Here is a 72,089-nt window from a genome sequence, read left to right on the forward strand (position 1 = left end):
TACCAGGAATTTCAATGTGCAGTGCTCAGTAAAGAAATTAAACGGACCCCCAAGAAAATAGTGTCTAAATTTTTTAAGAGAGTAGACCATAGTTAGTGCCTCCCTCTCAGTCATGGTGTAATTCTTGTCTACAGTAGATAACTTCCTACTAGAAAAGTAGATCTAGTGGTCAAGGCTCCTTCCCCCTGGCTGAGCCAACACTGCCCCTAGTGCAATACCGGATGCATTAATATGGACATGGAATTGCTTATTCTAGTGATGATAGACTAGAATTGGTGCACCTAACAGCCTATCCTTCAATATGTTTCGTGCAAATTGAAACTCCTCTAACCATGCAAATGCCTCCGCCTTCCTTAGGAGCTTCTCGATTGGTGTAGTGATGGAGGCATAGTTGCGGATAAATCTTTAGTAGTACTTGGTGTGCTCCAATGTCGATCTAAGCTATTTGACATTGGAAGGTGGGTTCATTTTTATTATTTCCTCAAACTTGGGAAGACCTATGTATACCCCATATTCTCACACAATGTGACCCAAAAGCGTTCCAAAATGGTAATGAAAATAAGCATTTCTTTAGGTTCAAGGATATCTGTAGTTCTTTTCAGCGATCAAATATTATTTCCAGTAGGCTTGAATGTTTCTTCAGCAGTCTATATACTATTCAGGCATCCATGTATACCTCAAAGAACCTGTGGATGTAGTCCTTGAAGGTTGCAATCACAATTCTCAAAAATACTGTAGGTGCATTCTTAAGGTTGAATGGCATCACATGGTAAGCATACGATCCCATTCTATATTAAAGGTCATCTTATTCTTATCTTCTTCGTGATTCTAACCTGATGGTAGCCTGAGAACCCATCCGTGAAGGAATATGCTTCGTTCCCCACTATGTTGTCTAGGACCTCATCATTGAATCGTGTTGGGAATGGGTCATATACACAAGCATTGTTAAGACTGCAATAGTCCATATAGACCCTTATCTTTGTAGCATCTTTTTTGTTCTGTATCGCTAGTGGACTGACACATTCTACCTCGTCCACTAGAAAAAAACGTCCTACCTCTAGCATATTTTCTATTTATTTCTTTAACTTCTCTTTGACTCTTGGGTTCAACTTATATGGCCTATGGTTTATTGGCTTTGTGTTAGGTTTCAGTAAAATTTTCATTTCTCATATGTCTCCCTTATTTCATTTCTCATATAGCTCGACAACTAAAGAGGTAAATAGATCCTCGTACTGTCTTAGGAGATCAAAATTTTCTTTTGTCATTTGTTCATCCCAATAGTATCCAATCGATGTTAGATTAAGTTTCTCAGTCATTCCAACATTGTGCTTCTGTAGCTTCACTCGGATTATGTGTGGAGCATTAGTTACAGATCACTCTTGTACGTCTTTCACCCCTTTGGTCTCATTGAATGTTAGGTGTCGTAACCCCTCCAAGTCATCCTCATCTGGATCTTTGTTCGCCTTCCCACAGGCCCTCTCTTCCAGATACCCTGACTCATATAAGTAATATAACGTTTTTGATCTATGAATCTATCCCACAATTGGCCTGATGTGAGTAAAATCCACGATAGCGTGCACTGCCTCAATCAACCTTCTATCACTATCCCTGAAAAGAAACTACTAACAAATTCTTTGGCCAAAGTATCCCAATCTTTCATGTACCTCCTTATCTCTTCTTGTACATACTAGGCTTTATGAAATGTACCCAATGTATGTATGAACCCATGCGCCCATAGTTCATTTGGAACCCCCTCTCGGTTCCATCTATCCTTACAACTTTCCAAGTGTTTTCAGGGATCAGAATCCCCTCTGTACTTTGTAAAATCCTTTAGGTGTTCCTTTGCCTGTCTGAATGTTTCTTCCATCAATTTCTTGATTCATTCCCATTCCTAGAGGTAGTTGTGCTGGATCTCCCACCATCATGGTGGGTCTCTTGCAGTGCAACATTTAATAATGGTATTCTATGTTCTTCCATTACATTTACATCAACCTTGTTGGGGAATAAATCTACTGAGCCTACAATATTGAATATGGGAAAGTCTCTTACCTCTGTTCCAATCCAATTGATGCGACACACTGTAGCGCAACATCTGGTGTTGACTTCATAGCCACCTTGCTGCCAATTGTAACATGCAGCTTATGAACCAACCTCAAAGCTATGGATACCCCTCAAGCTAACCGATCCTTCAACTATTTGGTTTATGAAATATTCTCTCTTATTGTCCATTAATATGTAGAATTGTTCTAACATCCTTGGCTCTTCTTTGTCATCTACTAGTTCTGTGAATTTGGGCCACTAATATGGGTCTAGTAGCTAAATAACTCTCACTCCTTTTACTTTAAATATCATTATTTTCTTATTCAGATCTCTGATAGAATAATTTTCATAGGCCCAATCTGTTCCTAGTAGTGCCAGGAAAGGATCCTTATCTCCATAATATCGATCACTTCAAAATCTGCATGTCTTTATTCCTACTACATCTACATCCACATCATATAGTCTCCCAATTGGAAGTATACAGTAATGATTGGCCATCCACAACTGGATTAGTGATAATGTTAGCTAACGTTTCCCTAGTGCTTCCCATGTATTTATTGGTTGGATGTTGACATCAGAGCCCAGATCTATCATAGAGTCCTTGACCTGAAATCCTATGATTTGAGCATCAATTCAGAATTCCCTGCATGCTATCTTATTATTTCTCCTTACTCTTCTGGTATGCCTTTTGGGAAAGATGGTAGAGATCCCCCCCCCCCTTCATCTTCTTCCTCTGGTATGGTTTCTCTCAGGCTTCTTCATAGTTGCCCGAGAATCTGATTATCATTGAAAATATGCATGAATAGCCTGAACCATTCCTTAATAGGTCTAACAATGGTGGACATTGGAAGGTATGAAGTCTTCTATTTATGATACTATGCCTTCCCTTTTGATAGTCCTGTGCCTTCAGTTAGATTGTCAAAAAAAAATTTTGCCTCTTTGTAGTACTGTTTCTATTTCTTGAAGTTATATGGCCACTTTGGGGAGGCTACTTGAATGACTATACATTGGCTTGGAGTACCCTTGTAAACTCCAATTTTCTTACTATCGTGTGTAACTCTGTTAATGTTGGATAGAGGGGCTACCTCTGTGATCCTAGGATCTAAATTGATCAAATTCACCCTCCATTATCGATTCCTCTCCTGCTATCTTGTGATCAACTCTGGACAATATTTTGTTGCATGGGGATTGACCCTATTCTCGGAGCACCAAGGTCTCCTTAGTAGAGGGTAGTCCCATGAAATATGTCCCTCCTGTTAGAGTTGGTCTGGTCAGCCCTCCGTTAGAGATCAAAACTCTTTGTGCATTTCAATTTTAGGTGTCCTGCTCCATTCACTCAACTGCAATTCGCTAGGGACATGCCATGATCTGATGGAGAAAGTCATGCTAGTCATTTTCCCTCATGTCTGGCCCCTGTTGGCTCAGGTCTTTGTCCATCATCACTGAAGCTCATGACATTCCAGGTTTCGTCCTTTACAGGACAAAGTCATTTTTTATGATTGGGTCTAGGAATTCGTCAATTTGGTCTTTGAAAACATGTCCAAAACAAGCCATGCAAGCCAGAGGGAGGCCTTACACAGCTATGGTTCAGAAAGCTTCATCATCACCTGAAGGGACTTCGACTCTTCTTCAAAACTCTGTTTTGAAGAAAAGTCAAACAAGCTCAATTATGACAAAATTTTTTCAAAAAATCACCAGTTGACTTTTCAGATGCAGTTATGATTTACATGGCCCAACGCTCTGTCATACAGTCCCTGCAAAGAGGTGCTGAAAATTTCATTATTTGAGCCCAAATGTCAAAGGGAAAGTGAAAATAAGTGTGTCTAAAGGTCCATGAAAAAGTGCAAAACTCAACATTAGAAAAGGGGTTTTCAAAGAGACAAAAATCAAACCCATCTCCTCCAAGGCTATAAATACATGTTTTGACCCAAGCCAGAAGCATTGTGCTCTTGCAAGCTTTGGAGAGACATTGCAAAAGTGAGAAAGCGAAATTGTGAGCGTTTGAGTGAGTGAGAGTTGGATTTTGAGGGCGCGACGCATACACCAAGGAGCGTGGCACACACAGAGGGCATGGCACACACGTAGCCAGCCCGCAGTGGGAAATTTAGAGGGTGCGACGCACACCCAGCGCACAGCGCACTGGGCTTGGCGCGCGACGCACACAGCCAAGGGCATAAAAGATTGCCAAACTGCTTCAAGTCTTGGTGAAGGCTAGCAAAACAAGAGGTAGGCCCTGTGGACACCTCTTCTCCATCAATTTTGTCATTTATATGGTGTTTATGAGATGTTTAAATGTCACCCAAAAGTATAAGGTCAACCATGAAAAAGAAAATCACCAAGAAAACGATGGCTGGGTTTGCAAAAATGTGATGATAGCACCAAGGTTTCACTCCACTCCCCTTGTCCCCTCACCCATCATCTTTCTCATCTCCCCTTGACCATTTTCCTGAGAAACCCACCCTAAAACCACTACATAAACCTTTCCCTATCCCTACAAGCAATTCACGGTGAAATTCTGAGCGTGTGGCGCACACACAAGGACGCACGGCGCACTGGGAGCCGGTTCACAGTGTAAAAATGCCACTGGCGTGGTGCACTGGGCAGTGTGCGTGGCGCACAGATATATAAGCCCAGAAAACCACCAATTTGCCTAGAACATTTGTGAATGCTTATAAAACTTGAGAGGTAGACCAACTACCTTCACTCCTGGCATTAAACTTGAGAAGAATACCATGATTTTGATGAGTATAAATCTAATGCCAAATTTTCTTTTTAGTAAACAAAAGAAGACACAAAGAAATCAAGCTCCTAGGGTTTTTGCTACAGCAACAGTGTTGTCAAAGTGTTCTACTACCCTGACCCTATCACCATTTTCCCTGCATCATTTTCCCCTTATCATCACCCTAACACCACTGTAATCATATTCCTTTTTCCCCCTCCTCCTATGACCCAAAAAACCCAAACCCTACCAAAATAAATTCAAACCCTACCCCATCAATACTATACCAGAAACACTCCCAAATCCCCGATAAATCTCTCCCTTTAACCCCTATTCCCTTTCATCATTCCTCTCCTAATACTCCCTGTTTTATTGTCCCCTTGGTGACAGATTTTCAGACCATCTACCAGTTCCATTGGATTCAGAGGGCAGCATAAAACTCAGGGTACAAATAGCAGTAATGGCATCAGAAGTTTCATCAGAGTATGAGGAGGGGACCTACAGTGACACATCTTCAGGAGAGAGGGCCCATAGGAGACATCACCGGAGTTGCAGACATCTTAGAGATGAGCCAAACACCCTCACTGAGCTACAGGCATGCCCTCTTGCCATGTCTTGTTTCCATCACTTGGCATGTTATGAATTTTGTCAGAGGGTGGCAAATGTCAGAGTCCATCATCAGTTGGCCCATCATCAGGGAGGTCAATCTGTCCTGGCTGGGGTCACTTTCACATTGACACCGGAAACCATATCAGTGGCATAAGAAAAAGAAGTTGGAGAGGCATCATTATGAGCCTTACATCAAGGACAGCTGTTTGAGCCAGCTCACCAGAGTTTTTCCATTCAGATTTTTGAGGGATGAGTATGCCCCACTTATGAGATTGATCATGAAGTATTTCAGTTGTGAGGGGAGGTTTTCTCACCTTTATGCCTATCACATCAGGTTTCTCATGCACTTCACCAGCGTGTGGATGATGAACCTCCCATTTTTCATTTGCAACAACATAGAGAAGATGAAAAACTTCATGCAGCACAAGACCCCTCGACAAAAGCTAAACAGTGTCTATCGTTTTGCTCTCATCCGGATTTTGGTGGACCATCAGTTGGGATTGCAGGGTATTACCTGGGAGGACTTCATCTCCCGTGATTTCTTCAATGATCCACCAGTGGTATTAGAGACAGAGCATGAGGTAGGGGGTCCTTCACATCAGTATGAGCACCAGGACACTGCTACCATGCCAGTGTACATCACATACCAGAAGGGCAATAGACCTTTGTTTGCAGTAGCAAAGCGAGTGTTATCTCCACCGAGGGTGGAAGGGGCCTTGCTTCTGACATTAGCATCATAGGAGCAGGGTAAGGGTAAGGAGCCAGTGCAGGAGGAAGGACCATCAGAAGAGTGAGAGACTGAGTTTTTTCTCCTCCAGGATGATGAGACAGATGTTGAACCAACAAATGAGGAGCTCACAGAGATCATCCAGGAGTAGCAGTCAGTGATTGACTCCTTGTCCCTTGACTTGGAGAGGGCCAAATGGAACATGAAATATCTGGAGCAGAGGAACAAATATCTTAAGGACCAACAGATGATCATGGAGCTGCAGAACATCTGTGAGCATCGCCAAGCTACTCAAAGGAGAAGAGTTCAGCCCACATCACTGGAGCAGGCGATCAATGGAGACCGGGAGGCCTATCTTGAGATCAGGAAGATAAAATTGGAGAGACTACTGAACAAAGCTGACCAGGACCTTGCTCTATTGAGACATATGGCTTTCCATTACAGGGTGCGAAACATGAGTGCACAGGCCCGGATAAGGAGTTTAAAAGCAAAACTGAGGAAAGCCACAAGAAGGGAAAAACGGGCAAAAGAGAAATATAGTATTAGAATCTTGGTTGAGGCTTCCTTGGCTCAGCATGGCACCCCATAGAGAACTTCCAGCCCAAATTTCAAAAAATTTGGGCAAATTTTGGTCACAGGGAAATTTTTTGGGCAAAAAACAGGGATTTTCTCCCTATGCGCCGCGCCACTTGCGCGACGCTAAATTCTAGGGCTCCAATGGAGAAACCACTTGCATATTTTGATTCATCATCGAAAATTATGACTACTGGTGTCCGAGCGAGAGATTTGGGCAAGGTTTGGGTCTCCTAAAGGTCAAAAAACACCTGAAAATGGCCTCTCTGCCACTTTTTTGACACACAGAAAACGGTCTTGGGAGAATGAAGATTTGGAGCGGAAAATGAGCACAAAATTTGGAAATTTTAGTGGGGTTAGAAAGTAGACAGGATAGGCTTTCCAACAAGTCCACTTGGGCACATTTTTGAAACATGAAAGTGCCCTAAAATAGGCCCCAAAGTAGCACGACGCACAGAGAAAATGGTGCGGTGCACAGAGGAAAAATTGCCAATTTTCTTCCGTTTCACGAAATTTCGGTTCGCGACTTCTCCAATTGGGCCCGGTCATCTACACTTTGTTTTTTTGGCACCAAAGGTAGAATTTAAAGAGTTTTTTCTCCAGATTTCTTCTATCCAAGTGGCGAAGTAAGGCAAACGGTCACCCAATGCCAAATGTCATGTTTGCAGCGCTGCACCTGTAGCTGATGGTTGGCTCTCCATCTAATTTTGTAATGATTCGAGTAGCTTCCCAACCCCTGGGTGTTCTATCTCTTCCTCACACATTCTATATATTGTATGCAAGTTATTTGCAAAGGGTTGGTTGGCTTGTAACTTCTGGGAGACTGTGGGAAAGAAACTCTGTTTCTTCACTGTGTATTTTTGACAGAGAATTAATGAAAGGAAACGGCTCTGTTTCATGAGATTCTTGTGGTTGTGAGTGTATAAAATGTGTCTCTTGTGTTTCATATGTATTTTGTTATGTTTCATAATTCAATTTATGTCCATCGCGAATGAAATTTTTTGAGTGAGATTAGGTAGAATTCAATTTTATTACTCTGCCTGTGGGAAAATTTCATGTTCAGTGTTTTTCTTCTGTTGAAAAGGATTCATGTAACTATTCCCTTTTCACTTTCTTCAGCAATCTATTCATTACGTGTTACCTCAAACTAAATTGCTACATTTTCCGCCTGCCTTGCCTCACAGAATAATCTGTGCCTTTGTATTAAATTCTTTGTTCCTTGCTGACCGTTGGTCCCATACCATCCCAGAAGCTCGGTCATTCATGAAAATGGTTTCTTGTATCCCTATTCACTTACTAGCCTAAGATCAATACTTCACTCTAAGTCATCTCAGACCGTTCTTGCTTATATATTCACTGAGCATGACTCGGAGAGAGCCCTCTCCTGTTCTGGTAGGGCTAGCTACGAGATTGAGTGTGGTTTGTGGTTACCCTAAATTTTGCCTTCCTTCAGCCTAAGGCAGATTTAGGTGCTAACATAGTGGCGACTCCACTAGGGAACTAAGTTGAAATCAAATCCCCTTGTTTCATAATAATTCGAGGCTTCCGGATGATGACCTTAGGATTGGAAAGGCTGAGTAAGTTGTTCGTGTCTTGTGATTTTCCTCAATAGCACGCTGGCTTCGAGGAGATATACCCGAGCCAATCCAGACCCGAATCCTCCTCATATTTACAAAAACCCAAATTTGATCCCAAGACTCCTTCGTCATGAAATCACCATAACTCCCGTGTTCAAATCCCATTCTTGTCCCGACATTTTCGAGTATATTGAAGAGCTTGAGTTTGACGAACGATTTGAGATATCACTATTTGAGTCTAAATCCGAAAGGGTTGTTGATTATACTGTCCCTAATCCACAATTTCTTGTAGGCCTCGAAACTGAAAGAGCTAAAAGATTAATTTATAACTACATTGCAACACATCCCCAAACTCCAAATGCAAGCCCCTTGCAAACTATGCACCCTCCTCCAACACCTCCAAAGCCAAATCCACCGAGAATGATGACTACCCATTTCGCACCCCTTGTTCTGCCCCAAGTCCTAGATGACATGCCAAATGATTATCAAAGTAAAATCCCTTTTTTTGATGGCACTCCTAACAGCATTACTTCTCAGCAACATGTAGACAAAATGGCGGACTTTTATGAACTTCATGAGATTGATGCAGAGAACGTGGCAATGAGGCTCTTTGTACAGACATTTGTAGGTGATGTGAGGAAATAGTTCAAAGGTTTTACGACTACAAGTATCACTACCTTGGCTAAACTACAAAGACAATTTTTGAACCGGTGGGAAGTGAAAAAGAATCCCCTTCAAATTCTGGCCGAGTATGAACAAATCAAATGGAATGCTCGTGAGTCGGTCCAAGATTATTGTGTTAGATTTAATGCAGTCTACAACGAAATTCCAGACCATCTAAAGCCACCTGTGGGACTAGCGATGATGAAGTTTCCAGATGGTTTTGATGCTGACATGGCATACCAATTAAGAGAGAGAGAACCGCTACAATCAAAGACATGCAAAAAATTGGGGTCGGCGTTGAGGCAAATCTGTTGTCCAAAAGAGCTAGAGCGAAAGCAGAGAAGAAAACCACTATGAAAGAAGAATCTTCTTCAATGGATCAGCTTCTCAAAAAGGTAGAGCAGATGCTTGAAAGGGTAAAACTTGACAAGCCAGAGCCACAAGTTAGGAATCCTAACTTTCGTGGTCAGCAGCAGCCACAATATAGAATAAGACAAAGAGATCAGCGAACTCAAGAGCAAACAGCACAAAAGTCGGTACAAACACCCTTGCAGTAGAATTTTGTGCATGGACCGGAGTCAGATGAGGATGGGAATGTAATGGGTGAGGAAAACCATCTCTTTACTCCAGATGAGCTGCCTACTTACATTACCAAAGAGGAAGAATGTGCAGTGAATTCAGCTGCACACCAAAACACTGATTTTATTCTAGCTAGTGACACCGTGTTGGAAGAAGAATCAGAAGAATATCAAAGAGCGTATATGAATGCTATGTCTGCACAACGATAATGATATTCACTTAGAAACAGAGGTGTGCTGGCCAAACCAATTCAGAAAAAGAAGGAGGGTGAAACAACAAAAAATGATTCATCAGCTACACAAAGAAAAGGAAAGGAGGCAGTTGGTCCGGAGAGCAGCAAATCAAAATCAGTAGAACAATCACAGTAACCAGTCACATCAAAAGAAAAGGAAAGGAAAGATACTCCAGTCAAAGAGGTAGAAAAAACTCCTGCTTTTAGCCTAGAGAACGAGATTTCTAAGTTAAAGGTATCCATCCCCTTGATTGAAATAATGAAGAACAACAGTTATAGAGGACAGATTTCTAAAATGTTGAATTTGGACCCAATGTCCGACATGGTAAATATAGAAGATGATCAACCTGAAATGATTTTTGAACCAGCAATGAATGGTGAGTCTCCCGATAGCGATGTGCCACCCTTCTATATCAGTTTGCGATTGCATGATTTTGTGTTACACAATGCCATGTTCGACTCCGGAGCTTCTCACAATCTCATGCCCAAGGCTATCATGGATAAGCTTGGTCTGGACATCACCCGGCAATATCATGATCTCTATTCATTCGATTCCAGCAGAGTAAGGTGTACAAGACTCATCAAAGACTTAGTTGTGAATTTGGATTAGCTTCCTATGAAAAGTGTTCTGATGGATGTGGTGGTAGCAGATATTCCTCCAAGGTTTGGCATGCTTCTTTATAGGTCTTGGGTAGCGAAATTGAAAGGGACACTATAGATGGATTTCTCCTATGCAACAATCTTGGTGTTTGGACAAATGAGGAAGTTATATCGGGAACAAAAATGAAATATATGATCACAAGCAAGGAGAAACCTATAAATCATCCTATTAATTATTTACATACAAATTTAGAGTCTTTTGTTTTCTTTTCAGATAGTTTAAATGAGATAGATAGTCAGATAGTAGAAGCAAATGACATTCCAGAAATAACAGAAAATTTCAGAGAAATTTTGAAGAAAGAAAGACAAGAAAAGCAGGAAAACGTTGGGCAATTAGCTGAAAGTGATGGACAGCAAGAAGACAAGGAACATCAAACAGATTTCCAGCACTTACAAGAGGAGGAAGAAGGTTTGTGGACCATGGATTTCGATGGAGCAGTAGGGAATGATGGTGCTGGAATTGGAATTCGGGTACGCGGTCCTTTCTCCATCCCAAACAAATTGCCTATCAGCATGAGAGTTTGCTCTTACAGGCTGGCCTTTGAATGTTAAAATAATGAAGCTGAGTATGAAGTTCTGATTTTTGGCCTGAAGATTCTTAGAAAGTTGAATGCAAAGAGGATTTCGGTATATGGTGACTCCGAGTTGGTAATAAAACAGGTCAGAGGTGAGTATCAAGCAAAACATCCTAGGATGCGGGCCTATCATAATGCAATTTTAGACATCTTGAAGTTATTTTCAGAATACAACTTGACATGTGTGCCTCGTATACAAAATAGTATTGCTGACGCTCTTGCCAAGGTAGTGAGCAGCTTGAAGATCCCCATGAACTCTAGCAATAAATTTGAAATCCATGTCAAGCATCGTCCAACCATTCCAGAAAATCCATGATATTGGCAAGTGTTTCAAGATGATGAGGAGATTAAGGATTTTCTGCTCAACAAAGGCAAGTTCAAAGAAACCTCAATTGATGTAGAAAACGATGAAGGCAAAGGGAATGGTACATATGAAGTGTAGATTAATCAAATGGACGTATTGCAGCTGAACAATAACATCATTCCTAAAGGCTTGATACCTTTAGAGGAACATTTTGATCAAGATGATGTAGCCCGCAAGCCAACATTGCAGCCGACAGAGAAGGGTGTAGAAGAAGTCAACATCGGTACAGCTGCCAATCCAAAGTTGGTAAAATTGTCCAAAGCATTACTGCCAAAGATCAAGGACAAATACATCAGTTTGATGGCTTCATTTGCAGATGTGTTTTCTTGGGACTATTTTGATTTAAAGACCTATGATACAAATATTATTCAGCACAATACCCATCAAGGCCAACCAAAAACCATTTAGACAAATGCTGAGAAGGATAAATCCAAAGTTGCTGCCATCTATCGAAAAGGAGGTAAATAGGTTGTATAAGTTAGGTATCATTGTGCCCATTAGATTTTCATATTGGATATCTAACTTAGTGCCTATACGCAAGAAGATCAGTGAGATCCGCCTATGTATTGATTTCAGAAATCTGAATAAGGTCTCATTGAAGGACAACTATCCACTGTCCAAGATGGACCATATACTTCAGTGAGTAGTGGAGGCATCTCGTATGGCACTGCTTGATGGTTATTCTGGATATAACCAAATTTCTATCCATGAAGATGATAGAGACAAGAGAGCATTCACCACTCCATGGGGAACCTTCACTATGCCAAAATGCCCTTCGGTTTAAAGAATACAGGTGCCACATTTTAGTGGGCAATGGACTTGGCATTTGCAAATGAGAAGGATGTGTTTTTGGTGGTGTACTTGGATGATTTGATGATATTTTCCAAATCTGATGAAGAGCACATGCATCACCTAAAAATTGTCTTTCAAAAATGCAGGAAATATGGTCTATCGCTAAATCCTAAGAAGAGCTTGTTCGCCATGGAGGAAGGCAAATTACTTGGGCACATCATTTCAAAGGATGGCATTCATATAGACCAAGCGTGTGTGCAATCAATTTAGCAAATTGATCTGCCCAGGAACAAAAGGGAAATACAATCATTCAATGGTAAAATGAATTTTCTGTGTCCTTTTGTGCCTAATCTTGTGGAACACTTAAGAGAAATGACCAACATGCTTAAGAAGGACAGCCAGGTGAAATGGACAGAGGAGGCTGTAAAATCTTTCAGCTTGGTCAAATTGGCCCTTTCTTCAGCTCTAGTTCTAGTCAGCCCGGACTACACTCAGGATTTCATATTATTTTCATTTGCTTTTGAGCACACTATGGTGGCGATATTATTGCAGAAGAGAGATGATCATGAAATACCCATTGCATTCTTCAGCAGGGCTATAAGGGATGCAACTTTAAAGTACAACATCATTGAGAAGCAAGCCCTAGCATTGGTGAAGGAATTGAAGGATTTCTGGGTATATATCTTGCATTCTCACATTCTGGCCTATGTTCCTAATAATGTTGTAAAAGATGTTTTAGTGCAGACCGATCCGTAAGGGAGAAGAGGAAAATGGATTGTAGCCTTGCTGGAATATGATGTGGAGATAAAGCCTACAAAGCTGGTTAAAGGACAAGGGTTGGCGAAGCTAATGGCCGAATCAAACTTGCATGCCTTGGATATAAATCTGATCGCTGCCATGTCCAATGAGAATGAGGAAGGAATGTCAATTCAGGTATCTGAAATGTTTGCTTTGTCCCCATGGTATTCAGATATAATATATGTGCTGAAAAATATATCACCACCGCCTGACATGACCAGAAACAAAGCGAGAACACTCAGGCTACCAAGTTTTGTATTTTGAATTATGCACTATTTTGGAAAGATCCCGGTGGCATTTTTTTAAATTGTCTGGTGGAAGAGGAGGCAAAGAAATCCATGGAGGATTTCCACGGAGGCGAGTGTGGTGGTCATCTTTTTTGGAAATCAACAACAAACAAAATTTTGAGAGCAGGGTACTACTGGCCTACTTTGTTTGCTAATGTGCATAAGATGGTCAAGCGTTGTCATAAATGTCAGGTTTTCGAAGGAAAACAGAAATTACAGCCTTTGCCGCTTAAGCCTATTGAAGTGAGCGTTCCCTTCCAGTAGTCGGGGTTGGATTTCATTGGGGAAATTCATCCCGCCTCTTCCGGACAACATAGATGGATCCTTACAGTGACAGACTATTTCACAAAATGGATTGAGGCAGCCCCTACCAGACAAGCCACGGACATGGTAATCATTTCATTTCTTGAAAATAACATCTTGTCTCGCTTTGGTTGTCCAAACAAATTAATCACTGATAATGTAGCAGCGTTCAAATCAAAAAGGATGGTAGAATTTTGTCATAAGTATCACATAATTTTGGGTCATTCAACTACCTATCATCCACAAGGCAATGGATTGGCGGAATATTCAAATAAATCTTTGGTCAACATCATCAAGAAGCTGCTGGAAATAAATAAGAAGAGCTGGAACAAGAGGTTGGTCCATGTGCTTTGGGCAGATGGGATCAGTCATAAAAAGTCTATTGGTATGTCACCGTTTGAGCTTGCTTATGGAGTTGACACAATATTCCCCGCCTCTCTTGCTGCCCCGATGGTCAGAATTCTTCAGGAGGCCGGCAGTGAAGAAGATCCCATGCAGAGAAGGCGGAATCAAATGATCCACTTACAACAAACAAGAGAAGAAGTTTTCAAGAACACATCCAAGTTGCGGGAGAAGATAAAGAAAATCTATGACAGAAAAGCAAAAGCAGAGAAATTTCAGTTGGATGATGTGGTGCTGAAGTGGGATGAAAGGAATGAAGAGAAAGGCAAGCACTGAAAGTTCGAAAATCTGTGGAAAGGTCCTTTCAAGATTGCAGCATATAGGGGTCAGAATGCCTTTCTTCTGAAGGAAATGAACATGGAAGATTGTCCTGGAGGGCTGATCAATGGTTGGCTGCTCAAGCAGTATCACTTTTGATCTATTAACGTTGCTTCCACTGTCATTGTAAATACCATTTTTATTTCAGTTTGGTTTCAGTTTGTAAAGTTAGTTTTTGAGTTATTTCAATGTCAAGTAGAGCCAATTTCTTGGTCATTTCAGTTTTATAAATAAGTCAGAGTCCTGTGTTATTTATCGAAATGATGACTCCATAGCCCAATGGACAAAAGGCACTGTCTAGCTCCTCTAGAGATCTGTTGTTCTTGGCACCTCCAAGGAGCTACCATCCCCCATTGGAGCCAATGTTAGAGTCGATCTGGTCAGCCCTCCGTCATAGATCAAAACTCTTTGTGCATTTCAATTTTAGGTGTCCTGCTCCATTCACTCAACTGCATTTCGCTAGGGACATTCCATGATCTGACGGAGAAAGTCATGCTAGTCATTTTCCCCCATGTCTGGCCCCTGTTGGCTCAGGTCTTGGTCCATAACCACCGAAGCTCATGACAGTCCAGGTCTGGTCCTTTATAGGACAAAGTCATTTTTTATGATTGGGTCTAGGAATTCATCAATTTGGTCTTTGAAAATATGTCCAGAACAAACCATCCAGGCTAGAGGGAGGCCTTACACAGCTATGGTTCAGAAAGCTTCATCATCACCTGAAGAGACTTCGACTCTTCTTCAAAACTCCGTTTTCAAGTCAAACAAGCTCAATTATGACAAAAAATTTTCAAAAAATCACGAGTTGATTTTTTAGATGTAGTTATGATTTACATGGCCCAATGGTCTATCATACATTCCCTGCAAAGAGGTGCTGAAAATTTCATCATTTGAGCCCAAATGTCAAAGGGAAAGTGAAAATCAGTGTGTCTAAAGGTCAATGAAAAAGTGCAAAACTCAACATTAGAAAAGGGGTTTTCAAAGAGACAAAAATCAAACCCATCTCCTCCAAGGCTATAAATACATGTTTTGACCCAAACTGAAAGCATTGTGCTCTTGCAAGCTTTGGAGAGACATTGCAAAACTGAGAAAGAGAAATTGTGAGCGTTTAAGTGAGTGAGAGTTGGATTTCGAGGGCGTGGCGCATACACCAAGGAGCGCAGTGCACACAGAGGGCGCAGCGCACACGTAGCCAGCCCGCAGTGGGAAATTTATGAGGGCGCGATGCACACCCAGTGCGCAGCGCACTAGGCTTGGCGCACGACGCACACAACCAGGGGCATAAAAAATTGCCAAACTGCTTCAAGTCTTGGTGAAGGCTAGCAAAACAAGAGGTAGGCCTTGTGGACACCTCTTCTCCATCAATTTTTTCATTGATATGGTGTTTATGAGATGTTTAAATGTCACCCAAAAGCATAAGGTCAACCATGAAAAAAGAAAATGATGGCTGGGGTTGCAAAAATGTGATGATAGCACCAAGGTTTCACTCCACTCCCCTTGTCCCCTCACCCATCATCTTTCTCATCTCCCCTTAACCATTTTTCATAAGAACCCACCCTAAAACCACTATATAACCCTTTCCTTATCCCTGCAAGCAATTCATGGTGAAATTCTGAGCGCAGGGCGCACACACAAGGAGGCACGGCGCACTGGAAGCCGGTTCACAGTTTAAAAATGCCACTGGCGCAGCGCACAGAGATATAAGCCCAGGAAACCACCAATTTGCCTAAAAATTTTGTGAATTCCTATCAAAATTGAGAGGTAGACCAACTACCTTCACTCTTGGCATTAAAGTTGAGAAGAATACCATGATTTTGATGAGTATAAATCTAATGCCAAAATTGTTTTTTAGTAAACAAAAGAAGACACAAAGAAATCAAGCTCCTAGGATTTTTGCTACAGTAACAATGTTGTCAAAGTGTTCTCCTACCCTGCCCCTATCACCATTTTCCCTGCATCATTTTCCCCTTATCATCACCCTAACACCACTGTAATCATATTCATTTTCCCCCCTCCTCCTATGACTCAAAAAACCCAAACCCTACCAAAATAAATTCAAACCCTACCCCATTAATAGTATACCCAAAACACTCACAAATGCCTGATAAATCTCTCCCATTAGAGCCTATTCCCATTTCATCATTCCTCTCCTAATACTACCTCTTTTATTGTCCCCTTGGTGACAGATTTTCAGAGCATCTACCAGTGCCATTGGATTCAGAGGGCAACATAAAACTCAAGGTACAAACAGCAGTAATGGCATCAGAAGTTTCATCAGAGTATGAGGAGGGGACCCACAGTGACACATCTTCAGGAGAGAGGTCCCATAGGAGGCATCACCGGAGTGGCAGACATCTTCGAGATGAGCCAAACACCCTCACTGACCTGCAGGCATGCCCTCTTGCTATGTCTTTTTTCTGGCACTTGGCATGTTATGAATTTTGTCAGAGGGTGGCAAATGTCAGAGTCCATCATGAGTTGCCTCGTCTTTTTGCACTTCATCTACAGGGAGGTCAATCTGTCCTGGCTGGGGTCACTTTCACATTGACATCTGAAACCATATCAGTGGAAAAAGGGATACCAAACATTGGGGAACAATGGCATAAGAAAAAGAAGGTGGAGAGGCATCATTATGAGCCTTACATCAAGGACAGTTGTTTGAGCTAGCTCACCAGAGTTTTTCCATTCAGATTTTTGAGGGACGAGTATGCCCCACTCATGAGATTGATCATGAAGTATTTCAGTTGCGAGGGGAGGTTTTCTCGCCTTTATGCCTATCACATCGGTTGCTCATGCACTTCACCAGGGTGCGGATGATGAACCTCCCATTTTTCATTTGCAACAACATAGAGAAGATGAAAAACTTCATGCAGCATAAGACCCCTCGACAGCAGCTAAATAGTGTCTATCATTTTGCTCTCATCTAGATTTTGGTGGACCATCAGTTGGGATTGCAGGGTATTTCTGGGAGGACTTCATCTCCCGTGATTTCTTCAGCGCTCCACTGGTGGTATTAGAGACAGAGCATGAGGTAGGGGGTCCTTCACATCAGTATGAGCACCAGGAGACTGCTACCATGCCAGTGTACATCACATACCAGAAGGGCAGTAGACCTTTGTTTGTAGCAGCAAATCGAGTGTTATCTCCACCGAGGGTGGAAGGGGCCTCACTTCTGACATCAGCATCACAGGAGCAGGGTAAGGGTAAGGAGCTAGTGCAGGAGGAAGGACCACCAGGAGAGCGAGAGACTGAGTTTGTTCTCCTCCAGGATGATGAGACAAATGCTAAACCAACAAATGAGGAGTTTACACAGATCATCCAGGAGCAGCAGTCAGTGATTGACTCCTTGTCCCTTGACTTGGAGAGGGCCAAATGGAACATGAACTACCTGGAGCGGAGGAACAAACAGCTTGAGGACCAACAGATGATCATGGAGCTGCAGAACATTCGTGAGCATCGCCAAGCTGCTCAAAGGAGAAGAGTTCAGCCCACATAACTGGAGCACGTGATCAATGGAGACCGGGAGGCCTATCTCGAGATCAGGAACATGCAATTGGAGAGGCTGCTGGATGTTATCACTCAGGTTGTCCTTCTGGTCAGCTCAAAAGGATACGGCCGAGGTAACCACAGACCAATCTTTGGACTGCAGGTTCTAGCCCAACTGCAATCAGAGAGGGCTCTCTCTTTCTGATTTAGCTTTGTTGATAAGGTTTTTAGGCTAGTTATTGAGTTCAAGGGGTTTTGCTTTGATTTTTGGTGGGAATGATGATGCTCTCATGTAAAGAGTCAGAGATAGCATGAAAGTTTTAGAACCATTGGGCATGGAGTCAAGGAGTAGGACTGCTGGTGCATTTTCTTGGTCACAAGAGGGAATTATGGAGCAAGACAGCTGCATATGAAACAATCTTTCAGGGTAAAAGAGATGGATTAAAGGCTAAGGAATGAGGGGCAATTAAGAATCTCTCATTCAGGTTAGCAGAAGGAAGATAAATGAACCCTATCTAGGAGCAGCTAAGAATTCCTAGATAACAGTAATTTATCTGTGAAATAGATCAAACATGAGCCATAACAGAATTCATATTTATGCCTAAATCAAGAGGAAAACATTAAGAAGCCACAGAAACTGAGCATAGAGTGCAGCTAAGTAAATTCCAAACCAATCCTTTGTTCTGTGACTTGAGCATATGTGAAATTGAAATAACAGAGGTAAGGAACACTTATTGATTCATACTGCAGCACAAGAATTCCACATTCAATTCTTAAAACCATTAGACACAAGGCAGACAGTCGTTCCTCCAAAGCTTTTCAGCAATCTTTGATTAAGTAAAACATCTCAGATACAGTGCGAGTCTCTAATGAAGATTATCAACCAACCAACCCTTTTTACAATGCAGAGGGTCGTATAAATAGGGAAAATTATCCAAAATTAATCTATTACAGCCAACATAAACAGGTCCGACAGAAAATGATTACTTTAACCTAATCTTATCCAGAAATAAATGCATGAAAATATCTTTGAGCTGCGCTGAGTGCAGCTGTATCAAACTGAGTTCATGTTTGTCCTGGGTGGCTCAGTGTAGTCTTTCTATAATAACTGTGATTTGTCTTTTATCTCCACCTCTAACTTGGTTTTGATGCTATTTGCTGGCATTAATGTGCATTAATCCCGACCAGATAGGCTTTTAAATGGCCTTAACTGCTTTGCTGACTTTCATGGAAGTCTTTAATTTTCACCTGCTTTGATGTTGTTGAACTGATAGTCTTTGCCGCTTCATCTTCCCTCTGATACTCTTTAGCACTGATCCTGGAGTCTTTAATGTCTTCTGAGTGGTTTAGACTATCCTATCGACCTTTTATGGCTACTGCTCGGCCCTCTGTTGCATTAAAAATTGTGTTTTCCCCTTTCTGTATGCCTCGCGAAGAAATTCTGGTCATTTTGTGCCTTTTGGGCTTGCTGGGGGCTGCGCGGTGAGGGGCTTTCCATTTTGGCCTATTTCCCATAGCCATGTGCGATTAGCACTAGGCGCTAATCGCGCATGAAAAACTGCCTCAAATTCTGATTCTGGGCTTCCTAGGCTACGATTTGCGCCGTTTACACTTTTTGACGATGATGTCAGCGGTGGGTCCTAGTACGGCGGTGACGTGGCAGGATGACGTCAGCAGTACGACCGGGTGACGTGGCGGTACGTCGGAGGAGGTGACGTGGCGGTACGGTGGTAGCTACGTGGCAAGGACATGGTGGCAGGAGGCCGACGCGGGATGGTGACGTGGCAGGGTGACGTCACGCTGAGGCAGGAGGGGGGGAGCAGTAACCGGTTTCGGGCGCGCCGCCTTTCCGCATAGGTGGTATTGGAAGAGGGGGCTCCGCCACAGCCGGGAGGGCGACGCGTGGTGGGAGTACGGCGGGAAAACTGCCGATCTCCCAGGCGTTAACCTTCAGCGGTTTCGGAGATGAGAAGACCTGCCCACCATAGATCTGTGGCGCGGGCCATCAGACGGCTGGCGGAACAGATGAGGCAGTGGAGGGATAATGGACGGGGCCCGTGTGAATATTCGAATTTGTACAATGCCGCGGGGGGGGTCAGACTTTGGTTTAGTGGGTTTTTTGGGTTATAACTGATTTTGAAGTTATCGGAAGGGGTCCGAAAGCCCAGAAAGATGGATTTTATGCAGTTTGAGAAGGGTTTTAAGGCAAAACAAGGGGTTTATGCCTTGGGAGAGTGAAAGCAAGTTAAATAAAATGGTTTTTATACACATGAAAGTAATTTTATGCTATGTGATGGAGTAAAATGCATAAAAAGATAGTTTGAGGGTGGAAATGAGGGCTCTTGCTGAGTTTCAGATAAACTTAGCAATTCCCAATGAACTTATGGTTATGTTTCAACCAGGGGGAGGGGATAAGTATATAGGGGAGCTATTAACATAATTTTAGTAGGGGAAAGGGAAAACCGATAGGGATTTACATAATAGAATTAGTAGTTAATATGAAGGTGTGAAGAAAGCGCTAAGTATGTGAATCTTAGGCTATTAGGGGGGATAGAACTTGTAGAAGAGATATCAGCACTCCCAAGTAAAGCAGATCTCTACTTAGGTAGATGTTTTATGAAACATGATGAAACTAAGAGGCTCAAGCAGATCTTGACCTCTTCAGGGAAGTTAGTGAGTGATTTGGGGAATTGGAAGAAGGGGGAGTTAGACATGCCTAGCTTGAGCTCCTCCATATGAAAAACTGCATCATAACTATGATCTATAGTAAAATATCACTTTGAAACACAAAATTGATCATAAATCAACATTCTGCAACCTCAAAACTACCTACCCAGCCTACTTACCTAACATTTTTTTCTTCTTTTTGGTTTGGTGCACTTAGACTTGCAGACCCTGATCTACAATTTTTCTTTTGACTGTCCTCCTATCTAAATCTACACTTATTTCTGCCAAGGGCCCAGATTAAGTAGTTGGGCTCCTTTGATTCTCTACCTATCTACAAATCTGCCAAGATTAAGCTGTTTAGACAGATATTCATTCTCTATTTCTAAAGAAAGAAATTGAAACCTAGGGAAACCAAGATTAAGCTGTTTGGACTTCCCTTAACAGAACATTCTTCAAAAAATGGTTAAGTCATCAAAATTGGAATACAGCAGTGGCATTTGGACTGGCACGTTTTCATGGTCCCTTCTTTGGCCTCTTTCTGGAAATATGGAGCATTGCAGGATGCAAAGTATGACATATTTGGCATGTAAAAAATGTCAATCATAAAAGATGAACACCTGTTGCAACAGGAGGCTAACAGTGGCTCCACTTGGGGATGGCTTTTCCTTGTGAAAAGCCAAGAACAGTAGGTCAGACTGCCTTGGTTTTCTATTGTTGCTGTGAATTGAAAAAACATTCTTTATGCTGGCTGCTAAAAGTGTGAAACTTGGAAATATAAACAGCCCTCTACTCAACTGCATTGTCATGAAAAGTGAAACACTACCTGTTTTCTTCTGCGTGCTTAATATTATGTACAATGTTGTGTGAGCATTGTGCCTTTGAAACATATAGATCAAAAACTGATGTGTTTCCTTTAGCTCTGGTCTAGAAACAATTGCTGAAAGATTGCTCCTCTCTTATTGATATTGTTTGACTGAAGACTGCAAGCTGCAAACAATTTGCTTTTACCATGAATTTATGTGATATAACAGTACTACTCTTGTTGTTTTGCTAAGTTTAATGCAGAGACAGAGCTTTAAAAATGGAATACTGGCATTGGTTGTGTCTTAGCAAACTTTGCTGCTGCTTCTCTAACAACCGAACTGCTTATACAAAAAATAAACAAAGTGCTGATATATACAAATATCAATGTACAAAGAGATATGTACAGAGCTGGATTGTATCCCTTTAAAAGGGATCATGGTAATGTTTTAACATTCGGCCATTAACAGGGCCTTCTTTAGAAGTGCTGCCCTCTACAGATTTGAGACAATATGTGTTATTCCCCTGAACATCAGTAATAACAAATGGCCCTTTCCATAAAAAATCAAATTTTTCATGTTTTCCCTTGTCTTCTCTTCGTGAATCCCACCTTAGAACTTTGTTGCCAACATAGAAATCTTCTGCCTTAGCTCTTTTGTCAAACATCTTTTTGAGCTTCTCTTGCAAAATCTGAGCTCTGTCATAAACTTGCTCTCTGGTTTGCTGAAGATGGATGGTATGATTGATTCTTCATTGAATGTCATTTGGTTCAGCCTGAATCTCCTGTAACAGTTTGATAGTAGGGATGCCCAAAGATGAAGGAAATCTAGCCTCCATGCCATATACTAGCTCATAAGGGCTCATCCCAATGGATTTCCTTGTTGAAAGTCTGTCTGCCCATAGGGCATTTGTGAGATTTCTATGCCAGTTCTTCTTATTTTCTTCTAGCACTTTCTTTATAATATTAATCAGGCTCTCATTAGATGACTCAGCCAAGCCATTACCTTGGGGGTAATAGGCTGTGGAATGCCCCAAGGTGATGTGAAATTTATGGCAAAAATTGATCATTTTTTTGGATTTAAAAGCAGTGGCATTGTTAGTAATGATCTTCTCAGGGCAGCCAAATCTAGAAAGGATATTGCACTCAAGGAATTGGATAATGATGGTGTCATTGGCTTGTCTGCATGGGATGGCCTCAACCCACTTGGTGAAATAGTCGGTGGCTGTTAGAATCCATTTGTGTTGGCCTGAGGAGGAGGGATGGATTTATCCAATGAAGTCAAGACCCCATTGTTGAAAAGGCTTTTCAGTTGAGATGGGTTTAAGGGGCAGGGGCAACATCTTTCTTTTTCCCTCAAATATTTGGCATTTGTGACATGAAATGGCAAACTTCTTTACATCTGCAAAAGGAGAGGGCCAATAGAAACCAACCCTTAGAATTTTATCAGCAGTGGACTTCCAATATAAATTTCCTCCACAGTCACCTGCATGGAATTCTTTCATGATGTTGTTAGTTTCATTCATGGTTAAACAATTAAGCAATATTCGTTCATGATTTTTCCAAAATAATGCATCATCTATGACACAAAACTTTGAAGCCTTCATCTTCAGAAATCTTTTCTTAGTTATGGACAATCCTAGGGGAGAAAATAGGTTTCACAATACAAAGCATATATCAGCATACCATGGGGATTACAAAAAGGTTTCACTGATCTGTGGAGTCACCAGCTCCTGTTCATTGTCCAATTGGTTAATGTCTAAGGCTTGAAAGTTTGTTTCGGACATCAGTTTGGCTAAACCTTGTCCTTTTATCAGTTTGGTTGATTTTATTTCTATGTCATACTCAAGGATGTTAGCAATCCATTTGCCTCTTTTGCCTCTTGGGTTAATATGTCTTTTACAACAACATTTGGGACATAGGCAATCACATGTGAATATAAAATGTAGACTCTGCAATATTTGATTGATTTAACAAGGGTGTAGGCCTGCTTTTCCATGATTTGGTACTTCAAAGGGGCATCTCTTAAGGCTCGGCTGAAAAATGCAATCGTCTTTTCATTTCCCTGATCATCTTTTTGCAAAAGGACAGGAGCTATGGTGTGATCAGATGCAAAAGAAAATATGATAAAGTCCCTATCAAATTGTGGACTTGTGAGGACAGGGGCTTGGGTTAAGGCAGATTTTATGCCCTCAAAGGCTTGCTTGGTCTCAAGAGACCATCTTACCTTGGCATCCTTTTTTAACATGTTACTTAACAGTCTTATTAGCTCGGCTAGATTTGGAATAAATCTCCTCAAGAAGTTGATTTTTCCAAGGAATGCTTGCAACTCTTTTATGTTTCTTGGATATGGGATTTGGAGGATGGCTTGGATTCTTTCAGGATCAATTCTAATCCCATCTTTTGATATGATATGTCCAAGAAGCTTGCCTTCTTCAAGGCCGAAGAGGGACTTCTTAGGGTTCAAGGAAATGCCATATTTCCTACATGTCATGAATATTTGCCTCAAATGTTTCAGGTGCTCTTGATTAGATTTGGAGAAAGGGGTTAAGTCATCAAGGTAGACAACTAGGAAATCATGTATTTCTTTGGAAAATTCAATATCCATTGCCGTTTGAAAGGTAGCACCAGCGTTTTTAAGTCCGAAAGGCATCTTCACATACTTAAATGCTCCCCACGGTGTGGTAAAGGCTGTCTTTTCTTGGTCATCCGGGTGAACCAGTATCTGATTAAAACCTGAAAATCCATCTAGCAAAGATATTCTAGATGACCCCACTACACTCTACAGAATATGATCCATTTTGGGCAATGGGTAGTGGTCTTTTAGGGAGACTTGATTTAGATTTCTTAGGTCTACACATAGCCTAATCTCACTTGTCTTTTTTCTTGTGGGAACAAGATTGGATACCCATTCAGAAAATCTAATGGGTGCTATGATACCTGCTTCAAACATTCTTTTCACTTCCTTTTCAATCAAAGGGAGAAGCATAGGATTAATTCTCCGCAGTTTCTGTTTGAAGGGCTTCTGGTTTGGTTTTAAGGGAATGGTGTGTTGGATTACTGAGGTGTCATAGGACTTCAAGTCCTCATAACTCCAAGCAAATACATCTTGGAATTCTTTGAACAAATCAACATATTTAGGCTTTTGATCGGGTGGCAGATTTTTGGATAATTTGATCATTTTGGGCTGCTCTGCTGTTCCAATGTTGTGCTCTTCTATATCAGTGTTTAAGGGCTGCATTTTTGGTTTTTTGGGAACATCATTTGCATCAAACATGTCTTCCAATGGAGTGAGGCCGGCAGGGAGAAAGTTATCTTTCAGATCAACGATCTCGGCCTCTGTTTCTGCTATGTCCTCCAAATGCATCTGTTTCAGCTCTTCTATGTTTGTATTATCAAAGACAGTTGGGTTTAACATTTGTTTGGCTGTTACAGTAGTTACAGCCTGCTGATTTTCATTTGTTTGTTGTTGTTCATCTGTCATAGCATCCATGTCAATGTTAATATTTGAAAACTCATGCTCAAGGGTGAGGAAATTGTTAATCTGGGCATCATTCTCGAACACTTTCCAATCTTTAACATTATTTGGGATAGTGGGCCTATGTTTTATCTCAGCAGTAAAATGGTGATTTGGCTCAAAGGGAAGCTTGCATGTACTAGCAAAAGTAGCTAGGCTGTGTGCATGAATGTTATGCTCTCTTGAAATCTTGGCAAGCTTGGATTCAGTGAATGCATTGAGTATACTAGTGGCAGCAGTCCTATAGGCCCTCATTCTATTGTCATTGGTAACAAAGTTACCTTTCATTTGTTGTATGATTAAATCAGAGTCACCTAGGATGGACACCTTTGCAGCTCCTAGAGCTTTGAGCAGTTTAAGGCCTAACAGGAGAGCCTCATACTCTGCCATGTTATTGGTGCATTTGAAATTTAGTCTGTAGGCATGGCCTTCTGCATGATTGTTATGTGTATTTTGAATCCAGACACCTGCCCCTGCTCCTAACTTGTTGACAGAGCCATCAAACTCTAGATACCATGTGATTTCTTGCTTGTGGTTAATATCAAGAGTTTCAGTCACTTTTGTAGTGGGCAGATTTGAAAATTTTATTTTGGGAGGTTCTTCTTATATGATGGTTGCATCTGTTGTTTTGGCAGTTTCATCCGTATGAGAAACCGTTTCTTCATTGGTGCTTGTGTTTAGTTCTAAAGCCAACGGCTTGTCATCAATGGGAGGACTTATTTCATCATTAAATAAAATAAAAGAATCCATATCGGAATGGATTGAGTAAATGGGAAAATTTTCAGGCTTGCTCTCACTAGTTACCACATATTTCATCAGTGTCTCTCTATACAGTCTTTTTGGTTGCCCAAAGATAGATATAGTGGCGTAAGAGAGATCTAATTGGAGGGATCCTTGGAGTTTTTCTCCCCAAGATCTTGACAATAACATGCCATACTTTGGTGGAATGTCAGCAACCACCACATCCATGAGGATTGTCTTGTTAGGAAATTTGACTAAGGAGACACACAGGTCTTTGATGAGGCCTAGACACTTGACTTGACTTGAGTCAAAGCAGAATAGATCTTTGTAGGGTCTTGTAACATCAAGGTTCAGCTTTTCCATTACAGCTTTGGGCATAAGGTTGTGTGAGGCACCTTAGTCAAACATAGCATTGTGCAGGACTTTTTCATGTATATGTAAACTGACATAAAAGGGTAAGACAGATCCATATGTTGATTTTCCATTAACTTATGGACCGAACAGTAGTTCAGGTTGATCATCAAGAACATTCACATCATCCTTAACCTTCGGCATTTGAAGTGATCTCTGAATTTTTTGCCTATACACATCATGTTTGGCAAGTTCAGATAAGGGAATGGATATCTTCAGTTTGCCTATTTCTGCCTCTAAGTCAAATGATCTTTCAGATTGGGTTTTAGTATTGTGAGAGGCAGGTTTCCCTTTTTCCATTGGAGTATCAGCAATTTGGACCTGTTTATCAGCGTTAAGGGAATTAATTTCTTGCGGTTTTTCTATTTTAGGAGGGCTTTTTGGAATGCTGTTCAAATTCTCTTTTCAAGAAAAGGGTGGAAAAGGCTGATCATTAGAAGGCTGCATTTCTGTTACGTCCTCTACAATCACTTGATGCAGGTTTGGGACAGGTATATCTGCTGGTTCTATTATGACAACCTTGCCTTTAATCTTGTTGGGTTGTGTTATCACTCAGGTTGTCCTTAAGCTCCAGAAAGGATACGACTGAGGTAACCACAAACCAACTTTGGACTGTAGGTTCTAGCCCACCTACAGTTAGAGAGGGCTCTCTCTTTGATTTAGCTTAGCTTTGTTGATGATGATTTTAGGCTAGCTATTGAGCTTAGGTGTTTTGTTTATGTTTTGGTTGGAAAGATGATGCTTCGAGCAGAGAGGCAAAGCATATGGTGATGAATTTCAAACCATTGGGCATGGAGTCATGGAGCAAAACTGATGGTGTGTTTCCTTGGTCACAAGAAATATGAGGAGCAAGGTAGCTGCTCATGAAACAACTTCTGAGGTTTAAAGGATGAAAAGGGCTAAGGAATGAGAGGCAGCAAAGAATCTCTCAAACAGGTTAGCAGAAAGAAGACGAATAAACTCTATCTGGGAGCAGCTAAGAACTCCTAGATGATAGTCATTCATATGTGAGATAGATCAAACATGAGCCATAACAGAATTCATATTTATGTCTAGATCAAGATGAAAAACATTAAGAAGCCACAGAAACTGGGCATAGAGTGCAGCAAAGCAAATTCTATACCAATCCTTTGTTATGTGACTTAAGCATGTATGAAAATGAAATAACAGAGGTAGGGAACACTTATTGTATCATGTTGCAGCACAAGAATTCCACATTTAACTCTTCAGAAAGATCAACAACACATCAACAGTCCATTCTCCAAGCTTGTATGCGGTCTTTGATTATAGAAAAATATCAGAGATACAGTGTGAGTCTCTCCTGGATACATTAGTCGACCAACCCCTTTAACAATGCAAAGGGTGGTATATATACAAAAAGAAGTTACAAAATATCTAGGCGATAACTCTTCAAGCAATAAATTACATCACCAACTCCTGCCAGGAAGTGAATGAAGCATTAAACACAGCAGTTAATATTGGCTTGCTAGCTGTCTGTTTTTGTCAGAAAACTTCTGACTTTGTGGGCTGAGTGAGTGGGCTGCCTGATGTGCATTTATTTAGTGTGTGTCGCCTTGATGTTGGTGTGCTACCTGCTGCTGTCTGGGTCTTCAACCTGCGTGCCCGGTTTCTTAGCATTTGATGAGCTGTATTTATCCTTTCCATTTTTCCTTGTGTTGATTTGTCTTTGACAGGTGCATTGTGCAATTTGCATATGTTGAACTGTAACTTGATCAAAAATAACTGATAAACAAAATCATCTGAGCAATAAATCTTTTATCCATTTCCACCACTCCTCTGTAGGCAATTGATGCCTTTGTATCTTTATTAATGTTTCCTCGGCTTCTTTGTACCTATGGAAGGTGGGTTGGAATTTGAACGGGTGATTTATCTCATGTGCGATGTAGAATAGATTTTCTAATTTATCAAAAATACTTTGTCCTGATGGAGGCTCTGTTCCTTCTGAAGTGCTGGAGGAAGCTGTGATTTGTTTGGCAGAAAAATTATTGACTCTGTTAGAATAAAGGTCATGGGACAGTAGTCTTCTGGCAGTGGTTAATAAACTTGGCAGCCCTCTGCTATGTAATGCCATGATCTTTGTCTTGAACTCATCCACCTCTGCTTGCATCTCTTGGAATTTTCTGTCCAATGCCTGAACAAAGTTCCTAAGGGTTAACAACTTTTTAATTAGCAAGATGGTTTTCGTCCTGTTATTGATCCCTAATGCTGCCAGCTGCCCCTTGGTGCGAGTATTCAAGAATTGGATCATTCTATTTGCTTCCTCGGGCATATTTCTCAAAGATGCTCTAGCCTTTTGGTTTTCGTACTAAGCCAAGTTTATCAATTCCATTTGCTCGTGGATGGTTTCAATGGATTGCCATTGGTCTATAATGGATTGGCCGATTTTAGCCCACAGAATTTTCTTTATATCAGCTACAGTTCTGTCAAAAGTGAGCTCTTTCTCTAGCTCCTTTATTCTTTTTTCTAAGGCTTTGACCTCTCTTGTCTTCTCAACTACCTCTTGCTTTGATTTGTCATATTTTGTCTCAATTGTAGCCAGCTTTTCCTTGATTTGTCTCAACTCTGTCATTTGCAATTCTAGAGCTTCTATTTCCTTCATCATATTGTCCATTTTTAAGCTGGTGTCTTTATCTGTAGGTGTTGAGGTAGTTGCTGTAGTTGGTGCTGAACTTGTGGTACCTGCTTCTGCTGCTGGAGTAGTAGGAGGGACTGTTGTGGTGGCCATGGGAGGAGCGGCTGTGAGAATCTAAGCTGTCTAAATTGGCTGAGAGGCCAACTCTCCCTGTCTTCCCTGTAATGCTGCCTGCAAGGCACTCTCTGTTTCTACCAACCTTTTATGCAAGGTCATGAGTAAAGCTACTACATCCTTTTCTTCTTTTATTGAGCTACCTCTGTAGTCTGAGGATGCAACGTAGATGACAACTTGATTTGTTTCCTAAGGGCAGCTATGTCTTCATCCCTCTTTTTTAATAGAGCTTGCACACCCTTGGGATTAGAGGGATCATGTCCCATTTCTATGATAATCTCTTCCAAGGACTTGATTCTATTGTCCTTGGCCTGTGAAGAAGCCTTTTCCAACTCAAGTTGGGCAGCCATGTTGTGCAAAGAATTTTGCAATTTGTGAGCTAGCAATGTCTTATCTGCTAGAGTGGAATATAGCATTTCCCCTGTCTGCTTGTGCAACTCAATCTGGTCCATCGGATGTATATCCTTGGCAAACACCTCCAGATTGGTTCTAATGTAATCAGCAGCTGATTGGGGTTGCTAAGTTGTAGGCTTGAAGTGACCAAGGGTCATTTTCCCTTCTTGGATGTCATAAGCAGCCATTAGCCTTTGTTGATTGGTGGGAGCCATCCTTATTAACCGATTATACAATTGGATTCTCACTGGCTCATTCCTAGCCTTGATGTCAGTAAACGCTTTTTTGATGTCAGAGGGTTGTTGGCCATGTTGTATCGTGGATGACACTTCCACGCCACGCTGTCTCTCGTGCTCCTACTGAAATGAGTTGGCCGATGTCTCCATGCTAGGAGGAACCTGTTGTTCTGTGGATGTCTCTGGAATTTGTTCTTCTGAAAAAGGATTTAACCTTTGTCTCTTCTCTCCTTGCTACTCTGTGGATGTGCCTGGAGGTGTTTCTTGTTGTTTGTCCCTTTTCTTTGATCTGTCCTCATTGATAGGTGTCTGCAACACAGGAATTTCTGTTACCTTTGTTTGTGTAGAAGAGTCTTGCCCTTGATCTTGCCCTTGATTTTGTTCATTAGTAGAAGCCGGTGGATCTGCCATTGTCTCTTCTTGTCCCAAAGTGTGCACTTTCTCTCCTGAATGCTGCACCACTTTACCTTTGTCTGTTGCTACTGGTGGGACAGTTTCTTGGGCTGGCTGTTGGGGGGCCGTGGCAGATGAGGTGCCTTCTCCAAGGTGTCGAGGAGCTATAAAGAACACTTGTCCAAAAGATTCCAAGTCAACTGATTTTTCAAGGTTTTTCATTGCCTTTTCTACTATTTCTTCCTCAAACAGTTCTTCAACTAGTGTTCCCTTTACCCATTCTTGCTGGTTGGCAAATTGTTCAATTTGGGGGATATCACAGTGTTCATATGATGCAAGTCTGTACTTGACTCTTCTAAGGCTTATAAAGTGATTGGGGTCATATGGTGCCCAATAAAAACTTGTTTTCAATAACAAAAAGTCTTTCAACATCTTGTCTGCCTCCTTCCAGGCTTCTTCTCTTTTATTAAAAATAAATGGGCCCAATTGGTGCCTGATTTTCAGCTGTGCCTTTTTGCTTTTGCCATAGAAGTGAAGCATGTCTGCATTGCCAAACTGCCAGAAGTACTCCAAGGCAAAGAGTCTCATGGGGACATATTTAGGCAGTCTGTAAGGGGCCAACTCACACCCATAAATCCTGATTACTGTGTGGTTTTGATAAAAATACCAGTCTCCAATACTGTAGGTCTTGGAAAGTTGTAGGATTTTTTGAATTTCATCAGTGAGTCTAGGGAGAGGGGTGCTCACCAGTAAGGAGGAAGCTGGGTATATAAATAGGTCTATAAACTCATAGTAGGTGTATGGAGAGTAATGAATATGGTGGCAGACTGATGACCGAAATATTACAGACCTTTGTTTCCCTTTAGCATCCAATTTCCTAAGGAAGACTGGGAAACTATCAGGCTGATAGTACATCAGCAAATGATATATGTAGGAGGTATATTTAAACACCCTTTCTCTCTCCAGGTTCATGAATTGCTCATGAATTTTGTCAGCTATGAAGGTAGCATAATCATACTGGAAAACAGGGGGCTACCCTGGAGTAAACATGGATAGCATTACCAAGATTACCTCATCAACAAACTCACTGGTATTGAATCCTAAGATGCAGGATATTATGTCTACTAGAAGTCTCCCTGTTTCGTTGAACCAAACATGTAGATAAGGAGGAGGTTGTCAGGGCTCGTAATCTGGGAGCATGAACAATTGGCCAATCCTTGTGACCTCTGAGCTGGGCAGTTTGGTACCTTGGTTAAGTAGAAAATTCATAGAAAGGGGCACCAAAGGCTTAGTTGGCTCAAAGCTTAGCATCTCATTTATGGATTGAGGAGTGATATGAAACAAAACAGTTCCAGATGGAGTCAAAACTTCTCTTTGAGTGGGTTCATAGTGTTCACAACATTGATGGATGAAGTTTGGGAATACATTCACTTGTGGAAGATAATAGGTGGGCAAATTGGACTCCCAGATACCCAGGTCATCAGTACCGCTTCTGTGTTTCCTCCTTAGCTCACAAAAGGCTTCAATACGATATTTGTTGCTTATTTCAACTGTTTCCTTCATTTGATAATCCTTGTCAGCAAGGGGCATCCACTCCAAGTCCCTATGTGGAGAATTTAGTGGTGCAATGTTCAGGGCAATTGGGGTCTCCATATTTCGATAATGACTAGAGTTTGGATTAAGCCAGTGTTTCAGCAAAAAATGGAATTCTGATAATGTTACTCTGGGCCAGGAACATAGAGCTTTAAGCTTTGTGCAGAGATGTTTGATGAGCATAGCTTAGTGAAATAAAACCCGTGCAAGCTTCTGCAATAAGTATACTGAAGGGGAGACAAACAGAGGGCTTTAGCAGACTGCCTTCAGCGGTTTTGTGGACAAATTGAAGCTGGATTTTGAAGCTATGAATGAGAGCTTTATCAGAGACAACAGAGACATCGGGCTTTGGCCACAACCGAGTTATATGGTGAGGCCGGGAGGAAAAGGTAGCAGGTGTCAATGTGTTCCAGGTGAATTTTGGTGTATTGGCAAATTTTGCAGAGAAAGCATAAAAAACAGGGTTACAGGCGTTTCTTCGGGTAAATACCTGGATTTAAGGCGCCAACAGCAGATGAGAAGGTGCAATGGTGACAAATTTGTAGGTGACAGTGCCTCGTTTGACTGAATTTTGAACTTGGGTGAAAACAACGTAAAAATAGCATGTAGAGAGCTCCCACAACTGAGCAATGAAAATGACATAAAACGGTCGTTTTGCGTGTTTTTATGAAAATTTGGCATTTTGGCGCTTTTTAACTATGACGTCAGCATGACATCATTCGACGGGCTAGGTACGGAGGGTGACGTGGCAGTCGACTAGGCCAATGACGTGGTGATGACACGGTGGCAGGGCGTAGGCACAAAGGGGTTGAGGTGGTGGCAACGTGGCACATCAGCGAAGGCAAGGAGACGACGTCATAGGGGAAGATGCGGCACGTGCACAGAAGGCCGAAACTGGTTTCATCAGACCGCTTTCTATACGGGAGCGGTATCCGTCAGAGCCCTTACGATGCAATAGAAAGTGGATAGGTGTCTTTGGTACGGCGGAGAAACCGCCTCACCATCGGAAGCTAACGGCCGAGCAGCGGGGCGCCTCCGAAATTGCCGAGAGTCGTCGGATGGGAAGGGCCCGATCCGACGGTGGACGGAACAGTGATTAGATGGGGGGGTTAACGTACGGGGCCCGCCCGAATGTTAAATCTTTATACAACGCTGCGGGCTTAGACTTTGGGTTATATGGGTTTAATGCGCGCGGGCAATGTTTTAAACAAACGTTTAAACGCCAAACGTTAATAATGAGCGCCTGAAGGTTTAAATGTGTATGCAAAAGGGGAAGACCATGGTTATTGTTTTAACCAGAGGTTAAAGCAATCCCAGGTTTAGAACGCCGAAGAGTTAACAGTAGTCCCAGATAGACTACCATTTCTCGGACTATCAACATATGGCTATATTGCCAAGGGGTGGGAATATTATTATTTTTGGGAATTTTATATGATTTTTAATAGTGAATGGGAATGGGGGGGGAGGGGGTAGTTAGGGAACTATATAGTATAATTAGGAGTTAATATGGCTTGTGGGGTGGAAATGGAAGGGCAGCAATGGTAAGTCTATGAAGTGAAGATAGACATAGAGATTATGTGGAAGATGAAAACATGATTTTTACACAAGAAATGTGGCTTCTTTTCATGAATAAATCCAAAACCTTGACTTAATGCTTTACAAAAATGAAGTAAGACTAGGACCTGTTGGGCAGATCCCAAGGTCCTTTAGGGGGGTGCTAGTAAGGAACATTGAGAGGGAGGGGAGGGGAAGTTAGACATGCTTTTCAACATTCTACCAGTAAAACACTGCTTTGATACCTCTGCCACTGATGAGATGAGCCTTCTTTGACAATGCCTAAAAACTGAAGATGATCTTGCTTCTGCAACCCCAGGCTACCTACCCAGTTTACAACACCTAGAATTTTTTGTTTCTTCTGGAAGGATGCACTTAGACTTGCAAATCCTAATTGCCTTTTCTCTTTTCAACTGCTTTCCTATCTAAAACTATTCTTATTTCTTCCAAGGGCCCAGATTAAGCTGTTGGGCTCCTCCGTTCTCTACCTAGCTAGTAATCTGCCAAGCTTAAACTGTTTGGATAGATAGACTCTCTATATTCTAAAGCAAGAAATTTAAACCTGGGGAACCAAGTTTAGACTGTTTGGCTTTCCTTTAACTAAGAAATCTTCAAAAAATGGAACTTTTGCAGCATGAAAAAGGTGAACATTTTTGGCACTTCCACTGTCAATCATGAAATATGAAACCTGTTGCAACAGGAGGCTAACAGGTTGTTTGCCATCCTTTGGTTTACTAGGTTCAGGAATGTCAATGGTCCTAGTTCTCAGCTTATACTGTTTTTGGACCTCATAGACAGCAGTATCATAGCCTTGTTTAAAATCAAAAGACTCACCAGACTTGGTCTGAAACTGATTAAAGTCATGCTCATCTTGGTCTTGTTGAGTTAGGAAAATTTGTTGCTCAGCCCTTGAATCCACCAAGTTCATGTGAGTGTCCTCTGGGGGCTCACTGGATGTAGATGCTTCCACATAATTTTCATGAAAAGGTGGTCTTATATCATGGTCTGGACTAGACCTACCAGCATTTGTGTTCTGCGTTTTCCTGAAATTTGGGTTACTGTTTTCCTTCCCATGATGATTTCCTCTCAACACTTTCTACTTTGTCTCCCAGACTTTGCATGCCATTGATAATAGCATCAAGTTTCTGATCTAAGGTTAAGGGTTCTTATTTGAAGGTGGTTCTTCTCTCCATTCTAACTCTGTTTCTTTTGGCAATTAGATTGGCCTCTACGCTAACAGCAACATTTTGCATGTCTGCAAGGGTTTGAGGAGCTCTTTCTTTTATTTGGTAAGCCATATCTGGGTCGAATCCATCAGGGAATTTATACAAGGCAAGGTCAGGTGTAGGTCTTAGGTTCTGTGGTATTGCATTATAGACATTGTTGAATCTTGCACAGTAATCTAGGACAGACTCTTGAGGGCCTCTTTTTATTGTATCGTATTTAGCTAGTATGTGCAAGGGGTCTTTCTTTTTCTCCCATATGTTGGTAAAGGATTGGTAAAGCTCATATGGATTGTTTATGGAATTTGCAGCAAGTGATCTGAACCAAGTTCTTACATCACCTGTTAAACTTTGAACAAAAATTTTCATTCTCACACTATCATCATCTATTTCGTAGTTCTCAAAATAGTCTTGCATTTTCTTTGTATGCTGAAGGGTTGTGCAAGAACCAGTTCCATCAAAATATGTGATTTTAGTTTGATAATCCTGAGGCATAGCCCCAGGATTTGCAGGTAATTGCAGGGGTGCATATCTATTATCCATGTTTACAGGGATAAGTGGAACAACAGGGACAACAGGGAGAACAGGGACAGCTGGAACAGCTGTAACAACAGTGGTGGTATGTGCAATGAATGGAGGTGTGGAAGGAGTGCTTTGAGATGTGGATGATGAACAAGGGGAAGCAGGGGTTGAACAAAATAAAACATTGACAGGGGTTGGAACACTGCTTGGGTGAACTGCTTCAGGACTATTATCAGCAAAGTCTTCTCTTTGTTCTTGCTTCCTAAGGATCTTTGGGATTAAGTTCGGATTTTCAAAAGCAGCTGGGGGATCTGGGTCTGGATTTGACCTAGTATAACGAGTTTTCCTCTTTGGAGCCAGATTCTGAATTTGTTTTCGGTATTTTTCTGTGAATGTTTTTAGAATTAGCAAGGAACTGATCAAATTTTTGGAACAACTATCTGCAGCTTAAAACTAGCATGAAGATTGACTGAGGCAGCATTTATTTACTCCTGTAAATGCAAAGCAAGAATAGTTTCAAAGGCTTCCTGGCTGACATTCACACTTCATCTGTAGTTTTAAGGAATAGACAACACTTGAACAACTGATTTTTGTTCGCATGGAGTTTTCCAACTTGATTTGTAATTAACTGAGGATGTTCCCCAATGGAGTCAGCCATTATGTTATCACTCAGGTTGTCCTTCTGGTCAGCTCAAAAGGATACGGCCGAGGTAACCACAGACCAATCTTTGGACTGCAGGTTCTAGCCCACCTGCAATCAGAGAGGGCTCTCTCTTTCTGATTTAGCTTTGTTGATAAGGTTTTTAGGCTAGTTATTGAGTTCAAGGGGTTTTGTTTTGATTTTTGGTGGGAAGGATGATGCTCTCAAGTAAAGAGGTAGAGATAGCATGAATGTTTTAGAACCATTGGGCATGGAGTCAAGGAGTAGGACTGCTGGTGCGTTTTCTTGGTCACAAGAGGGAATTATGGAGCAAAACAGCTGCATATGAAACAATCTTTCAGGGTAAAAGAGATGGATTAAAGGCTAATGAGGGGTAATTAAGAATCTCTCATTCAGGTTAGCAGAAGGAAGATAAATGAACCCTATCTAGGAGCAGCTAAGAATTCCTAGATAACAGTCATTTATATGTGAAATAGATCAAACATGAACCATAACAGAATTCATATTTATGCCTAAATCAAGAGGAAAACGTTAAGAAGCCGCAGAAACTGAGCATAGAGTGCAGCTAAGCAAATTCTAAACCAGTCCTTTGTTCTGTGACTTGAGCATATGTGAAATTGAAATAACAGAGGTAAGGAACACTTATTGATTCATACTACAGCACAATAATTCCACATTCAATTCTTCAAGCCATTAGACACAGGGTAGACAGTCGTTCCTCCAAAGCTTTTCAGCAATCTTTGATTAAGTAAAACATCTCAAATACAGTGCGAGTCTCTAATGAAGATTATCAACCAACCAACCCTTTTTATAATGCAGAGGGTCGTATAAATAAGGAAAATTATCCAAAATTAATCTATTACAGCCAACCTAAACAGGTCCGACAGAAAATGATTACTTTAACCTAATATTATCCAGAAATAAATGCATGAAAATATCTTTCAGCTGCACTGAGGGCAGCTATATCAAACTGAGTTAATGTCTGTCCTGGGTGGCTCGGTGCAGTCTTTCTGTAATAACTGTGATTTGTCTTTTATCTCCACCTTTAACATGGTTTTGCTGCTGTTTGCTAGCATTAATGTGCACTAATCCCGACCAGATAGGCTTTTAAATGGCCTTAACTGCTTTGCTGACTTTCATGGAAGTCTTTAATTTTCACCTGCTTTGATGTTGCTGAACTGATACTCTTTGCCGCTTCATCTTCCCTCTGATACTCTTTGGCACTGATCCTGGAGTCTTTAATGTCTTCTGAGTGGTTTAGATTGTCCTATCGACCTTTTATGGCTGCTGCTCGGCCCTCTATTGCATTAAAAATTGTGTTTTCCCCTTTCTGTACGCATCACGAAGAAATTCTGGTCATTTTGCGCCTTTTGGGCTTGCTGGGGGTCGCGCGGTGAGGGGATTTCCATTTTGGCCTATTTCCCTTAGCCATGCGCGATTAGCACTAGGCGCTAATCGCGCATGAAAAACTGCCTCAGATTCTGATTCCGGGCTTCCTAGGCTACGATTTACGCCTTTTGCACTTTTTGACGATGACGTTAGCATGACATCAGTGGTGGGTCCCAGTACGGCGGTGACGTGGCAGGATGATGTCAGTAGTACGACCGAGTGATGTGGTTGTACGGCGGAGGAGGTGACGTGGTGGTACGGTGGCAGCTACGTGGCAAGGACATGGTGGTAGGAGGCCGACGCAGGATGGTGATGTGGCAGGGTGACGTCACGCTGACGCAGGACAGGGGAGAGCAGTAACTGGTTTCAGGCGCACTGCCTTTCCGCATAGGTGGTATTGGAAGAGGGGGCTCCACCACAGCCAGGAGGGTGACGCGTGGTGGGAGTATGGCAGGAAAACCGCCGATCTCCCAGGTGTTAACCTTCGACAGTTTCGGAGATGAGAAGACCCGCCCACCTTAGATCTGTGGCGCGGGCGATCGGACGGCTGGCGGAACAGATGAGGCAGTGCAGGGATAGTGGACGGGGCCCGCGTGAATATTCGAATTTGTATAATGCCGCGGGGGGGGGGGGGGGGGGGGGGGGTGTTAGACTTTGGTTTAGTGGGTTTTTTGGGTTATAACAGATTTTAAAGGCATCGGAAGGGGTCCGAAAGCCCAGAAAGATGGATTTTATGTAGTTTGAGAAGGGTTTTAAGGCAAAACAAGGGGTTTATGCCTTGGGAGAGTGAAAACAAGTTAAATAAAATGGTTTTTATACACATGAAAGGAATTTTATGTTGTGTGATGGAGTAAAATGCATAAAAAGATAGTTTGAGGGTGGAAATGAGGGCTCTTGCTGAGTTTCAGATAAACTTAGCAATTCCCAATGAACTTATGGTTATGTTTCAACCAGGGGGAGGGGATAAGTATATAGAGGAGCTATTAACATAATTTTTGTAGGGGAAAGGGAAAACCGATAGGGATTTACATAATAGAATGAGTAATTAATATGAAGGTGTGAAGAAAGTGCTAAGTATGTGAATCTTAGGCTATTAGGGGGGATAGAACTTGTAGAAGAGATATCAACACTCCCAAGTAAATCAGATCTCTACTTAGGCAGATGTTTTATGAAACATGATGAAACTAAGAGGCTCAAGCAGATCTTGACCTCTTCAGGGAAGTTAGTGAGTGATTTGGGGAATTAGAAGAAGGGGGAGTTAGACATGCCTAGCTTGAGCTCCTCCATATGAAAAACTGCATCATAACTGTGATCTGTAGTAAAATATCACTTTGAAACACAAAATTGATCATAAATCAACATTCTGCAACCTCAAAACTACCTACCCAGCCTACTTACCTAACATTTTTTCTTCTTTTGGTTTGGGTGCACTTAGACTTGCAGACCCTGATTTACAATTTTTCTTTTGACTCTCCTCCTATCTAAATCTACACTTATTTCTGCCAAGGGCCCAGATTAAGTAGTTGGGCTCCTTTGATTCTCTACCTATCTACAAATCTGCCAAGATTAAGCTGTTTGGACAGATATTCATTCTCTATTTCTAAAGCAAGAAATTGAAACCTAGGGAAGTCAAGATTAAGCTGTTTGGACTTCCCTTAATAGAACATTCTTCAAAAAATGGTTAAGTCATCAAAATTGGAATACAGCAGTGGCATTTGGACTGGCACATTTTCATGGTCCCTTCTTTGGCCTCTTTCTGGAAATATGGAGCATTGCAAGATGCAAAGTCTGACATATTTGGCATGTAAAAAATGTCAATCATGAAAGATGAACACCTGTTGCAACAGGAGGCTAACACTGGACAAATCCGACCAGGACCTTGCTCTATTGAGACATATGGCTTTCCATTACAGGGTGCGAAACATGATGTGCATAGGCCCGGATAAGGAGTTTAAAAGCAAAACTGAGGAAAGCCACAAGAAGGGAAAAATGGGAAAAAGAGCAAGATAGGCTTAGAATCTTGGCTGAGGCTTCCTTGGCTTAGCATGGCACCCCATAGAGAACTTCCAACCCAAATTTCAAAAAAATTGGGCAAATTTTGGTCACAAGGAAATTTTTTGGGCAAAAAACAGGGATTTTCTCCCTGTGCGTCGCACCACTGGCACAACGCTAAAATTCTAGGGCTCCAATGGAGAAACTGCTTGCATATTTGGATTCAGCATCAAAAATTATGACTACTGGTGTCTAGGCGAGAGATTTGGGCAAGGTCTGGGTCTCCTAAAGGTCAAAAAACACCCAAAAATGGCCCCTCTGCCACTTTTTTGATACAGAGAATGCAGTCTTGGGAGGATGACGTTTTGGAGGGGCAAATGAGCACCAAATTTGGAAATTCTAGTGGGGTTAGAAAGTAGACTAGACAGGCTTTCCAACAAGCCCACTTGGGAACATTTTTGACACCTAAAAGTTCCCCAAAACAGGTCCCAAAGTAGCATGATGCACAAAGAAAATGGCGTGGCGCACAGAGGAAAAATTGCCAATTTTCTTTCGTTTCGCAAAATTTCGGTTCGCGACTTCTCCAAGTGGGCATGGTCATCTACACTTCGGTTTTTTGGCACCAAAGGCGACATTTAAATATTTTTTTCTCCAGATTGGCTTCTATCCAAGTGGCGAAGGAAGGCAAACGGTCACCCAATGCCAAATGTCATGTTTGCAGCGCTGCACCTGTAGCTGATGGTTGGCTCTCCATCTCCATTTTGTAATGATTCGAGTAACTTCCCAACCCCTGGGTGTTCTATCTCTTCCTCACACATTCTATATATTGTATGCAAGTTATTTGCAAAGGGTTGTTTGTCTTGTAACTTTTGGGAGACTCTGGGAAAGAAACTCTGTTTCTTCACTCTGTATTTTTGACAGAGAATTAATGAAAGGCAGTGGCTCTGTTTCATGAGATTCTTGTGGTTGTGAGTGTAGCAAATGTGTCTCTTATGTTTTCATATGTATTTCGTTATGTTTCATAATTCAATTTATGTTCATTTCCAGTGAAATTTTCTAAGTGAGATTAGGTAGAATTCAATTTTATTGCTCTGGCTGTGGGAAAATTTCATGTTCAGTGTTTTTCTTCTGTTGAAAAGGATTCATGTAACTATGCCCTTTTCACTTTCTTCAGCAATCTATTCATTCCGTGTTACCTCAAACTAAATTGCTACATTTTCTGCATGCCTTGCCTCACGGAATAATCTATGCCTTTGTATTAAATTCTTTGTTCCTTGCCGACCGTTGGTCCCATACCATCCCAGAAGCTCAGTCATTCATGAAAATGGTTTCTTGTATCCCTATTCACTTACTAGCCTAAGATCAATATTTCATTGTAAGTCATCTCAGACCGTTTTTGCTTATATATTCACTGAGCATGACTCAGAGAGAGCCCTCTCCTGTTCTGGTAGGGCTAGCTACCAGACTCAGCGTGGTTTGTGGTTACCCTAATTTTTGCCTTCCTTCAACCTAAGGCAGATTTAGGTGCTAACACCTCCTCTTGATAGTTGTAACAACAAATAGGTCCCCTTCCCCCTACCCTTCCTCCCCTTGTTCCTCCTCCTCCTTGCCCACCTTGAGCAGTCTCGTTGACTAAAAGGTTGAGCGGTCTAACAAATACACAACACATCTAGTGCTCTACATTGGTCAGCGTGGTGAGTTATGGATGTGTAATACTCACAATGGTTGTTATTTCGTATATTAGAAAGCATTTTCAATATTGAGCATAGGAAAGGAGGGTGTCCATATCCCCTACACACTTCACAATACTCTGTTGGTTGTGGCCAAGATATGCTCCTTGTGATCCTACCATCATGACTTCTGTTGTAGATGGGGACCCCACTGGTCCTCATGGAGATGATGTGGCAGGCATGCCCCTTAGCCTCAGGCATTTCATGGAAACATGACCTTCAACTAGGAAATTGGTACACCACACATTTGGTCTTGCTAGGTGAGCTGGTTGTAGATCTTTCAGCTTCTCCGTTAAAATTTCAATTTGGTGTTGAATACCTAAGATAGAGAGGTCATGCAAAGAATATTGCCCCAAATATTCCTGCAGATACCCTCTATTTGGGTTTGTTGCTCTAGGGAATCCTGCAACACCTCGATTTTCTATTGTGTCAATGACGTCCGGGTGAGGGGTAACAGTGCTCAAATGAACCAATCACTCTAGTGATTTGGGTCACTATTATAAGTAAGCTTACCAATTGCATCCTTAAACTTTTGCATTATTTCCCAGAAGGTTTCTGCCTCCCACTACTTTATCTCCCACAATTTTGACCACCCTTGCTGATCCATCTGGGGAAGTTTGAATTCCTTTACAAACTCTCTTTTAATATCATCCACGGTCGGGTTTTGATGTAACTCCAACCATTTTATGAACCATCTCATGGCCCTTTCCCTGAGAGTGGCCTAGAATTCTATCAGCTTCACATTGTTAAGCATTTAGAGAGCCCTCCAGATAGCCTCGCATGGATACCAGTGTTGCTCTACATCTTCATTTCCTCTGCCAGAGAATTCCAGGTATCTTGTAAATGACACTTGCCTTATAAATTGTGTTCATGTTAAAAGCACAAAACCTTGTGATCCCGATTGTAGAGATACTTGTAACTCCAAAATACTACTACTACTATTTCCACCACTAATAGTACCAACCTTATAGTTAACATGCACACTATGCACTCTTATCGTCTTAAGAAACTTAAAAAGAAATTTGTCAAGATTGTTGTAGAGTAGCAAGGGAAGGTTGGGGGAGATGCTACCTGAGCCTTGGGGGGTTGGATCCTTAATTCTTATGGGTGCATCATCTTCCATGAAAATAATTTTCATAACAAAGTACATATAATTCTCTAATTCCTCCTCTATGCCAACACAACCAGTTCTATTCAACCCCTCCCCCGAAATCAGTGAGGGATGACTCCTATCACCTTTTGAGTTTCCATCTATTCTAGCCATCTCTATCCATTTTTTTGAGTCCCCCTCCATCCCTCTTTCCTCTTCTAGGCTCCTTAACACCATTCATGCTTGGTGTAGTTCTTGTGGTTGTCTTTTAATTGCCTATATGACCCTTTCCTTCCATTTCTTTGCTATCAGAGCTCTCCTTTGTGCTCTCACTTCACTAACCCACTTTGAATCCTATGGGTCCATCCTTCTAATAACCTCATGATCCCTCGCTTGGTAGAATCCCTCCCCTTCTTTCCTTCCCCTAGTACTAGGATTTTACATTTCCATCCTTGTACTTTGGAATATAAGCACACCTTCTTCCACCATTAATACTTTAACTGAGAGGGTTATTTATTTCAATAACTCCCTCTCAACCCTGCTCAGAAAATAACTTTGGATTTTGAAAAGGATTGGTGGCTTTCTTTTGTGAACTTGCCAACCTACCCTTCTGGTGTAGTATGCACCTAGAAATATATTGCTCTCATCTGATCCATGTCAAGATGGTGGAACACAACGAGATCTATCAGAGTCTAGTCGCGATGAGAAAATGTCTGTCCTCCCGACCCACCCTTCACCTGCAATCTCCACAACCAGTTGTATAGCTCTTCTAGGAACTTACACCAGAAGAACACGTACTGATCACTTGCAACTTCTAAGTCCATGATCTCTTATTTTAGTTTCGCAACAACTCAATGATGAAGTAGATCTTGTTGAGAAACAAACTGATCCACTCTCTCGTCCCACTAGTTCCACATTTCCTTCTTAAAAATCCTTGATTCCATATTTTGAACCCTTCTTTTGAATTTTAGGTCTCAACAACGAAACCATTTATTGAGACAAAAATGAGAAAAATGATGAGGCCCTAGGTTTAGGCACAAGGTGTCAACATGGCTCCACTGTAGTCTAGAGAAACACTAGCATTTTCACCTTACCCTGGGAGGGTAAGGAGTATTACCTGAGGCATTTCGTCACTGAAGTTAGATGAGGGAGGAATTAGGTACCAAGGGAATCATATCAAATAGTAGAGACCAAAATATGGTAGCTTAACATACAAACTAACCAGATCATAATGATCTAATCATACTATATCTAGAAACTATATAACCAGACGCATTCATAGAAATTTTAAAGGGGTAGCACAATGCTTCATAGACACAAGATGGTTCTGGAACAGTCTTACCAATTAACATAACATATTTCAATACATAAGTATGAAGGCTTGATCATTACCAGTAGTAACCAAACAACCAACATAAACTTGTAAAAGTGAGATCATAGAGTCTTTCACATTACTCCACAACACAGGAAGACTACAATTGTTACAGACTCGCTCTAGTGACTAGCAACAAGCCTCATTCACTCTTTCTTCTAAATTTTATCTCCTGCCATCCACCTGGACTATCAACTTTTCTTTCCTTTTACTCGACTCCCTTCATTTGTAGATGCCTTTTCTCTTTCCTCACTCGGTTGTCCCTTCTTCTTCCCACCACTCGTACACAACTTCCATTCATCCTTCAATTTCCAATCTTCCCTTGGCTATCAACTCCCCAACAATCATCTTTGTCATTAGTCATCAACTTCTTTCTCCAAAAAATATCAAAACTAAGGCCCCAACATGTTGTTTTGATTTCCATATGTTTAGTAAATTGATGTGACAAATTCATAATGTGATGGATCCTAGTAGTAGACCTTATGTGTAGTAAAATTAGTGTAGCAAGTCATGGCAAGAAGATAGATTATATAGCTCATGAATAAAGATACTTGGAGCATCTAGGAGATTGTTAGGAGTTGTGTAAGAAGATCCTAAGTCCTTGTTATAGGGAATATGTTGAATTCCCTAAGAGTGGGCATCTTGGAGGAGAAAGAGGGTTGTTGGAGGGCAGGTCTATGAACCTAAGATTAGTCACCTTTGGAGTAGCTAAGGGATTGATAGAGGTAGTTTGGAAAGTTGAATATGAAAGCATTCTAAAGTTGCAGAAGTACTTGTGAGAAAAAAAAGTTGTGGCAAAATAATTGCAAGGTTTTCAAGGTACATGGATTGAAAGGGATGAGTCGAGATCTTCTTCAATAAGTAAGTCAAGTCTACCTCTCTCAAGGGTAGATTAGTTATCATAAGTGGTTAACATCAAGCCCTAGTTGTTCTTGTATTAGGGATAATGTAAGGTTCATGATCCAGTGTACAAGATCCATATGTTTGTGGTATTAAATATTGTAATATAACAAGTTTTGGGTTGTGAAATCTTCTCTTGTTTAATACATTGATTCAATGTTTTAAATTTTCCACTATATAAAGTGCTTCTATTTTGGAATTATAATGTTTCTATGATATTGATTTTAGATATAGACTTGATTTCAAAGGAAAAATAAACACTAAGGCTCACTAAGAATTGGTTCCTTGAGTTGTTATTTGATAAATTTACAAATAGAGTCAGTGGATGCCTGCTTGTGTCGGGAAGGGGTCCCATAGGGTCAAATTTTTTAAATTTTTGTTAATATTGTAAAGTCTCCACATTTGGAGGAGCGGAGCATGACTAGTGTAGGTCGATAGGAGTCAAAGGGACTTTAGGAAGGTCAAGGCACCTTAGTTTGTTAAGAGTCAATTTGTTTTGTGACACACCCATGGTTTGCAAACCATGGTATTGTATTCAAGAAAGATATAAAAAGAAGTCATAGAAGAGTTATAGATATCAATCAATGATCTAAGTAAGAGATAGAAGTGCAAGTTTTGGGTATTTTTTCTGTACTTAGGCGAAGGGCAAGGCTTTGCATTTGTGTGCGCAAAGACCTTGGTAAGTTTGCAGTTGATTGCACAGGCCCCTGTAGCTGTGTGCACAGGGTTGAAAAGGACTGTAATTGAAGATCTAAGCATAATAAAGGCTGGTTTTGAAGAATTATCTGTGTATATGTGTTATTGTTTATTTATGACTTCATTGTATTGTTGACATGTTGAATGCAATTAATATGGGTGAAGAAGTAGATCTGCTTATTATATGATGTTATGAATGTTTAGCACAATTAGTGAAGGTTATAGATCTCCTAACGATAGTTGTTGTAATTTCTAGGTTGTAAGGGTTAGGGTTCCTGAAGGTCAGGATAAATCCCTAAGTTTAACATAAACACATCACATATGTTGGGTGTGGAGTCTGATTATCTTCATTATTTAGAGGTATCATCGCATTGGACCCAATTTTGTAATGTGATGGCAATGCCTCCCATTATTTGAGCTGCAAGGGGGGTCCATGGGGGGGAGGCATCAATCTTTAGGAGGCCCCCCCACCCAACCCCCCCCCCAAGCTAGGGATTGGTGACAGTGCCCCCGAAGCTTAAAAAAGATGTAAAAATGCCTTGTAAAATGTTCTAATTTCATAGTCAATCTGGGCCATTCATTAGGCGGAAATATGACGTTAGAAGTTATGTTTATTTTAGGGTTTTTCCCCTAGAAGGCAACCCCTCACTATATATGAGGGAATTATATTGTGGCTATGTAGATGTGTATTCTGAGTGAGAAAGATAGAGGAGATTGTGTGAGGGTGAAGAGGGAATTACAACGGATCTGCTATAGGTTGTATCTCTTCACTTTGTTGGATAATATAAAAGGAAGGATTGGTAGTTTCTCCATGGACGTAGCCCCAATTAGGTGAACCATGTATATCTATGTCTCTCTTCTTTTATGTGTTTTCTGTGTTTATTTTTATGTAATATTATTATGTGTTCCATTTCTCTGTAATATATAACTTTCTAAAAACATAGTCCTTTGGATGCAGAAACCTAGTTCTATCATCCCCCAATACTTTTTCAGGTGAGACTGCAACCTGTGCTACGTGGGTTGTTGCTGAAATGGCCGATAGTGTAGGTCTTTCTTGGTTAGCACAACTAACTCTGAACCTGTCTCCAAGCCCCCTTAAGCCAAAAAATGGTTCTGTTTCTAGGACCAAGATCTATCTAAGGAATATGTGATGTGTTTCTGTTAAACTTAGGGCTTTATGCCAACCTTCACAAACCCTAACCCTTAAAACCCAAAAATTATAGCAACTATAGTTAGCAGATATGTACCCTTCACCTATTGTGCTAAACATTCATAACATCATATCATAAGTAGATCTACTTCTTCGCGCATCTATTAAGTACTTTTCCATATTAATTGCATTCAATAGATCAATAATACAGTGAATTCAGAAATAAACAATAACACACAGATGCACATATAATTCTTCAAAGCCAACCTTTATTGTGCTTAAATCTTCAATTACAAACCTTTCCAACCTTGCGCACATAGATGCAGGGGACCGCACACTGAGCTGCAGACTTACCAAGGTCTCCACACACACAACTATAGGAGCCTTCCCCTTAGCCTAAGTATAGAAAACAGACCCAAAAATTTCACTTCTATCTCTTACTTAGATCATGGATTGATATCTATAACTCTTCTATGACTCCTTTTTATATCTTTCTTCATTATAATACCATGGTCCATGAACCATGGGTCGGTCACAAAATAACTTGACTATTAACAAACTAATGGGCGTTGATCTTCCTAAAGCCCCTTTTACTCCTGTTGACCTATGCTACTCACACTCCACTCCTAAAAATGCGAAGACTTTACAATATTAACAAAACTTTACAAAATTTGACTGTAGGGGACCCTGTCCCAACAACTTGTCTTGGAAAATTCTCTAGTTACGTTCCTTCCCAACTTCCCAGATTACAAATCCTAAGGATATGTACTAGGCTATGCTTACCATTGGGTTGTTGAAGACGGGTAAGGCTAGTTCTCTAAAGTATCATGCAAAATATTGATTGATTGGTCCATATGTCTATATAACAACTTTATCCTCTATCAGATCGCTTCTATAAAAGGACAAGTATTTAGGATATGCTCCATTGTTTTCTCCCAAACTGTACATAGTGGGAACTTAGAAGGTCACTCAAATCATTTCCTGTGAATGTCATCCCATGTGAGGATTTTCCTTTTACCAATGAGCCATATGAAGTGGGCTATTTTTGTCCAGCAATTGAGCATTGAGATTCAATGGTATATGGGCTCCTTGGGGAGATTTTGATGACCAGATAGAATGGAATAAGCTTCCTTGAGAGTAAAATTCCATTGAGATTTATACTCCCATTACAGTTTATCTAGATCTTGAGCCACTTGGAATTTTCTCACTTTTAGTTCTTGGTATAGTATATGCCATGATTTCATTTCTTTTCTATCTAGCCAGTCTGTCTTGGTTTTCCACTCACACTACTTTTCAGTGTAATGTGTTATACACTTGACCTACGAGAATAATAGAATGCTAGAAATATGAAAAAATATTCCTAGAAGCATAGAAATATCACATGAATTGAGAGAAGATGCAAATATATTTTATTATTCAAAAGAATAATAAAATTTTCTCTTGCGTCTTCAAGGGGGAAACCTCCATCAGAGCAAAGCTCAATTACAATAAAACTTGATGCTTATTCCCTTGCTATCTAAGACTATTTATAGCTTTATGACATCCAAAACCTTAACAACTAGCGGTCCTTTGCATAATACAGGTTAACGACTTAATGTATTAACTATGCCCCATTTGTAACTAATTGTGGTCCATTTTCTATAATGCAGGTCAACCACTTATAATTATTATTAATGTGGATAACCTCTTACAGGATTTATTGACTCAACTAACTAACTATGACTTTCGCAAGACCCCTTGGGTTTATTACATACATAAAGGGGTTAGTGTTGAGCCCTAACATTCCCTCCCCCATCCACAACAACCTTGTCCTCAAGGCTGAATCTATGGAAACTGATGAAGAATAGTGGTTGGTTCCCATGTCGCATCTTTGGGAGAGGTGTCTTTCCACCTCATGAGGACTTCCTTGATCATGCAGGCATGGAGATGTATTTCGTGAGTATCAAAGACCTGTTTGGGTTAGAACCAAAGTGAACCTTCCTAATCCAATTATGGCATACTTGTTTGAACCCGGCAATTGTTCCCCACAACTTCCTTTAGGTAGGATACATTCAAGGCTAGGTGGATTTTTTAATTAGTTGACAGGGCCAACTTATAAGTAACTTCTCCTATATGTTGAAGTCCTTGATGAGGCCCGTAGAATTTTGGGGCTAGTTTCTAGTAGCCCTTTTCCTTGAGAGAGGTCTTCTTATAAGTTTGGAGTCGTAGGAAAAACTGGTCACCTACTTAAAACAACCGCTCTAAACAGTCTTCATTCGTATGTTTCTTCATTTGATTATGATATTAATGTAGATTATCTTTGAGATAAGCGATAATGGAGGCACAGTTCTGCGGGAACTTATTAATTGCCTATACTTTGAAATATCTAGGGATATAAGAAGCTAGTGATGGTGGGAGTTGGCCATACATTATCTCACATGGCATCATCTTGGTGGCTTCATGATGGTTAGTATTATACCACTATTCAAATAAAGGTGACCACTATACCCATTGATGTTGCTTGTGTAAAGTGAAGCACTCCAAATAGGTCTCCAAACATTTGTTGACTTCCTTTGTTTAACCATCGGTTTGGGGATGATAAGATATACTCTGTTTGAGTTGTGTGCCTTGTAGCTTGAAAAGTTCTTTCCAAAAATTTCTAGTGAAAGTGGGGTCTCGATCAGATACAATGGAAGTTGGTGTGTCATGAAATTTGAATATTTGGTCCATAAAAACCCAAGCCACCAGTGTTGGGGTAATTGGCCATGGTATAGTGTAAAAATGAGCATATTTGGAAAGTTTGTCAACAACGAACATGATGAATGATTTCCTTCCTAACTTTAGGAGACTTATAATGAAATCCATGGAAACATCTGTCCAAATGGTAGTAAGGAGTTTCAAGGGTTGTAAGGTTCCTAATAGCTTGATCGTTTCACCTTTTTTGCACTGGCATATTTCGCATTCAGCTACAAAAGTAAGAATGGTGTGCTTCATGCCAGTTCAAAAGAAAGAGTGGCATGGTCATGCATAAGTCTTCTAAATTCATGAATGTCTAGAAAATGGAGAGGAGTGTAATTTTTCCAAGATGTGTCATTTTATGGTGGAGGTTGGGGATAGAACTATATGATCCTTACAGAAAATAACCTCATCCTTCCAAATCTAATTCTATGAGGAATTAAGATATTCTCATAAAATGTTAATGAGTCAGGACAGGGGGGGTGGGAGACCTATTCATGCTAGGCTGCCTCAATCCAATCTTGTATGGATAGATAGAGGGATAAGAGGGTTCCCTCTTCCTCAAATTGGTATGATAAGGCATCGACCACTACATTGTAACACCCCTTCATGTAAATTATCTCATGATCATGTCCCAAGATTTTTGTGAGCCATTTATTTTGTTGTGGTCATGATAGACACTGCTCTAGGAAATATTTTAAGCTATAATGCTCAACACAAATTTGGAAATGACGACGCAATTAGTAAGGTCACCAAGTTTCTACTGCATGTAATATGTCCATCATTTCTTTCTCATATGTAGATTGACCTAGATGCTTTCCACTACGTTGCCGGCTGGTGAAAGCCAATGGTCTACCATCAAGCGTTAATATTTCACTGATGCCTAGACCTAAAGCATCACATTCAATCAGAAAAGGTTTTATGAAGTTTGGTAAGGCCAATAGTGGAGTGGAGCACATGGTTTGTTTTAGAGCCAATGATCAACCCTCACCCCTTCATGACCCACAATGTGTCCCAAATAATTGATGAGTCTCATCATTGGGTAATTATATGGGCCTTAATTCACCTCCTAGCCTAGTCCAACCAGCTATTCTCACAACTTAGTGCATACTTTTGATTATATTTTGTTTATGAGAAGAGTTAGATTTGGGTATTTTGCTTTGTGGTCTAATGTGCATTTAACGTAGGATTAGAGGATAAAAGGAAGGAATTTTTGCAAAGACCTTGGCCAAAACTTGAAAGGGACAAGGGAGAGGAATTATAGGAGGTAAATCCTCCTCATTTACCACCCCTCCATTTGAATATTCCTCCATCAGCTTGGAGTGCAAACAACCAAATCATGAGGACTAGAAGGCAACCAAGCAAGTGAAAGTCAAAGCACCAGTTTATCTTGAGTTTGGGAGCCAAACCTCCCTAATTTTAAGGAAATCATTGGAGACTTCAGTCGTATAAGTAGAGAGACCTAGGACCTCAGTAGGATTTAGAATTTTGATTGTAAAACTCTATTTTATTTTCAAGTTGCAAGACTTGTGACAATTTTTTATGTAATCCATTGTTTTGATAATAAAAATGAGTTTTGTTTTGAGCCATCACTGAGTTAACTCAGAGGCTGAAGATCTTGGGTTAGGGCCCAACCCTAGCAGCTAAGGATCCTCTTTATTGTACATGTATTCTAGTGTAGATTCATGGTTTAATGATTCACTTGCTTAAATAGCTGCATTTCCATTACAACAGTGTAGCACATAGATTCATGGTTTAATCATTCATTTACTTAAGTAGTTGCATTTCCTTTATAGCAGTGTAGCATTGATTGGTTGTGTTTTAGTTTGCTTCCATATGTGCCTTCTTTCAATTAGCAGGTTAGCAAGGAGAAAAATATCCCTGTAAGGTTGTCAGTAGGTGTCTCGGCCTCACCTCCTCCCTCTGGGACCATGACTTGAGGAAGCGACCCTTCAGCAACCCCAAAAGCATATATTTCTAGTTCTCGCATGAGCTTCGGAGTTTGTCATCTTGATTCAATTCTTGGTTCATTTCATATTTATCTTTCTGTAATAAGATCTCACTCATATTCACATTTCCTTCATCACTTTCCTCATGCATAATATAGGCGGAAGAATAAATCATGTCTTAATCAAATTATAACTGTATATCTCCTTACCTTCTGATCCATAACAAACCTGACCAATCGTCATTAACCACGTTGTTAGAGTCGGTCTCTTCAACCCTCTGTCAGAGATCAAATCTCTTTTGTTGCATTTCATTTTAGGGGTCTCATTCAGTTCTATCATCTGCATTCCATTAGGAGCATCGATCTTTTGATGGAAGGGTATTTTCACTCATGCCCCTCATGTCATGTATCTGTTGGTCCGTGTCTGTACATCAAAATCAATTTTAAAGTCATTCACAATCCTCTTTGGTCTCTTGGTCAGCAAAAGGGTCATTTTAGTCATTAGGTCTAGGGTTTCATCCTCAAAAAGTCTAATAATGTCCACAGGCACATGAGGGAGGTTCAAAATCAGTTTTCATTGCAAAATTTCATCATCAATATGTTTGATCATGATTCTTCTTCAAAACTCCGTTTTGAAGAAGAAATCGTCAAATTTATGGTTTGTAATAAATATGTAATTTTTAAAGTTTTTTAGTCATGAGGTACTTCAGGCGCAACCCTGGTCATCCTTTGCCGAAATTACATGCCAATCATCCCTGCAAAAATAGACAGAGTTTCATCATTCAGCCAAAAATCAAAGTGGAAGCAAAAAAAGAGTTCTGTGAAAGTGCCAAAGTCTGCAACATTACAAAAGTGGGTTTGCCAAATGAAGAATCAAAGTCCATGCCATTGGAGTAGAGAAAATTTGGTGAGTAAGTGTGAAGTGTGGATGAAAATCACACTAGGTTGCTCGGCACGGCTCACCCATTAGGCGCGGTGCACTGGGCCTTAGTCTGCAGTGCAATTTAACATGGGCGCGGTGCATTGGTGAGGCGTGGTGTATTAGTGAGTCGCGGCACATTGGGCTGAGTGCACGGCGCATACAGCCAGGAAGCCTGAAAATTTCCAAATTCTCCCTAGAATCACCCAAAACGTATGCCTTGCCATCGATGCAAGTAGGTTGAACCGCTCTCATGGTTTTTCATCCAAGATTGATGGTTGTTGATGGTGTTTGATGAATGGTGAAGTGTGTTAAGGAAAGAAAACCCTATCTCTTCAAAATTTGCAAAGGAGATTGCTACTAGGGTTTTGTATTTGGCTGTTTTTCTCATCACTCCCTTATTGCATATTTTCCTTGCTTTCCTTATTCCCCAAATTCACATACCCCTAATCCCAAGTTCCCTTTCTCAAAATCCCAAATGCACCAAACACTAGTCTCATACTTAAAATTCCCAAACCCTAATGGCTGTCCCAAGAGCTTCATGTCACCATTCGGTAGAATGTACCATCATTCAAAGGGTTTTCATCATAATTCCAAGTTCCACTGGGTTATTTTATGCCTTGTTCATGCTTCAATTGCGCCTAGGTAAGGTCATTTCCCTCTCCTAGGGTTTTGAAGGAAAGTTCTCTTGGATGGTAAAATCACCAGTAAAACCTGTATCCTGATGTTCATATACCTTCCCTATCCATAATGTACCTTATTAAACACTTCCCATCACTAAAATCCGCCAAATTCGTCATTTTCGCACAAACCCTAGTTTCTTGCTACAACTTGGCAATTTTCTAGGCTAGGCCTGTGTTTTTCCCTTTTGGACCCCTTCCCCTCACTAAATATTTGAAATTCCACTTTTCCTTATTTCCTAATATCCCTCCCCACCTCCCAAAATTTTCTCAAGAATTTAGAAGCCCCCTATCCCCTTCGTTTCGATTCATTTCGACAAATCCATTGTTCCACATATCGGGATAGGTTTTACTCAAATGATGCTTATGAGCAAGGAAAAGTAAATTTGGAAAAGCTGAGAGAGTTTTTTGTCCAAAATAGGCCAAGGAAGAAAAAAATCCTTCACTTTTTACACAGGTGTCATGGTTTTAGGGAAAATTCCAAAATACAGTCGCCTCAGGAGAATTGATGCACCTCTGAAGTGACCTTGGGAAAATCAAGTTTTCTCCTAGCTTGGTTGGCCAAATGACTTGCTTGTTGAGTCAATTATAAGTAGACACAAAGTTCTTTGCAATGATCCATCATGTGCTCAATTTGTAGTTGAGGAAGATCTTCAAAAGTTGACTGGAACAGCACTCTGCCCTGAGGCAGCCTCATTTGGCACATTTTGACCAGTCTTGGGAGATTTGACTTTTGATAGGGAAATGAACTCCAAATTGAAATATTAAAGATGGGTTGGAAAGTAGACTCAATAATATTTCCAACGAGCTATCCTGTGCCCAATTTGGACCATGGGAAGGTCCTCAAAACTGGTCTGCAAAAGGGCGCTACGCACATAAATTTTTAACACAGGGTTTTCCTCCCTATGCGCCGCGCCACGTGGCGCTCGCTTTTGGTAGAGGGCTCCAAATCCAAAAAAAATTGCATTTCTAGATTTTTCATGATAAATTAAGTTTTCCTACATATGGCGAAGAAAATTGGGCAGGTTTTGAGCCCTCAAAAGGTCAAAAAACACTCAAAAATGACCTCACTGCCCCTATTTTGACACACAGGAAGCAGTCTTGGGAAATTGGACATTTAGAGGGGAAAATGGACACCAAATCCAGAAATTCCACTTTTGTTGGTAAGTAGACAGGCAGGTATTTCCAATGAGCTATCTTGGACTCAATTTTGACTTCGATAAGTGCCTCAAAATCATCTCCAAACTGGCGCGATGCATAGAGAATTTGGGCGCGGCGCATAGAGAAATTTGGCTTCATTTTCACTCTTCAGCTCAGAAATTCACCCAGTTTTGACTAGTTTTACTTTTTTATGTAACTATTGATCTACCATGATGTAATTTGATGACCATGATGTAGTTTTTGGCACATATTTACTTGTTTTTGGTAGATTCATTCACTAAAAAGTGAAAAGCAACTAAATGAATCAGTTTCCTTTCATACGGGGGCAAGTTGTTTCATTGCTTATTTTTCAGTTCCTTGTTTAGAATTGGTTGAAACAGCTCCTAGAATGATGAGCTCGACCCCTAGAGGCATGGGAAGGAATTAGGCTTGTCTATATCATGTAATTTCTCAGTCATTTTCATGGTTGGATACTTGGGATTGCTTGGCACTCCATTGTACATTTGATTTCTGCATTTTTGGCAAAGGAAAGACTAGGGTTTTGCATCACTTGTTGGGATCCATGTGCCCCTGTGTTTTGATGGTGTTTTTCTCTAAGTAATTGTAAGTTCACTGATGTTTATGTGTATCATTTTCTCTTCTCTTTTCTTCTGAAATTAAACAAATGAGTGATTGAGGTAGAATTCATTGGACTGCTCTGCTTTGCCTTGAAATTTTGTTTAATTTTACATGTTTTCATCTGTTTGAGGAGGACCCTTGAGACCCTCTTTCCCTCCTTAGCCCCTCACCAGTCTGATCCATCCATTCATTCAATCCAAAGCATCAAAACGATTGCCTTCCTTTCCCCAATCATAACTCTGCAAAAACTAGGCCTCATCCCCAAACCCAAATTTTCCCTTCTATTTTTCCAACAAAACCCCCAAAAATCAAATTAAATCCTTGCATTTCATACCTAGCCTAAAATTAATTTGTATTTCAGTCATCTCAAGACCCATCGTTTATCTTTCGCTGAGATTGACCCGGAAAGAGCCCTCTCCTGTCCTCGTAGGGCTAGCTACGAGGATGAGCGTGGTTTGATGCGGACCTAGAACCTTGCCTTTTCAACTTGAGGCAAATCTAGGCTCTAACATAGTGGTGACCATACTGGTGAAGAAAGTTTATTTTCATTGTTTGGATTTGTAGACTACAGACGGAGCCTAAAGTTAGCCAGGTATCCTTTGAAATGCTTTTTCTTTGCATTAGCGCAAGTAGATAAAAGTTTCTTCAGTTAATCTCCGGTCTAGTCCTATAAGCTAAACATCTAATCTAAATGATCACCCCAGTACACATATCAAGTTAGATCTGATGGTTGATGGTGGACAACAATCAGACATAAGAAGGCTGAAATCATTCACCTATTGACTCCAACTCAATGTACAGACACCACTGGAGAACTAACTCTTTCTCTGAGAAAATGGAAGGATCTTACACAAAGTTCGGGTATCCAAAGTGGAATGGTATTCAGGATCTAGTCCAATTTCTTGTAAATTACTTATTTTCTGTTCTTGAAGTTGTCTTGAAAGTTTTTCATAATTTGTTGTATGATGAAGGTGATCAAAATCTTCACTCAACCTATTCAAAAAGTGTAAATACTGAGTTTCTCTTTGATCTTGGCCTCCTTACTTTTCCCACATCTCATGATGACTCTCTTTAGCGTGATGAGCTTAAAGAAAACAAAACTGATCCCATAGCTTTTGTATATACTCCTACACCTTTTATAGTCCTAGATAGGTATAAACCTCTTGTTTTACCTTCTGTTCTCCATGCTTTCCCCAAAAACTATGATCTATATTTGTCGAGATTTGACAGTGAATGTAAGAATGTCAACGCTGAGCAACATGTGTAGAATGTTGAGAATTTTCTAGACCTTTTTGAAGTTGATGAAGAAGATGTCAGTATAAGGCTTTTTTCTCTTTCTTTGCAAGGAAAAGTCAAGAGTTGGTTCAAAACCCTGCCTGATGCGAGCATCTCAGATTTCGAGTAGTTCGTCAAAGTTTTCCTCGACAGGTGGGTGGTAAGACAAAACCCTTTCTTGATTATAGAAGAGTATAACCAGCTGAAAATATTGCCAGGGGAGACAGTACAATAGTTTTTAGCTAGATTTAATAAAGTTTATTATTCAATTCCGGTTGATATAAGACCTCCTACTAGATCTGCTCTCTTGCACTATCCGGGTGCCTTTGATCCAGAAATGGAGTTTTAGTTGAGAGAAAGGAATGTTGCAACACTTGAAGAGATGTAGAACAGTGCAGTAAATGTAGAGGCTCATCTGCTGATCCGAAGGGCAAGGTTGAATGAAGAAGAGACGAAAAACATAGATCCAGAGGAATCAACATCTCTAGAGGTAAGGCTTGATGCTATGGTAAGTGCAGTGGAAGAGATGATGCAAAATATCACCGCAAGGAATGATTATGATGTTCAAGCCCATGGCTTGCTGATTGAAGAAGAACAAGTTGTTGATCCAAAACATTTTCTTTCTTATCCCAGTTATCATAGATCTGATAATGATTGTCTTATAGATCATCTTGGAGAAGAGAGATCTGTTGATATGACATGTATGCTTGATGATGTCTTTTATACTAATGATTTGCCTTAGTTTGATCAGTATGAAGATGATTATGTTCCCCAAACAGAAGCTAATCTTGCAGACAAATTAACAGCTAGTTTGTGGGAGGACGAAGTTCACTTATAGCAACTCGAATACAGTGATCGACCGATGCATATCAGCTATGACAATGACGAGGAAAGTGCAACAAATTTTGAAGTAAGTGAAGGATCTTTGCCTTTTTGTTTTGATTCATTTCAGTTCATCAGAGACAACTTCCATGCAATTAGAAATCAGCTGTCAACAAGTCTTGATTTGGACCCTCTTGAGGGTGATGAAAACCTTCTTCAAGACTTCTCATATTAAGATTTCCAGCCCCCAAATGCCATTGATTGTCAAGTTGCACATGAAGACATGGAAGCTGGCACATATGATAAAACAATACAGGATGATTCCCTACCTTTTTGTTTTGAATCATTTTAGTTTTTGAAGGATAAATTGCACAGTAAATCTTCGAAAGAACAGCCTGTAGGAAATCAACAATCTCTCAGCTTTAATGTTAAGGGTGAAGGTTAGATTACAGATGAAGGTGTGGCAGCCGAAATACATGATTTAATGATGCAAGAGGATTTCATACCCTTTTGTTTCGAAGCATTTCAATTTATAAGGCAGAATCTTCATAATATCTCTAAAGAAAAAGATGAATAGCTAGTAGGATGTCAGACAATTTTAATGGATACATCACAGCAGTCTTCTCAAATTTTTGATGATCCTATTGCTCGTGTGTTGGATGATATTTACTATAAAATTTCTTCCCCATCGGCTAACCACGTGACTGAAGAAAATGTTGATAATAATCTGATTCAAAGGTCACCTTCATTGTCTTGTTTAACAAATTTTTCATTACAAAGATCAGATCAAAGTTTGCAGTCATATGAGGAGATTGATAAAGGATATTTTTGTTCTGTTTGGAAACAGCAACAGAGTTTGGTTATTCATGAAATTCAGGATACTTTTAATAGCTTGCTGCAATCATCAGAGAAAGATAGTGTAGATGTGAGGAAAATTTTAAAATCCAGCTAAGAAGATTAGCTAGACCAGAGCAGTAATGTGTTAATGGAAATCAATAGCGATGCTTATGAAGATCCTTTCGCAGTATTCTTAAAGTCATCTAGTCAATTCATGCTTTTCAAGTTTATCAACAATCAAATTGATTCCACCTTTCCATGGGAGTTCCCGTTCAATAGTTTTCTCTTGTTGTTCCTAAGCGAGCACTTGCAGAGAATTCAAATAGCAGCTAGGATGCTTACATGGTTGCATTCGCTATTCCATTTCACTTGATCAAGTGGTGAAAAGAACACTTAGAGTAGGTTTTTATTTATGTTTTAGTCATGTTTGGTTTTATTATGGTTTTCACTTTTAGTTTTGAGTCCAATTTTCAGTCAATTAATGAGTTAACAAATCTTGTGTGGTTTTTTCAAGTCATCGACTCCATAGCCCAATGGATGAAGGCACTGTCTACTCACCCAAAGATCTATAGTTCTTGGCACCTCCAAGGAGCTACCATACCCACTGGAGCCAATGTTAGAGTCGGTCTCTTCAGCCCTCCGTCAGAGATCAAAATCTCTTTTGTTGCATTTCATTTTAGGGGTCTCATTCAGTTCGATCATCTGCATTCCATTAGGAGCATCGATCTTTTGATGGAAGGGTCTTTTCACTCATGCCCCTCATGTCATGTATCTGCTGGTCCATGTCTATACATCAAAATCAATTTTAAAGTCATTCACAGTCCTATTTGGTCTCTTGGTCAGCAAAAGGGTCATTTTAGTCATTAGGTCTAGGGTTTCGTCTTCAAAAAGTCTAATAATGTCCACAAGCACATGAGGGAGGTTCAAAATCAGTTTTCATTGCAAAATTTCATCATCAATATGTTTGATCATAATTCTTCTTCAAAACTCTGTTTTGAAGAAGAAATCATCAAATTTATGGTTTGTAATAAATATGTAATTTTTAAAGTTTTTCAGTCATGAGGTACTTCAGGCGCAGCCCTGGTCATCCTTTGCCAAAATTACATGCCAATCATCCCTGCAAAAATAGACAGAGTTGCATCATTCAGCCAAAAATCAAAGTGGAAGCAAAATAGAGTTATGTGAAAGTGCCAAAGTTTGCAACATTACAAAAGTGGGTTTGACAAATGAAGAATCAAAGTCCACGCCATAGGAGATATTCTTGTGCTTCAATAGCTCATTTACATGCAAAAGAGCAAATTTGGTGAGTAAGTGTGAAGTGTGGGTGAAAATTGCACTAGGTTGCTCAGCACGGCGCACCCATCAGGCGCGGCGCACTGGGCCTTAGTCTGCAATGCAATTTAACACAGGTGCGGCGCATTGGGCTGAGTGCACGGCGCATACAGCCAGGAAGCCCGAAAATTGCTAAATTCGCTCCAGAATCACCCAAAATGTATGCTTTGCCATCGATACAAGTAGGTTGAACTGCTCTCATGGTTTTTCATCCAAGATTGATGGTTGTTGATGGTGTTTGATGAATGGTGAAGTGTGTTAAGGAAAGCAAACCCTATCTCTTCAAAATTTGCAAAGGATATTGCTACTAGGGTTTTGTATTTGTTTGTTTTGCTCATCACTCCCTTATTGCATATTTTCCTTGCTTTCCTTATTCCCCAAATTCACATACCCCTAATCCCAAGTTCCCTTTCCCAAAATCCCAAATGCACCAAACCCTAGTCTCATACTTAAAATTGCCAAACACTAATGGCTATCCCAAGAGCTTCATGTCACCATTTGGTAGAATGTACCATCATTCATAGGGTTTTCATCATCATGCCAAGTTCCACTGGGTTATTTTATGCCTTGTTCATGCTTCAATTGCACATAGGTAAGGTCATTTCCCTCTCCTAGGGTTTTGAAGGAAATTTCTCTTGGATAGTCAAATCACCGGTAAAACTTGTATCTTGATGTTCATATACCTTCCCCTATCCATAATGTACATTATTAAACACTTCCCATCACTAAAATCCCCCAAATTCCTCATTTTCACACAAACCCTAGTTTCTTGCTACAACTTGGTAATTTTCTATGCTAGGCCTGTGGTTTTCCCTTTTGGACCCCTTCCCCTCACTCAATCTTTGTAATTCCACTTTCCCCTGTTTCCTAACATCCCTCCCCACCTCCCAAAATTTTCTCAAGAATTTAGAAGCCGCATATCCCCTTCATTTCGATTCATTTCAACAAATCCCTTGTTCCACATATCGGGGTAGGTTTTACTCAAATGATGCTTCTGAGAAAGGAAAGATAAATTTGGAAAAACTGAGAGAGTTTTATTTCCAAAATAGGCCAAGGAAGAATAACCTCCTTCACTTTTTACACAGGTGTCATGGTTTTAGAGAAACGTCAAAAATATAGTCGCCTCGGGAAAATTGATGCACCTCTGAAGTGACCTTCGGAAAATCAAGTTTTCTCCTAGCATGGTTGGCCAAATGACTTACTTTTTGAGTCAAATGATAAGTAGACACAAATATATTTTCAATTATCCAGCATGAGTTCAATTTGGAGTTGATAAAGATCTTCAAAAGTTGACTGCAACAGCACTCTGCCCTGAGGCAGCCTCATTTGGCACATTTTGACTAGTCTTGGGAGATTTGATATTTGATAGGGAAAATGAACTCCAAATTGAAAAATTCAAGTTTGGTTTGAAATTAGACTCAATAATATTTCAATAGAACTATCCCACACCTAATTTGGACCACGGGAAGGTCCTCAAAACGGGTCTGAAAAAGGGCACTACGCACAGAAATTTTTAACACAGGGTTTTCCTCGCTATGCGCCGCACCACGTGGCACTCGCTTTTGCTAGAGGGCTCCAAATCCAAGAAAAAAATCATTTCTGGATTTTTCATGATAAATTATATTTTCCTACATATGGCCAAGAAATTTGGGCAAGTTTTAAGCCCTCAAAAGGTCAAAAACACTCAAAAATGACGTCACTGCCCCTATTTTGACACACAGGAAGTAGTCTTGGGAGATTGGACATTTGGAGGGGCAAATGGACACCAAATCTAGAAATGCCACTTGGCTTGGTAAGTAGATAGGCAGGGATTTCCAACGCGATATCTTGGGCTCAATTTGGACTTCAGGAAGTGCCTCAAAGTTAGCTCCAAAGTGGCGCGATGTATAGAGAATTTGGGCGCGGCACATATAGAAATTTGGCCTCATTTTCACTCTCCAGCTCAGAAATTCGCCCAGTTTTGACTAGTTTTACTTCTTGATGTAACTATTGATATACCGTGATGTAATTTGATGACCATGATGTAATTTTCGGAACATTTTTACTTGCTTTTGTAGATTCATTCACTAAAAAGTAAAAAACAACTGAATGAATCAGTTTCCTTTCATATAGGGGCAAGTTGTTTCATTCCCTATTTTTTAGATCCTTGTTTAGAATTGGTTGAAACAGCTCCTAGAATGATGAGCTAGACCCCTAGAGGCATGGGAAGGAGTTAGGCTTGTCTATATCATGTAATTTCTCAGTCATTTTCATGGTTGGATACTTGGGATTGCTTGGCACTCCATTGTACATTTGATTTCTGCATTTTTGGCAAAGGAAAGACCAGTGTTTTGCAGCACTTTTTGGGATCCATGTGGCTCTTTGTTTTGATGGTGTTTTCATCTAAGTAATTGTAAGTTCACTGATTTTTATTTGTATCATTTTCCCTTCTCTTTTCTTCTGAAATTAAACAAATGAGTGATTGAGGTAGAATTCATTGGACTGCTCTGCTTTGCCTTGAAATTTTGTTTAATTTTACATGTTTTCATTTGTTTGAGGAGGACTCTTGAGACCCTCTTGCCCTCCTTAGCCCCTCATCAGTCTGATCCATCCATTCATTCAATCCAAAACATCAAAACGATTACCTTCCTTGCCCCAATCAGAACTCTGCAACAACTAGGCCTCATCCCCGGACCCAAATTTGTCTTTCCATTTTTCCAACAAAAACCCCCAAAAATGAAATTAAATCCTTGCATTTCATACTAGCCTAAAATTAGTTTGTATTTCAGTCATCTCAAGCCCCGTCGATTATCTTTCGTTGATATTGACCTGGAGAGAGCCCTCTCTTGCCCTCGTAGGGCTAGCTATGAGGCTGAGCGTGGTTTGATGTGGACCTAGAACCTTGCCTTTTAAGCCTAAGGAAAATCTAGACTCTAACACGCGTGTCGCATATTCATTTCAATGTTTCACTTTAGGTGCTCCAAATCTCCATCGTCAATCTATTTTGCTTGATCCAACAGCTATTGTGTCACCCACTCGCCAACTAGCTTCGCCGATCTCCACTGTTGATCAATCCCGTATGATCCAACGGCTATCATGCAATCTCACGTGAATTATTGCATGACCAATACCCAACCGAGAGCACACGTGAAAAGTGGTTTTCTTATGCTACGTGTCGCTCACTTAGGCTAATCATGCAAAATTTAGAAATTCCGCTTACATCTTTTAGGGCATGGGAGAAACTGTTGACCACCTATGAAGATTGCTTCCTCATTCAATATGTTTTTTTCCTTCTGTTGCGATGTGACTTAATGTGATCCATCCATCTATTCACTTCATCTCCATGATAAGATCTCCATTGCTTATCTTTCGTTAATCATGTTCATCTATCGATTCACTTAAACTCCACGATAAGATCTTCGTTGCTCATCTTCCATTAATCCTATTCAACCATCTATTAACTCAATCTCATGTGATAAGATCTCCGCCGCTCATCTTTTCTTAATCTTGTTCATCCATCTATTCATGTAATCTCCTGCATAAGATCTCTACCACTCATCTTCATATGCACTGCTACCTCATTATGTCCTCCCTTCGCTGATTTCGATCTTCGATTTCTTTTCCCCTTGACTCCTTCCTCAACTTTGTTCTGCATATCATTTAAACACTACCATTTCTAAGCTCTGATTTGGTTATTCAATCAGATTCTAACACTATCTGATCATCCAAAAACCAAGAAACTAAAAACAGATTTAGTTTAGTTTCCTTTCTTACTCATTAGATTGGTTTGATGCTCTTAACTTCTGTAACTTACATAGCTGCATTAGGTTAGTGTTGATTTAACAATTCTGCTTAGCATAGTTGTTTAAATGGTTAATTAGGATATGGTATGATTTAGCATTACATGTTGTTGTCTTCATTACTATAGTAGAGTAGCTCTCTTAGAATAGATTTTCTCTTCTTCCATCAAAGAATCAAGCTTCTTCTAACTATATAGAAGTCTGACTTGGAACCCCTGGGGTCTCTCGCTAGATGAACAAGTGACAATAGGTAGGACCCTCACTTCTACTTGTGCATATAGTACTGTCACCTCCAAGTTTGTACAAACCCTAGGTTGATAAGTAAATTTGGTAGCCCAGGAGTTGCAACATCCTTGTTGCAATACTGGCACTCATCACTTTTTGGCGCCGTTGCCCGGGAGGTGTCTGAGTAGAATGTGATTACTGCTTTCTTTTCTTCTATTTCTAGTCTGCTTTCTTTTCTTCTATTTCTAGTCTCCAATTTTCTTCCATTATTTTATTTTTGCAAAAGTAATCTAGTAGCTTCCTTTCTTTCAGTTGTCGTTATCTACTTTCCTTTCCATTCTGCAAGTAGAATTTCAATTCAGCAAGTAGTTTTTTCTGTCAATAGTTTTCATTTAATCAGCAATTTCATTTTTGCAAATTACTTTCCAGCTTAAGAAAATCTTATAAAATCCAACCCAAAAACATTTTCTTTCATGCCTCGTAGGAATAGGGACAATTTAGGGAAATTCTTGCTAAATACCCCCACTGAATCCAATAGCCAACCTTCTCTCTTCTTCGATGGCTGTGAACTGGAGGAACCTTTAGGTGAGCAACCTAACGTATTTGAAGAACCTATATGGGAAGAAGAAGAAGAGGAACCCATTCCTACTGAACCAGTGGCTGAAAACCGAAATGATAGAGGGAATAGAGAGAGAGTCGAGGGTGCCTTCCCCATCAGGGAAACCAATGGGGACACTAAGATGAAGAATATAAGCCCTCTGCTCTACCTCATTTCCATGGCCTGACCACAGAGGACCTTGACACTTTCCTATTTGAGTTTGTTGTTATATGCCAAACCTATGACTATACAGATGATGAGAAAAAGTTAAAATTGTTTCCATCTACCCTCAAGGATGCAGCATTGCGATGGTTCATGGGTTTACCTAGAGATAGCATCACAACATGGGCTCAGATGTAGCAATATTTTAACAACAAATATAGGGACTATTGTAGGTCAAAGGATACTAAATAAGAGATTTTCAGGATGACCATGGGCTAGGATAAATCCTTAGAAGACTATGAAGAAATATATAGCTCAATTACAAAAGGGCTAGGTGTAAACTTGACCGTGAGTCACTAAAGCTGGTCTTGCTCAGAGGAGTAAGTAAAGATATTCTAGACACCTTACATTTTTTAGGAGGAGATATCTACCAATTACAATATGAGGATATTAAGATTGTCTTTAGAAACCATTCTAGAGTAGCCAGGAAAAGGGGTAGGAGTAGTCAACCTATGGCCAGTACATCATCTTCCAACTCATCCATCAAGGGTGAAATTGGAAATATGCTGGAAGATTTCAAAAGTGAGATGCTGCAAACCCTTGCCTTATAATTGGACACCATGAATATTGAAAGGAAGCAAGAGGAAGTAGAGAGAGCCTTGGAAATCTTTCATCCTAGATGCACTAGGAGGCATCCTAGGAACGAATGTCCATTGAACTGCATTGAGATTTGCTCGGTCTGTGAAGAAGAATGCTCCATAGAAAAGTTCCCTTCTTTACCCAGACTCAAATTTGTATATCAAGGAGATGAAGGGGTCACTAAGCAGATTTGCTACATCAACCAAGGGAGACCTCTTGGGCCTAGACCATATTAGCAGGGTATGCAAGGGTCATCCCATGCATATTACAACCCCAAACAAACCACACCTATACCTTCTTGGGGAACCTCTTCTCATCCTTCCTGGTCTACACCCCCTTGGTCCTATGCATCTCAGTATCATTCCCAGTGAGCCACCTAGTCATTTCAACCTTATGTTTCACCACAACCTCAGTGGAATACCACACTCCATGGGTGGAGGCCCTAATACAACAATGCTCCAGCTCTATTGCCTCCACCACCTACCCAACCACAACTCCTACACTCTACTCCACCCAAGCAACCCCACATGCCTACCCATCCAAATCCGAACTTGAAGAATAGGCAGGCTCAACAGTACACAATGGAGAGACATCATACCCAGCTTATGTTATAGAAATACAGGAGATCAACCTAAGATCTGGGAGAATTCTCCCAGATAACCAACCTCCCTCTCCACATAAAGAGGTTGAGGAAGAAAGAGAGGAAAGAAACCTTAAACTAAATGCACCCTTTCCTAAGAGATTAGCCCAACCACTCAGCCTACCCCAGAAGAAGTTGAACTTCTGGGAGAATTGAAAAATCTATGTTTAAAGACCCCCATTCTCCAAGAAATAAAATATGTTCCCATTTACAATAAGTTGATTAAGGAGAAATGCTTCAAGCATCTAGGAAGAAGAAAAAGGGATGTCCCTACCATTAATGGCATTGGGCAGCTGTCTGACTTAATGCTGGGGCAGGTAATATGTTTAAAATATTTGGACCTTGGAAGCCCTATAGTATATGTGCACATCAATGGCACCATTGTCCCACACACTTTGATTGATCTAGGGGCTGCCATTAATTTGATGAGAAAGGACACCATGCTCAAGCTCAACCTCCAAGTGTCATTAAGGAAGACCACAATAGTTCTGCAACTTGCAGACCATTCCACAATCACCCCTTAGGAATTGTGGAGGATGTGATGGTCTCCATTGACTCCTGGGAGTACCCTAGAGATTTTCTAGTTCTCCAGCCTAAGGTTAGGCTTAATGGTTACCCTCTCATCCTTGGGAGGCCATGTTTGGCCACAACTGATGCTTACATTAGCTGTAGAGATGGGAATATGACCATTAGGAATGGGCATATGTCCAAGAATTTAGTTCTATAGCCTCTCGATCAACTGTCTCTAGAGCATGATTTAACTTTATGGTTGGAGGAGGAGGAAGAAGATGAGGCTTATTCAGCCCAACTTTATGATTTCGGAGCAACCATAGGGGGAGGACAACATGACGAGGGTGACTTAATTGAACACCTGCTCCAAATTCCAACTCCTAATTCATTACTATTAGAAGAAGAAGTAAGGGAAACGTAGAACAATCATCCAATTGACTTATGCTTAGCCAATTCCAACACACTCCATGTCAAAACCATAGAATTTGGCCCAAAGAAAGCTTTGAAAATTAATTCATCTCTTTCTGCTATTGAAGAGGAAAATCGATGCAACATGTTGGGAGAAAACCTAGAATCCTTCGCTTGGAGTTAGAAGGAAATTAAGGGAGTACACCCCTTAGTGTGTACTCACCACATATACATTAAAGAAGGTTGCAAGCCAGTCCAGCAACCAAAAAGGAGAATGAATCTAGCTCTTAAAGATATAGTCAAAGAAGAATTGCAAAAAATGTTAGATGCAGGATTCATTTACCCTATCTCTGACAGTCAGTAGGTCTCTCCTTTAGTGTTAGTTCCAAAGAAAAATTGTAAGTGGAGGATTTGTGTCAATTACAGGGAGTTGAACAAAGCCACAAAGAAGCATAATTTTCCCCTACCCTTCATTGACCAAGTGCTAGATGACCTGGCAGGGAAGAATTTTTCTTCTTTCCTAGATGGATTCAGTGCGTAATCCAAATCTACCTAGAAGACCAAGATAAGACCACATTCACCTGTCCTTGGGGTACTTTTTCCTATAGGGCCCTTCCTTTTGGCCTATGCAATGCTCCTGCCACTTTCCAGAGAGAAGTCTTGAGTATTTTTGCTGAATTAGTACATGATGCAGTGGAAAAAATTTATATGGATGGCTTTACACCATATGGCTGTGATTTTCAAGAATCCCTGACTAACCTAGGCAAAGTATTGCACAAATGCATTGAAATGAACCTATCTCTCAGTCCAAAAAAATGTGAATTATTAATGACTGAAGGGACCATGCTAGGTCATTCAATATCTAAGCAAGGACTACAGGTGGACCCAAACAAAATAGCAATCATCCAAAGGGTCCCACCTCCACAAAAGTAGAGGGATGTTAGGAGTTTCTTGGGGTTAGATGGATACTACCACAGGTTCATAAAGGACATCAGTAAGTTGGCCTCTCCTTTATTTGGGTTGTTGGTCAAGGATTCAGAGTTTATATGGTCAAAAAGTTGTCAAGAGGCCTTAGACATTTTAAAGGGTATGTTAACCACTGCACCAATTCTTTGAAGCCCAAACTAGGCCCTCCCTTTTCATATTCATGTTGACGCCTCACATAAAGCCATAGGAGTAGCCTTAGGTCAGGTAGAGGAGAAATTTTCCTATGCCATCTATTTTATCAGTAAGCACCTGTCAAAGGCTGAGCTAAATTATATTGTGACCAAAAAGGAACCCCTAGCTGTTGTGCATTCATTAAAAAAATTAGGCATTACATTACAGGCTACCAAATATTTGTGCATATTGACCACACTATAATCAAATATTTAATGAACAAACCAGGTGTGAGTGCTAGAATTATAAGATGGTTGCTTTTATTACAACAATTTGATCTAACTATTATTGATAAGCCTGGTAAGGAAAATGTTGTTGCAGACTTTCTATCTAGGATGAATCTGCCTGTAGGTGAAGAAGGAATGGTGGATTACCAGTTACCAAATGAGCATTTGTTTTCTATTTCAGTTCTCTCCCCATGGTTTGCTGATATAGCAAACTATTTCATATCAACATAGTTCCCACCAAACTTGCCCTCCAAAGAAAAGAGCAATATAGTCAGGAAAAGTGCCTCCTTCACCTAGATTCGGGGAAATCTCTTCAAACTTGGCCCATATCATATCTTGAGAAGGTGTGTAAGGGATGAGGAATTTTTTGACATCCTTCTGACTTGTCACGATGGGCCTTGTGGAGGTCACTTTGTAGCAAAGAGGACATCATTCAAAGTACGAGTAGGCTATTATTATCCCACTCTTCATCAGGATGTGAAAAATTACATTAGTCAATGTGATAGGTGCCAGAGGATGGGAAAGCCTACTTGAAGAGATGAAATTCCCCTAAAACCTCAAGTGACTTTCGAGCCATTTGACAAGTGGGGCATGGACTTCATTGGGTCTATCAACCCTCGTTAAAATAAAAAACAATACATTATTGTGTGCACTGATTATTTGACTAAGTGGGCTAAAACCAAGACGATTAAGGCAGCAACAGAAGAGAAGGTGGATGAGTTCCTAAGGGATAATGTATTCTACAAATTTGGGTACCTTAGAGAGCTAGTCATAGACCAAGGCAGCTAGTTTACCTCCAACATGATTGAAGAAATACTCAGCCATCACAAAATCAAGCATAGGACCTCCACTCCTTATCATCCACAAGCTAATGGGCAAGTGGAGGTGATCAATAGGGCACTGGAGAGAATTTTAACCAAGGTAGTAAGTAGTAGTAGGAAGGATTGGGCAGAGAGGCTAGTTGAGGCCACCTAGGCCTATAATACAAAATGGAAGACCAGCATTGGATTTACACCCTATGATCTGGTTTATGTGAAAAAGGCTTTGTTGTCCATTGAGTTTTAATATAACACATTAAGGATGGCAGCCCAACTAGATTTGGATCTCAGTCATGCATAGAAGAAATATTGTTCCATTTGAATGACTTGGATGAATTCAGAATGTAGGCCCTCCTACATACAAAGATAGTTCAGCTCCAGAGGAAGATATGGCATGATATACATATTAAAGAGAAGTAATTTCAAGAGGGCGATTAGGCATTGTTATATGATTCTAGGTATAAATACTTCAAGGGCAAGCTAAGGACAAGATGAGTCAGACCTTATGTGGTGGAAATATGCCATGATAATGGTTCATTGCAAATCAGAACTGTAGATGAAGAAGCCATTCCATTGCTTGTTAATGGACACTGAATGAAAATGTACAAGAGGACTTTATCAAAACAAGAGTTCATTGACAATATCAATAATACAGTGATGATGGTGGATCAAGTTCTAGCTCCTCCCTCATCAGGTCATTGAAAAAGAGAAAATAAAAAGAGAATAAGAATTCAAGTGAAAACCTCCATGAGGCACCTGAGTCCCATATTTTGGTTGAAAACCTCGTGAGGTAGCCCAATGATGAAAAACAATGGAAATTAGAATAAGGATATTCCTGGGTGAAAACCTTCCTTGAGGCACCCAGGGAAAACATCTAGGGTGAAAACCTCTCTAAGGCAGCCTAGGTGTTTAAAAAAAAAAAATTAAAGAAAAAAAGGAGAAAAGAGAAAAAGACATAATTGTTATTTGTAGGTGGGCGAGAAATACAATCAAGGAGCAAAGAGAAGATCCAAAGGGAACCCCACCTCACACATATTCATCTCCTCCAATCCTTACCATGCATCCCTCCATCAATTCCATTACGTTTTCACTTCATTGCTTCAATTTAGGCAAAGTTTGTGTTTTCTACAATCATCAGATAGAGGTCTTCACTAGGATGATCCAGGAGCTCCAGACAGCAGACATCAGAGGAGGAAGAATAATGACCATGCAACAAATAAACAATGCAACACCTCTGATCATTGACAACTGCAGCATAGCATCGAGACCACAGGTAAGTATCTCCCTCACTCACTCATATGCATGATTTGATAAAAAGTTGTAAGGGTTACGTGGTAGTTGGTTTATAAGTGAAAAGGTGGCCAGTAAACTTGGCCACCTTAGACAGAGAAGATAGTCAGGTGGAGAAAAGGAAATTATTTTTAGAATCAAAACAAAATGCAAGAGTCTGAAAAAAGTGATTTATTTTTTATGGCATTCAAATCCGATGTAAGGTCGGGCCCTGACCCATATTAAAGTTCGAGTGATAGCACAAGATTTAAGTAAGCGTGGGTTAGAGAGGTAGATAAAGTGCTCTGTGGGGAGCAACGAGCACGAGTTATAACTCAAGCTCAACCCCTGCAGTTGACCATGATGTCAAGGTGTTTGACCGAGATCTATATCCTGAGATTGTTGTGGGGAGGTTCAAGCCTAATGAACATCATTCACACTCCCTACCCCCGCAGCGGGCCAGCCCAATTGCTCCTCTCCATCTCATCTCCTCCACGTCATTCGCCACCCTCATTCACCGTACCTCGTCACCTCATCTTCCATTCCATAGATATAGTGTTTTTTATGGCTACCATTTTAGGATGCTTGAAGAATTAAGATTTGGGGTAGAAACACCAATTCACCAAAAGCTTAGCATACCCTATTTCTTGATGCAATCACTCATAGACTCCAGCAAGAAAGAAAGGGAGGGAATTCCCAACAATTGGCTCACCATGGGTTGATCAAGATCCTCATTGAGGATTCCCTCCAAAACCTCAGGATCCCTATAACATGGTCAGTATTTAGAGACTTACCAACAGAGGATGACATCAAAACCCTCACCTATGATGTTAGTCCTTCTGTCAGTGAGGAGGAGGCAAAACAAAAAGAAGAAGATACAGAGATAGATGGGGATGAAATGGATGGAGAAGAAACTAATATAGATGAACATGGTGAAGGAGAAGAGAAGGAGGATGATGCTAAAACAGAGGAGGAAACGAAGGAAGAAATTGATGGAGATGAGAAAGAACAACAAGAGGAAGAAGATAAGAAAAATAGAGAGGAAGAAGGCATTGAAATAGAAGGGGAAGAACAAAAGGAGGAGTCACCAAGGGTGTCTCCAGAGGCCCCTAAGAGTGAGGCGCTAGTTTCCCTCACTATTCTCAGCACCCCAGTCAAGAAAAAAGGGAAAAGAAGGAGGCAAACCCCTCTATATTTCAGAACAAGAAAGAGCACAAGAATCAAACAAGGGAAGATACAAAAAAAAAATAAAAAAAAATCCTATTGAGATTGAAGATTCCCCTACACGAAGGGACAGAGAAGCAATAATGAGAGATCAACTTGAGAAGGAAAATGCATGGCTGAGAGGACAGGTGCAGGAAAGGTGAAAACAACTAGCATGTATGGCTAGCCTCTCCTTGGAGGCCATCCAGTGTAGGATGCCAGCTAAATCCTATGCTCTTTACCTCAGAGAAAAATGGCTGCAATTTCAAATTAAAACACTAGCAAAAGGGGCATTGTGCCATTTGAGGACTATAGGAAGTTTATTGATATTTTTGATCAAAGTAAACTAGAGGATAGTTCCAAAATGGCTAAGTTTTACTGGCACAACATGGCCCTCACAGACATGAATGTTTGGGATCCTAATGCCAAGCTAGGAGATCTGCAATTAATGACTTTGGCATCATGGATGAACCATGAGGAGTCAAGGGTTGCGGAGATGAAAAGAATATTGGCCAGAGAGCATAATGAACCTCTTTTCATCAGAGCTAAACAATCAAATCCTAAGGCCCTAGTCAGCACCCATAATCTAATTGTAAATTATCCTCAGCTAGCACCTAGATATCTTGCATCCCAAGAGCAAGAAATTTCACATTTTGAGGATATGTTGAGGCTACTAGGAGATGATAGTATACATGCCTACTTTAGGAGATGGAACACACTTCCACACAGCTTGAATATTAGAGAATATCACTCCCCTCAAAGGTGGAGAGAGGCACTCAACAAGACACCTATGTATAAGCAATCAATGCTAAGGTTGAAGGTCAATTGGATAGGCCTAAAAATTAGCCCACCACTACTCCTAGGGATGCTATAAGGGAGAAAATAATAAGAGGAAAAGAGGTAATGGGAAGAAGTAGAAAGGAAAGCAGGCTTCTATGAACAAGGAGAAGAGACCACAATAGAGGCATGGGATGTCAGAGAGGCTACTAGAGCCATGAAGGACATGGACATTGACTAAGTTTTTCAGAGGATTAGCAGCACTTCTAGTAGTGGGGTGATGATGAGCCTCGTCATTGGGTAATTATATGGGCCTTAATTCACCTCCTAGCTTAGTCAAACCAACTATTCTCACAACTTATTACATACTTTTGATTATATTTTTTTTATGAGATGAGTTAGAGTTGGATATTTTTCTATGTGGTCTAATGCACATTTAACATATGATTAAAGGTTTAAAGCAAGGAATTTTGGCAAAGACCTTGGTCAAAACTTGAATGGTACAAGGGAGAGGAATTATAGGAGGTAAATCCTCCTCATTTACTACCCCTCTATTCGAATATTCCTCCATCATCTCAGAGTGCAAACAACCAAATCATGGGGACTGGAAGGCAACTGAGCAAGTGAAAGTCAAAGCACCAGTTTATCTCAAGTTTGGGAGCTGAACCTCCCTAATTTTAAGGAAGTCGTTGGAGACTTTAGTCGTATAAGTAGAGAGGCCTAGGACCTCAGTAGGATTCCGACTTTTGATTGTAAAACTCTATTTTATTTTCAAGCTGCAAGATCTGTGACAGTTTTGATGTAATCATTTATTTTGATAATAAGAATGAGTTTTGTTTTGAGCCAGCACTGAGTTAACTTAGAGGGCTAAAGCTCTTGGTTTAGGGTCCAACCCTAGCAGCTAAGGCTCCTCTTTATTGTACATGTATGCTAGCGTAGATTCATGGTTTAATTGTTCATTTGCTTATGTAGTTGCATTTCCATTACAACAGTGTAGCACATAGATTCATGGTTTACTTGTTCATTTGCTTAAGTAGCTTCATTTCCATTACAACAATGTAGCATAGATTGGTTGTGTTTTAGTTTGATTCCATTTGTGCCTTCTTTCAATGAGCAGATTAACAAGGAGAGAAAGATCCCCATAAGGTTGTCAATAAGTGTCTCGGTCTTACCTCCTCCCTCTGAGACCGTGACTTGAGGAAGAGACCTTTCAGCAACCCCAAAAGCATAGATTTCTAGTTCTCACATTAGCTTTGGCGTTTGTTGTCTTGACTCAGTACTTGGTTCATTTCATCGTTATCTTTTTGTAATAAGATCTCACTCGTATTCTCATTTCCTTTAGCACTTTCTTCATGCATAATATAGGTGGAAGCTAATAAATCACATCTTAATTAGATTATACCCGTAGATCTCCTTACCATCTGATCCATAACAAACTTGACCAATCGTCGTTAACCGCGTATCGCATATTAATTTCAATGTTTGACTTTTGGTGCTCCGAATCTCCACCGTCGATCTATTTTGCTTGATCCAAAGGTTATCGCATCACTCGCTCACAAACTAGCTTGGCCTATCTCCACCGTTGATCAATCCTACATGATCCAACAGCTATGGCACAATATTGCATGAATTATTGTAGGACCGATACCTGACTGAGAGCACGCAAGAAAAGTGGTTTTCCCATACTATGTGTCATTCACTTAGGTTAATCACGTAAAATTTAGAAATACAGCTTATAGCCCTTAGGCCACGTGAGATACTACTTACCACCTATATTCATTTCAACATTTGAATTTAGGTGCTCCACATCTCCACCGTCGATCTGTTTCACTTGATCCAATGGCTATCGCATCACCTGACCACCAAATAGCT

This window comes from Pinus tabuliformis, chromosome 7 (genome assembly GCF_031772625.1).
Source record: "Pinus tabuliformis cultivar Carrire ecotype Pingquan chromosome 7, CPIR1, whole genome shotgun sequence".
NCBI lineage: Eukaryota > Viridiplantae > Streptophyta > Pinopsida > Pinales > Pinaceae > Pinus > Pinus tabuliformis.